Source organism: Mus pahari, chromosome 4 (assembly GCF_900095145.1).
Source record: "Mus pahari chromosome 4, PAHARI_EIJ_v1.1, whole genome shotgun sequence".
Lineage (NCBI taxonomy): Eukaryota > Metazoa > Chordata > Mammalia > Rodentia > Muridae > Mus > Mus pahari.
In genome coordinates, this window is record NC_034593.1 from 47,397,037 (window position 1) to 47,466,830 (window position 69,794).

The 69,794-nt window shown below is 39.7% G+C and overlaps 1 protein-coding gene across 6 annotated transcripts; it reads left to right on the forward strand.

Moving 5' to 3' along the window:
* Positions 1-30,481: 30,481 nt before the first annotated feature.
* Postn (periostin) lies at positions 30,482-60,652 on the forward strand. Of its 6 annotated transcripts, XM_021196892.2 has the most exons (23): positions 30,482-30,645; positions 32,018-32,116; positions 35,497-35,561; positions 37,048-37,205; positions 38,665-38,829; positions 39,730-39,876; positions 40,340-40,481; positions 41,725-41,937; positions 42,383-42,517; positions 43,351-43,499; positions 44,679-44,815; positions 45,678-45,808; positions 46,235-46,365; positions 46,453-46,555; positions 46,698-46,765; positions 47,093-47,138; positions 49,926-50,006; positions 52,947-53,036; positions 54,076-54,165; positions 54,811-54,888; positions 55,274-55,357; positions 58,938-58,979; positions 59,880-60,652. In XM_021196892.2, exons 1-23 carry the CDS (start codon positions 30,518-30,520, stop codon positions 59,915-59,917), a joined length of 2,520 nt encoding a protein of 839 aa, XP_021052551.1. In that variant the 5' UTR covers positions 30,482-30,517; the 3' UTR covers positions 59,918-60,652. The 6 variants fall into 6 exon arrangements, with proteins under 6 accessions (XP_021052551.1, XP_021052553.1, XP_021052552.1 ...); XM_021196894.2 differs by lacking the exon at positions 55,274-55,357; XM_021196893.2 differs by lacking the exon at positions 49,926-50,006.
* The last annotated feature ends 9,142 nt before the right edge of the window (positions 60,653-69,794 follow it).

Below are 69,794 nucleotides of genomic sequence, written 5' to 3' on the forward strand. Positions count from 1 at the left end.
CACTCTAAACTTTGGCAAGTCTTAAATTCTTTTATGCTACTTTAGATTTTATATTGCTTCTCCCCCCCCCCCATCTTCAAACCGCTCCTCCAGTCTTGAGTAAAAACACTAACCCACTGTTATATTTAAATTTTCTTTAAACGTAGTAATTTAATCATTGAAATGGACTAATCTTATTCTCCTTTAGGCACAATTGTTTTAAACATTTTTTTTTTTTTTACAATTATTATTGAAGATTATCTGAGCCTGCCACTGATGGAAGTTTTCCTACTTCCTGGGAATAAGAGGCATTCTGCCCTGAGATGCTATGAGGGTGCCAGTCTACTCTGAGAGATTTAATTTGCTCCCCAAGCCCCCGGGGTAGATGGGAAGCTCTACACAGCTGCAGGTGTGGCCCTCCATGCCTTTAAACCTCAGTCGCTGATATTTACATGGCCTGGCTGAGAATGTCCCACCTACTCCCACCCACAACACAGAGCCAAAGCAAACCCACAGCCTGAAGTTGGCAGCGCCGGCTCACTCACTAGATCAGTGAAGGAAAAACAACGGGAGGCTTTTCTTCTGTTTCTCTCTTTAATTAAACATTTTAAACCTTGAAGTCACTATGCATGCAACAAAAATAAGTCAGAAGTGTTTACGTAGCGTTTACCAATTTCCCCTTGTGGATGTATCTTGTTAATGTAGATCACATGACCCTTCCTTATTTAGTTCCCTCATCTGGATTCTGGCTGGGGTGTAGAGTAGAAGGGTACCCGGTTCTGTACATCAGGTAAAAAATGTATGCGTGTGAATCCAGATCTACGGGCAAGTGGCAGAACATTACTCTCATCAAGATTTCCTTGTTACAGTCACATCGTTTTAAAAAAACCTTTTTAGCCCCCAACCCCTCCCCCACTTAACCACCAACCTGTTCTGTGTTCGCATAACTTAATCATTTTTAAAACAAAATCATTCACAACATTGTGTTAGTGGAGTCTCAATATACAGTCTTTATAGATTAGTGTTTTTTCACTTCAGAAAATTCTCTGAAGAGTCAGTCAAGCCATGGCCTCACCCATCTCGGTCACTGGTCATTTGCTGTGGTCTCACTCCATGGTTTGGGCGTAATATAATTTGTCTCTTTCACTGTAAGATATCCAGAACTTTCTCAGGCTAGGCCAACTGCTAACGGATCCACACTGAGCAGGCCCCTCTGTAAGTGTTTGATTTGTTTTTCTGAGGTAAGCACCAAGGATTCAAATAGCTAGATAGTTATTTGAATACCCACATGTTTTTAATTATGTAGGGGGATGGGTAATGTGTATTCTGGTTTGCTCTACCATTTTACACACAACAAAAGAGTGACTCAGTTTCCCTGCTTTTTGTTCATCTGTTCTTTTAGCCACTATGACAGTTACATGATGACAACTTATTGTTGTGTCTAATTTGTGTGTTGCTGGTAGAAAATGATTTAAACACCAGTTCTGGGTTGCCTCTGACTGACATGCTTCATGAAGAAATGTCTCTCTCTGTGTTTGTGTTATTTTCTTTAGACTTCTCTTGCATTTATTTTATAATGCCAACTTTTGAGAGTTACCATTCATGCTTGCTATGTGTGTGGACTCCAGACATTGTCTAGTTCATAACTTGGCTTTTCACCCTCTCTTACAAAGCAAGAGTATTGAGTTTTATTCAAGTCTAATTTTATTTTGCTCTTGCTTTAAAATATTTATTATTGGATCTGGAGAAGTGACTAAGTTAAGATCATTTGCTACTCTGTCCGAGAACCGGTGTTAAGTTCCCAGCAATCACACCAGGCTGCTCACAACACCTGTGACTCCCGCTCCAGAGACGCTGACTCCCTCCTCTGGCCTCTGACAGCACCTGCACTTGCATGCACACACAAAAAAACAGCTCTTTAAGCAATTTCTTCAATGCAACATTTTCTTTTGTGTGTGCTTGTGTGATATGGGTGTGTGCAGACCACAGTGTGCTCCTGGACATCAAAGGACACTTCCTGGAGTCAGTTCTTTCCTTCCACCTTTGGGTGGCTTCTGGAAGTCAAACTCAGGCCATGGGGCTTGCACAGTGAGCACTTTCACTGGCTGAATTATCTCACTGGTTCCCATGGTGCTTTGTGTGGAAACCCTGAGAACTCTTTGTCTGGGCCTCCAGTTTAAGCATTTCCATTGTGGCTGTTTTTTCCTGTAAGGGTTCACTTTGGAGCTTTATGTTTCATCATAGTCTGTTTCTTTCTTCTTGTGACTGCTTTAAATCGCAGATAAACAGATTAACCAACAAAAACTTGGCTTCAGGAAGAGGACCACAGGCATGAGAGAAATAATAAGAGTACTGGCAAGTAAACATGACAGTAGTGGTGTCAAGTGAGAAGAAACGGGGAATCATTCTTATGAGCTAAAACCAAACCAATTAGCAAGTACAGTCAGATTTTCCTGAAATTATGAAATGAAAAACCTCAAGGGCTTGTCAGAGACCAAATAAAGATGAGAAAAAAAAAAAAAAAAAAAAAAAAACAAACACTACTGTGAGATTGAAAACCAATGGTTAAAACAAATATACACCCCCCAAATGCAACTGTTCTAATTTAAATCTTGCATGTCACCAAAAGGCCTCTGGTCTTAAAGGATTGCTTGCTGACTTGTAGCAACTGGAACCTTCTGGAAGGAAAGGCTAGAGGAGAGTTGGGTAATGGGTGAGGGCTCCTGAAGGAAAGAGTGGGACCCAGGCCTCTGTTGAGGTGAGCAACCTCCTCTGCCCTGTGCCCACTGCAATGCACTCTGCCTATCCAAAGGGTCCTGCATAACAAACCCTACCAACGTGGAATGAAAACAGTTGCAGAAAGTTGTTTTTCTTTAAGCTGGTCTCAGGCATTTTGTTATAGCCCGGGCAAGCTAGCTAAGACAACAACCCTCTTCACAAAATTCAGTTGGCATTTTAGAAGATCCAGAGTTCCTGAAGTACTACAAGGCCCCTGCACTTTTTTAAGCATAAAAAAATTTGGGCTTTGAAGCTGGTGCTTGTGTTTCCTGGAAATAACCAATCATTTGTATAAAAACAACTCTCTTTGGCTTTCAAAGTATACAAATATAACAAAAAATAAGCAGAATAAAAAAAACAATGTAATCTGTTGGTATAAATTTATTCAAACTAGAATAATAAAATTATAATCATAATATACATGGATCATCAGTGCAGAATAAAAATATAAATGCACCATGAAAGTATATAAAGTTCTTGTGTTGGTCTGGTCCATTCCTGAGCTGTCAATGGAGAAGAGAACTGTATCTCACATCTGTAATATATAGTCTAAAATGGGGGCAGTTCATTAAGAGATATTGTCTTACAAAATTTTATCACTGATAGGAATATGGATGAGTTCTCTAAAAATAAACTTGTTAAGTTTTAGAAAGTATGAAGTTGTAAATAAGAAGTACATTTGTAAAAACATTTTTGGTCTTTAGTTTTTCTTTCATTTTGTATCACCCCGTACTTTCTGTGTAGCTATATAACCTTTTCTGCAGGGCACAACATGACCATGTAATCCCTTTGCCATCCTGGAGCAGAGATAACCATGGTCTGTCGTCATGGCAACAAACAAGTAAACCACCAGAGCCATGGCTTAAGCTGTGAGATTGTTAAAACTCCATTGTCAAGCAAAGAAGGGAAGGGCAGAAGGCTCTCACCTGAAATCCCAGGCCTCTTCTCTGCTGCTCACCCTCCCCTGAGCTACACATGTTCTTGTGAGGTGGTAGATAAGAGACGGAAGGTTAGCTGAAGCTGGGACTCCACAGAGCAGCTTTTGTGATATCATTATCCATCCTGGGGGTAGGATTTCCAGTGATACAGCTGCTCTGTGAGTCAGTGGTTCTTGCTCCTGTGAGTCAGCCCAATAAACTCAATGGGTCACCAGTCCACTTGTGTGGAACTGATACTGTCATTTACCCCACTATCTGGGACAAACAGGCATTTTTTTCAAGGTGCCCCAGTGAAAGCTGTGCAACATCTCTTCAATTAGCGCCTGTGAGGTAGACAGGAGAGACAGAAAGTGGAAGAGTTCTTTCGAGAGTGCTCACAAGGTCAATTCCGGAAACACTCACATGTACTGTAGCAGATTATAAATGTACTATTGTTCTTCATACAGCTGAGCCATTAATAGAGTATGAAGGGTGGCTCTGTTTTCCTCATTCCATATCAAGTCATGTAAAACCAAGGTATTTTATTAAAGGAGGGATTGTCTTTTCATTATCTCAATTTTTTATTCACGAACATTGACTGAGTGTGTACTTTATTACGTGTATTTACTTTATGTCTGTGGAGGGAGTCCCTTGGCCCAGGTGTGGAGTCAGTTTTCTCTTTGCACCATAGAAGCATCATGGATGGAACACCAGTGATCTGGCCCGCAGGCAAGTGCCTTAACCACCAAGCCACCTCACCAGCACTATGCATGCATTTTGACAGGCATTGTAATATAAGTTGAGAATGAAATAATAAAATGTCATTTATCTAAGATGAGGTTAATGATCTCTGGAAATGATAATTATAGTTATGCATCATGAGCAAGCTGTCCACGGAGAGACAACTGAGCAACTTGGGCAACTTAGCCTAGGATTAGATAAGAGAAACTGAAGACTTGTGTAGTGAGTCTTAAGATGAGTAACAGTTACTCAGTAGTTGATCTTTATCCCAGATATAAGTTCTGTCATTAAAAACATTTTATGTAGGAGTTTATCATAACAAAACCCACTCAAAAACCAGAAGGAAGGAGACAGAGAAATAGTCACACACTTGTACATAAAGTTAAAAAGAAATTCTTTCAATTCTGAAATTATTTAATGTGAATATATACACAGATGCATAAATATTTAGAATGCTTATAAAGTAGGTTTCCATATGGCTTTTCCAAATACCCTTGAGATTAGTTATCCCTCTGCTATCTTTCTTCTCTCCTGCCCTCCCATCCCACTCTGTTTAAATCTCCATCACCATTTTCCCCCATCTCCCTTCATAGCGCTTTGCACTATCTCCTTCTCCTTAATCTCTTTCACTCGTTCCCACAGCCCCTGTCTAGTTTCCTGACTTTGACAGGTGCTCCATGTTAAATGCACAAATCTAAAGATATATCATCCACATGAGTGAAAATAATGACATTGTTCTTTCTGGTTTTGCACCATGTCACTTGGTATAATATTGCCAGTTCCACCAATTTACCTACAACTTTTATAATTTATTTTTCTTTAGTGCTCAATAAAATTCCATTGTACGTAAGTACCATGTTTTTATTTTCCATCTATTGGTTGATAGATTTTTGGCTATTTCCATATCCTAGCTATTATGATTAGAACAGCAGTGAACACAAATGAGCAAGTGTATCTACAGTAGAATATAGAGTCATTTGGGAATGTATTTACAACTGGTATCATTGGATCATAGTTATCCTATACAGGAGATAATGCTCTGCCCAAAACCAATAAGTTGTCAAATAACAGCCCAGTATCAGATGTAAAACACATTCTATCTTAGTCACTCTTCTATTGCTCGAGGAGACACCATGACCAAGGCAACTCTTAAAAAAAAAAAAACAAACAAACAAACATTTAATTAGCATCTTACAGTTTCAGAGGTTTAGTCTGTTTTCATCCAAGCTGAGAGGATGGTGGTATTGATGGCACTGGAGTAGTAGCTGAAGAAGCAGCTGAGAGCTACATCCTGATCCATAGGTAGAGAGAGACTCTCTCTCTGGCTTGACATTGGCTTTTGAAACTTTAAAGCCCACCTCCAGTTACATACTTCCTCCAACAAGGTCACACCTCTTAATCCTTCTAATCCTTTCAAATAGTGCCACTCACTAGCTACTAATTATTCAAACATTTGAGCCTATGGGGGTCATTCTTATTCAGGCCTTCAAACTTTCCATTAGTATATTGGTCAGGCATTTCCCAGATGCCCCCCAAAGCAATACAGGCTATTGGTATTGCTGTTGGTTGCCCATAAACTTTTTCCTAGCCAACCCAGTGGCTGTCAAATGACAGCTAATTTGCTTTTGACTAACATTTCATTAATAGTCAGTAAAATCTAGCATCTTTTCAGTGACCACTGAATAATTTCCCTATAAAAATTAATTTTCAGATCTTATGTTGAATAACCTTAATCATGGGTTATTTTGTTTTTATTATTGAATTTTAAGTTTTCTATACATCACAGAGCCAAGTCCCTTCTGAGAGATCACTGGCGAATTTTGCAGAACACCTACTGACTTTGGAGTTTCTTGATGGTATTGTTGTCTTAGTCAATGTTTTATTGCTGTAAAAAGACATCATGACCACAGCAACTCATATAAAGATAAACATTTGACTGGGGCTGCCTTACAGTTCAGAATTTTAGTCATTATTGTCATCATAGGAAGCACAGCAACACAGAGACAGACATGATGCTGGAGATGAAGCTGAGCGTTCTACATCTGGATCTGTAGGCAGAAGGAAGAGAGATACTTGCATGGCTTGAGCATTTGAAACTGCAAAGTCCATCCCCAGTGACATACTTCCTCTAACAATGCCATTCCTACTAACAGTGCCACTCCCAAGGAGCCTATAGGGGCTATCATTCAAGCTACCACCCCTGTGAAGCTCAGGAACTTTAAAAAATATTTACTAAGTCCAGTTTTCCCATTTTTATGATGTTGCTCATGTGCTGCAAAAGGTCATTAACCTGAATATTTTTTCCCTCAACTTTTTATGATTTTATAGTGTTTGCTTTTACATTGAGGTCTGTAGCCAGTTAATCCTTCAGTACACTTCATGAGAAGGATAAGGCTTAATCTTTTATGTGTGCTGTCTAGTTGTCTCAGAACTATAACAGACTATTATTTACCTATTGAATGGTTTTGGCATGCTTCCCAAAACTCAGTTGATCCTGCCAAATGGTGTGAAACATCAATCAGGAAGAATAAATTCAAGAAATCTGACCAAATGATTTTAGTTGGAATATATTCATTTAGAAGAATGGGGCTTTGTTTTTAAGTGTGTGTGTGTGTGTGTGTGTGTGTGTGTGTATGTTTGCTTGTGTGTGTGTGCACATATGTGTGTCTGTGTCTGCGTGTGCCTCTGTGTATTTATTCCCAAGTACATACATGTGTAACATGCACATGCAGGTGTCCATGGAGGTCAGAAGACAGCATCAGACCTGAAGAACTGTATTATAAGTGGTTAAAGGTGGATGTTCTCATAGAGGACTGGAGTGTGCTTCCCAGCACCCATGTGATAGCTCACAATCATCTGTAACTAATACTCCAAAGGGGTGAGATGCCCTCTTTTTGGCTCTAGGGGCACTGTGTGCATGTGGTACGCATATATACATGCAGACAAACATACATACGAAACAAAAGTAACCTTTTCTTATAGGTGTACATTAACTTCTGATCTACAAACATGATATTTTTGGTTTATTTAGATCTTTGTAAATTTTACCATTAACATTTTATTGTGTGTAGAATGCCAATTATATTTTAAAAGCCCTCAAAATTCTAAGTTGTATAACAATATACAAAAAAAAAAATCAATTTACCAATGAAATTATTATGTCAGCTAAGATTAGATATCCTACATTGGTCTATTGGTTATTGTGTGCACATGTGGGCACATATGCATCATGTGCACTTGTGGACGTTACAGGACACTTATCAGGAGTCAGTTGTTTCCTTCCACCGTGTAATTCTGGAGAAGTCATCTGGGTTGGCCACAGCACATTTATCTCCTGAGTCATCTATTCATCCTTCTTTGAGATTTCTAATTAGCAGTTTCAAATTAATTTACATATATAGTATTTTATGCATGTTGTCAATCCATAATTGTGATTTTGAATCTGCAGCTGTTAAAATAAGTTGACATTAACAAGAAAAGCCAACACCACCAGCCTTGTACCATCTCTGAACATGAAACTCTCATTATTCCTTCAGAAGAAGGGACTTTCAATTAGTGCTTTTTTATGGCTACTATACAGCCTTTTAATGTCATTACATATTATGTAACCCCCATATGGTACTTCATATGCACCTCAAATTATAGTCTTACTGTTCATTGAGTAGCAAGTGGATTCAAATGCTGATTGCAATTTTCACAGTTTAAATTTTACTCTATTTAGTAATGGGATTTTAACTGATAAGGAAAGTGTGCCTGTGGGTAATTTGTGAATTTACCAGCTTTTCGAATTAAATTACTTCAGCTCATTATATTGGGCAAGAAGAGGATAAATCTTGTCATTCTGGAGGATTAGTGCTCAAATGACTTCTTTAGAAAAAGTTATCATCAGACTAATTGGGCATTTTAGCTGAAAAGTGAAATTAAAAGGGAAAGGTGGGGGTGGAGCCTATGAGAACACGAGGTCCCTGCCATCTGAAGACGAGAAAGCTGCTGTGAATTAGAGGAAATGTTAAAAGGGCAATAGTAATGGGGTAGTACACACCTCTCAGAGGAAGAAGGATTAAGCCCACTGACAGTGTCTCACTAACCTGCTTTTTCTGGGCTATATCCAGAACAACTTAAAGAAAAAACTGTAGCAGGTTGGTCTGGTACTGTTTATATCCAAATGCTGAATTCTGTACCCCAAGATATGGCTGCTCCAAGACAAGGAGATACTCATATACACCAGCTTTTGTGTGTAAACCTTGCCTCTCAAATTATATCTGGTTAAAAAAAATGCCTACAGTCTGGCCTGGGTAGAAGAGAAGGGGCAAAGTGAGAGATTACAGGGTTGGGGGTTCAAACAGGAGGGGGAGGAAGTGAAGGAGGAGGAGGTTGCCATGGGAGAGTGTAGATCTTGAACACGTGGGCACGAGGGCTGGCCTGATGGAGCAGGAGCAGCTGAGGCAGAACAAATGGAAAGTAATTAATATCTCTGGGATGAAGGCAGGTGAGCAAACAAAATAGTTTAATCTGGGTTGATATCTGTCCAGCTTTAGTGCTATATGGCTTATTATAGATCTAAAAGTTTTGTATCTTTTATTTGGGAACTATATAGTCATAGTGGGGTTAAAAACACCCAAAATAATAATTGCTGCAATACAAAACTGTTTTCAGTTGTTATTAGAGACATCGGACCAACCAATTTTGAGTTCCCATGCATTCTGGAGCCTAACTCCACCAGCATCTGTAGCATGCGCCTCAGCAACCACAGACTCAAGTCAGTTAGGTTCAGAAGCTTGGAACTTAGTCTAGATAGTTACTTCCTGTTTCCATGGTGTTGGCCATGCTATGCATCAGAATTCCTGATTTCACATTACTAATTTGAGATTACTAAACTGAGACAAAGTCAGATATAATCATGTTTAATGGATGATAATAACTAAGGATACAGACTTAAATTTATGTCAGAATTTTCTTCTTTAACTATCAGACTTGAAAGTAAAAAAAAAAAACAAAAAACAATTTATAGTTTTATACTGGTACGTTACAGATTCATTTATTACACCACTCTGGGCCAAGTCACTCTGTGCCAGCATGACTAAAAAGGTGGAAAAGTCAATTAGAAACATTTTTTCCAAGTGTGAGGAACCATGTATCATGACACCTTTTTCCCCATTGTTTGAGGATAAAAATGAGAAAGCCCAAAGAAATAAGGATTAAGTGTTAAATTAAGTTCTCTCTCGTACGACGTGAATCAAATAAAAACTGTAATTCACCATAAGAAAACAGAATGAGCCTCAGGCTTAAACTGATATACTGTATTAACCTAGATAGAAAAAAAAAAAAAAAAAAGGTGTCTGTCAGAATGAAGTGACAGCCAGAGAGTCTGAAGAAACGTCAGTGAACAAAGGGAAGAGTTTTAAAGGACTGGTTCTGATGTGACTGTTCTTATTCTTCCTGGAGGGAGAAAAATTTTTATTGGCCGGACTTTTTATTCATTTGCATCTATGGACAGAGCTGACTTACCTGTGTGGACACATGAATGGAGGGAGACTAACTAGATAGGGAGACTAGATGCCTCTATTAAACATCACCTAAATCTAATTACTTCTATTACAGTTTTGCTCATCAAGCACAGGGGTGTATTAGGGATGTTGAATCTGACCGGCGCTTGTGTGGCAGCCATGAACATGGGAAGAGGAAGGAAGCAGATGGATGGATGGTTTAAAGCTTCTAAACTGAGCTAAGAGATCTGTGTAAGGATAGGAATGCAGAGACAATGTTGCATTTCAGATTCTTCATGCAAAAAAAAAAAAAGTCATTGCGTTAAGCCCTATTTATCCAAGCAAGGCCAGACTGAGGATAAGAATGGGAAAAAGCCAAGAATTAAGACTAAGTGGCATGTGAGTTCCCTCTCTTAGTACAGCAAGAATAAAATGAAACTGTAATTCACCTTAGGGCAGCAGAAGGATCCTGCAAGGTCTCACACATCATCAAGTATCTTTACTCTTCAAATACTAGTTGTCACTGCCAAATTACACTTTTAAAAGATAACTTCTTTCTTGATTATGTGTATGAGTGTCGGCCTGGGTGAAATTTATGTGCACCACATGCATGTAGTGCCCCTGGTGGAGCCACAATGTGGGTGCTGGATGCCACATCTGGGTCCCCTGAAAGAGTAGTGAGGCTGTTAATTTCAAAGGCAACTCTCCAGCCCCTACCAAATCTCACACCTGCCTAAACTCAGAAAGAAAAAAAAAATCACAAAATACCATTTACTTGGGCTCAGGCTAGGTCCTGAAATCTACAGAATTAGAACAGTACATATGCGGATGAAACTTACAGATAATGTTAAAGACCAACTCAAGAAGGTAGATGGGAATAGCAAGAAACTTCAAGTATGCCTAGATTTCTACCCTGATTGGATACATGGATGAGTAATAACCTGAGACTGGGGGTGGGATGGAAAAGCTGTATTTCAAAAAGCACAAGGAAAATTGAACATATTTACCAACTACACATCTGATAGAGGCCTAATATCCAAAGTATATAAAGAACTAAAAAAAAAAAAAACCTGAATACCAAGAAGAAGACAAATAACCCAATTTAAAAATCAGTTACAGATCTAAACAGAGAATTCTCAAAAGAGGAAACAAGTGACTGAAAAGCACTTAAATGTTCAACATCCTTGGTCATCAAGGGAATGCAAGTCAAACCTATTTTAAGATTTTATCTTACACCCATCAGAATGGGTAAGAGCAATAAAACAAGTGGTAGTTCATGCTGGCAAGGATGTGCAGTAAGGGGGACATTCATCCATTGCTGGTGAGTGAGTAATCTCATACAGCCACTATGTAAATCAGAGTGGCAGTTACTCGGGAAGATGGGAATCAGTCTTCCTCAAAATCTGACTTTATTATTGTTGGGAGTATACTACAAGATGCTTCATCTACCTTAGAGACATTTGAATCCTGCTCAAATGGCCCTTAATTTTATCTGTTTCTTCCCACATTCCCTCCCTCCTCCTCCTCCTTTTCCCTTCCCCTCTCTACTCAACCCTTCCATTCCAGTTGCCCTCCTATCCATTTATACTTATCTATATTCTATTTTCCTTTCCTAGGGAGATGTACATATCTCCACTTAATCTCCTACTCTCTACCTAACCTCTGTGGTTCTCTGGATTGTAGTATAGTAATTGACTTAACAGTTAATATCCATATATAAACAAATGCATATAGTACTTGTCTTTCTAGGACTGGGTTACCTCACTCAGGATGATTTTTCCTTTTTAATTCCATCCATTTACCTGCAAATATCACAATTTAATTTTTTAAATGGCTGAGTACCATAATTGCTTTATTCACTCATCTGTTGGAGAAAAATCTATGCTGTTTCCAGTTTCTGGTCATTACACACACACACACACACACACACACACACACACACACACACACATACACTAGGTGACTAAAAAAACTAACATTGGGAGTAATTATATAACAAAGATACAAAATAGATTGGCTCTGGTATAGCACAAGATCCTAAGATAATTACGTTCCCCAAACCCATGTGGACCTTTGTGGACACTGAAGCACCTGCATTACTCCCCTCTGACAGAAAGAACCAGGCTCCTCCTTGATTAACCAAGTTTCTGAGAGAATTCTAGCTCAGACAGGCAGGCATGGTACAGATTAATTACAGAGTGTTATTCTAAGTCTGAGACATCCTAGACTGCGGCAGATTAGATATTTTTTTAATTGGAAGTAAAATCTGAAATCAATAGTTCTAGAGAACTATTGCTGAAGACAAGAGAGAATAAAAAAGATTTATTACCAGAAAAATTTACAATTTTGTTAAACAAGGGGATAAAGAAGCTAGGGATACCACATAGCAATAAGCCCCTTGCCTGGCACAGCCAAAGCACTGGGCTCTGACATCATCATGCAATACTTTTAATTAAAAATCAAAAAGCAATAAAAACTGCCACCAGAGCAATACATCCTGTGCAGTGAGAAACTGACCCAGCTGAATTTTTATAGCCGTTTGGATGAGTTTAATTTCATTTCTAGCTCACAATGTTTAGGATGCTTTCCACAGATTACAACTGTCTGAAAGCTTCCCCCAAGAGACTTGTGTCTGTTGCTTTCACTCATGTTTCCGTGCTGTCTCCTCTCCACTGCTGTGGTGTTTCCAGCAACCAGGAGGACTCTTGGGCTTGGGGTAATGTCCGATAAGCCCCAGAGGTACGTTTTCATCCTACCTGTCACAAGCCTCCATTAGAGTTCCTCAAACAAACCAAAACAATAGGATTGGTAGGATGAGTACAGTTCAACCACTTCCAGAGCATGTGCATTTCACTTAGTGCAATCCACGGTCAGTGGATAACGGAATGGAGGGAAGTTTCAGTGTACCCCGTGTCCATTGGCGTGTTTGTGCAATAAGGCATGTTTTAACATATGCATCATACTCCAAAGAAGCATAATAAAGAACAGAATGGAACAGAGGGGTAAGGGAGGAGGAAGGCAGGAAAAAATAAATCAGGAGTTGCTCTGTTTTACGTTTACATTCCACTACCATTAAAATAAAGTTTTAAGGAAGTTTGAATGTGAAGCTATTATCACACAACATACAACTGCAGTTAACTCTTTCCTCTCACATCTGAGAGCCTGACAAAAGTCCACACCATAAATACAAGTTAAAAGGAATGCCCTGCTCCCCTTGTTTCTGGTCTCCACAGAGCACTTCAATGTCGAATCGCCATTAAGTCCTAAAGAAAATCACCCTGCACAACCCAAGAGTGGTCCGCACCATGAAAACAAGCCCAGCTTGACAGTAAATGCAGTTTTCATTAACGATTCATTTGAATCCTTGTATTTTAACTTAATTATAGAGAAATGATTTCAGCAGGCTGAGCCTGCCGAAACTGTTCTCATCCTCCACCCCCTCGTTTCCTGTTATTACCACCAGTAATCACTGCAGACAAGGATAAAGATTTCAATCATTTGATTATTGGGTTAGTGGTGCATGTAATTGAAGCAAATGAAAGGCCAAATGCTACAGCAACCTAAGTTAGTTTCGTGTGCAAAATAACAGAGAGAATGGGAGAGAACAGAGAGGGTTGGTGAGAGAAGGTAAGAGAGAGGAACAAGACACGGGTGTGGGGTGAGATTGCAGCAATGCAGAAAGCCAAGACATACCCTGTTGTCATGAGATCTTACAAAGGTTAGTGGAAGACATTTAATCTGAGAACAAACTTAAATGATAATTTTTTAGAGTATCACATTTTAGAGAATTTCTGTTGTGGGATTTATTTTTTTTTCTATATATTTTCCCCTGTCTGATATAGGCTGATGGTTATGTTCTTGTCATGTCAGTTTTTGAACAGAATTGGCTATTGGCTAATCAGAGCAGGAACAAAAAAAAAAGGACACACAGATTGTTTGACAATTTCCCTTTGTTAATGTCTTCTTTCTACCTTTATGTTTAGGCCACCAGTTCTATGGAGAGATGGCAGCATTTTCCTCTTACCAGAACGCTGTTTGATTTCTTAACTCCAACAGAAATGTAACAGCAGCTTCCACAATTCCAGCAAACACTATGGCCCTGGCTGGGTCTTCCCACCTCTCACTTTCTGTGAAGTGGCGATTGGCATCTGTGTGGAAACGGTCCTAGAGTGACCAGGAGCTTTGAAAAATGTGACATGGCTAACTCTCAAGCCCTTTGCTTATGAGGGAGCGGGTGAGCTGGGAGCTTCAGTCATGAACAGAGAGCCCTGGGGGGGGGGGGGTCTTCACACTGACTTTGACCTTTGGAAGTCTCTCTCTGCAGAGTCTGGCAACAGGTTCCTGCATGTGCATGTCACAGCTGGGAGAAAAGACAACTCGCTTCAAACTGACACCTGCCACATCATCATGAATTCTTCCCAGGTAGTTCTTCCCACTGGAGAAAACTCATCGATGACAATAAACTTAGTTGCTTCTTTGAACATATTCTAGTAGAACTAAGAGCTTTCTCTGATTTCTGTTTATTCCAACCAGGAAATTCCTTAGGGAGCTCATGCTAGTTACAATGATAAAATGGACTGCATTAAAAGTCAATAAATTCTTGAATACCTGAAATATCACATCCTCATGTTTGAATAATAAACTCTGTCGCTTCCTTACCAGACTGCATACTTTCTTTTCTTTATTCTTGCCCTGTCCTGTCCATGTAAGTCCATTGGAACCTCGAGTTTAAATGGGACAATACTCACTTCACAATGAATTGAAAATCTCATAAAGGATGTTGCACATGATTCCCATTCCTTTGCAGGTAAGTAGAGACCTTCCTGGGTCCACAAACTTACTCAAGAATATCATTCAACATTTGTCAGCAATGTCAGTATCAATTATCCCTGCCCTTCTCTACCATGAAGACTTTTGTACGGCAGTATAGCTACTAATATTATGTGTCTCTTATAATGCAAAATATTTCCTGCCCATGCAATTTTTATCAGTTCTTTGAAAATTTTGTACAATGTCTTTTGATCATTTTCATTTTCCCCCAAACCCTCCCATATCCAACCCTCTTCATTCTTCACCCAACTTTGTGTCCTTAAGAAAATAACAATTATAAAGTTTAATTTGTGCTGCCCATATATTCTTAGAGGTGTGGTCTTCCACTGGAGTATGGTTGTCTTAGCAGGGTATAAACTCTTAGAGAAAATTTACTTTCCCTCTCCCAGCAGCTATGGACTTCCAATAGCACTTCAGCCAGGCGTGGAACTTTGTGTTCACCTCCCATCTCTATGCTGGGATTGAGAATGGCCTGAGCATTTGACAGTCCTTCACATGCTGTACCAACTGAATATGTGCAACCCCTCTGCTGTGTGTAGAAGACACGGTTTCCTTGAGTTATCTACCACTCCTGTGCTGTTTCCTTGAGTTGTTGAATCTTACAATCTTTCCAACCCCACTTCCATAATGATCCCCAAGCCTTGAGAGGAGCAGATACAATGAAGAAGTCACATGTAAGGCTGAACATTCAATGTTGCTTACTCTCTTTACCTTGACTGGTTGTGTATGCCATTCAATGACCACTGGAAAATGTTTCTTCAACTAATGAAGGGAATTTATCACCTCTAAAATCTTACCTAGGACTAATACATATTGTACAATGACATTTTAATTGATATAAATCAACACAAAGGCATAATTATAAACATTATTTTCCAAAGCATGAAGTACCAAATAGCTAACCGTTGTTACTTCTGACTTGTACCAATGCAAATGAAGATACGGACTATTTTAAATCTTAGTTATTTGAAAGTTATTATCCCATCTAAATTACCAGCATGCTATAGTTAGACAATTTCAGATTGGAAGGAATCTCAGAATCATCTCTTCCGATGCTTTAAATTCAACTTCGAGTTAGGAAGATAAAGTTACATGTGTAAAGTTATCCATCAAATTAAAAACATAAGGAACACAGGAATAGAAGTTTCTAGATTCCCACATGGCATCACAAGTCTCATCTTTAAGGTTAGTCTTAAGCAACTATCATAACGAATGCTGTATTTCTGAGATTTACTGTTACTATATAACAGGTGGATTTACTTGGGGTTGCTCAGACCCGATGTACTGAGACCTGATCTGTGCTGTACCAAAACTTAGAGACTGGTTAAAGCAAGGCAGGATCAGTACGTGCACCAAGTCAAATTCATGTCCATGCTGCAACAATGGATGCTTCTGTCTCCAATGGCTACCAGGTCTGGGTAATACTAAGCTCCACCAATTACACTTAAAACCTGCCACAGTTCTTTGCCAATTTATCACAACTTGATAGACCTTTAACTAATCCAGACTAGTGTAAACATTCATAAAACCAGTATTATTCTATAATCTACTAGTTGGGACTTATTCTAATCTATCTTGACCAACATTTTAATCACTAAGTCAGAGAAGGAAGGCAATCATATCTGGGATCACTGAATTAGGAGAGTAGACTGCAATTAGTATTCAGAAGGACTTTTTGAAAAGCAAATAATATGTTGACTAGACTTGCCATAGGCTGTCTTTAATGTGTAGGTGTGCATATAGACATAGACATACAGGAAAGACATAGACAATCATACATCTTACCTTAACCCAAGGATTTGGGAATACAGAGGTAGCCCATGACATCTGTGATGGGCAGATTTGAACGCCAATTTGGATCTGAAATCAACTGAGAGATAAGCCTCGTGTACCTGTAAGTGGGTTTTCTTAATCTAGTTATTTAGAGAGAGATGACCTGCCCTCACTGTGGAGTGAATCTTCTAGAGGCAACCAGATCACAGGCTCAATCGAGAGAGCTTCACTGTTGTCCTCATTTCTTTAGTGTCTTCCTCTAACAATGCCCAGTTCATCTAGGCCATTGCCTGCTTTCTGCTGCCACAACCACTTTGTTCTCATTAATTTATGTATGTATTCACCTTACATCCAGATTGTAGACCCCTTAATCCTCTCTTCCCACGCCTACCCCCCAAAACTCCTTTCCCCATTACCCCCCCCTCCTCAGAGAAAGAGGAGTCCTCCATGGATGCCAACCTACCCTGACACATCAAGTCCCAGCAGGTCTAAGTGCATCCTCTCCCACTGAGGCCCAACAAGGCAGTTCAGCTAGGGGAAGGATCCAAAGGGAGGCAACAGAGTCAGAGAAATCTCTCATTCCAATTAATAGTGAGATGAAGATCAAGCTGTACCTTTTCTACAAATGTATAGAAGGCCTATGTCCAGCCCCTGCATGCTCTTTGGTTGGTGGTTCAGGTTCTGTGAGCACCCATGGGTCCAGGTTAGTTGACACTGTGGGTCTTCATGTGGTGTCCTTGACCCCCTCTAGCTCCCCCAATCCTTCCCCCCGACTCTTCCATAAGACTCCCCAAGCTCAACCTAATGTTTAGCTGTGGGTCTCTACGGCTGTTTCTATCAGCTGCTGGATGAAGTATATCAAGAGACAGTTATGCTAGGCTTTTGTCTACAAGCATAGCAGAGTATCCTTAATAGTCTCAGAGGTTGGCTTTCTCCCATGGAATACGTCTCAAGTTGGGACAGTCATTGGTTGGTCATTCCTTCAACCTGCACCCCATCTTTATCCCTGCTCATTTTGCAGGCAGGATAAATTGTGGGTTAAAAGTTTTATGGGTGTGTTGTCTCTTCCCTCCACTGGAAGCCCTTCCTGCCTACATGAGGAGGTCACTTTAGTTACCATATCCACAGCTGTAAAGATTCTCAGCTAGGGTCACTCCCATAAATTTCTGGGAGCCTCCCCCATCCTGGGTGTCCTGCTGGACCCAGAAATTCTTGACTGATATCAGACTGCAGCTTCCTCAGCCTCCCAGTGTGAACTGAAGACCTGTGTCTCTCCAGGAATCCTCCAGGTTCTTCTGCTCAAGTATCCAGGCCTGTGGACTGAGTAGTTACTGGGTTCTCAACTTCTGCACTAAAGTGGCAGTCATAATATCTATCCAGATATTATGCCATAAGCCAATATAAACTCCCCAGTAAGATATATTCATTATAGTTATTCTCTTCTATAAAACACTGAATAGTATGTCTGATAAGAAAGTAGACCCAAAAGAAATCTCTTGCCTCTTATCACTAGCAGAGTCTATGTTCTATGCACATATAATTGACTGATAATCAGCACTTAGAAGTGATGGGTAGAATCTACATATAGCTACTTGGATAATGTTAAGACTGGTATTGAGTGTGTGTGTTTGTGTATGTGAACCAAAATGCTACATGTGTAAACTCATAATGTGCTCACACTGAAGCAAATCATGATGTGTTTTCAACCATGTACATTCCATTTGCAGCTAAAGAAGTTTGCACGCGAAGAAGAGGATAGCTATGTCGGGTGAGTTTTAAAAAATAGAAATTAACAACAGCATAGGATGAGGAAGGAACCTTAACCTTCCCTTTGTTGGCTGTCCTGTGGGCTAAGGAGTGTCATTGCCTCTAATCCACAAGTCCCATGGGGGAAAATATTAAATGGAAGGCAGAACACAGAAACAAAAAAAAAAAAAGGTAGAAAATGAGGAACTGCTTCTGGAGTAGGCTTTCTAGTCTTCAGTAGCCTGAGGAGTATTGTTCTGCCACTGCACAGTAACCAACCCAGTAATTCAGTCAGCAGCAGCCAAAAAAAAAAAGCCATTTTATTTAATTGATGGAAGTATACACATATAGCATGTTTATCACAAATAAAGCAATAACCATCAGATATAAATTTATTTCATATATTTATAGTCTCTGCTTACATGGGAAAAGTAGGATTAAAAAACTCAGCTCCACACAGTTTCATCTGTCACCAACTTATCACTAACACACAAGCCTCAGCACATGACTCCTGTTGCTTCAGTTCTGGACCTGCCAACCAAAATGCTCAGAGGCTCCAAACCAAGCCTGTCCATACCTCCTTTGTGTCCAAAGCCTTTGCTGTGGCTCAGAACTCTAATTCTTCCAATGAAAGGCTAGTCTGCCCTTATCTTGTCACTCTCCTGAGCTATGGTTGAACCTCCCTGGAAACCTCTCTGGCTTTTCAGAGAAGACAACGGGCTACATCCACTCCAGTAGTGACAAGCGCGACAGGCCCCAAAAGCCTGGGTGCTGTCCCGAGGCGAAAGGTTCACGGAAATTTGGTCTCCTGGAATCGTGGCATCCTGTATAACGAATGCTCCAATGTCCTTGCTTTAGTTGGTAAATGGATCTGTGTGCTTTCCCTTAATATTGCTTTATTGTAAGTACTCCTAAGGTTTGACTTTTTGACATATAGCTAAGTTAGATTCTTCACCAGTCCTAGGCAGTCAGTCCTTAAGCTGACCCTGAGCATGGATAGCTCACTGCCCTACACAGGAATTTCCCATTATCTAGGAAGAAGGAAGTCTGATCTAAGGAGGAACCAGAGTAGATACTTAGAGCTATAGATAGCTGAGTTACACCCATGCAATGGCATAGGGGGAAGGTGGACTCTACAATAGACTAGAATAGGAACTATGGCAAGGGCATGAAACCCCTGCCCCTGGCTTCTAAGATTAAGTGGACCTTAGGTGGAGCTGTTTTTGATCCCAGTTGTTAACACTGTATTCTATCCCAGTTGGTTCCTGCCAGTCCTTCCGCGTTTGCATTCCTCTGTTTTGTGTAACTTCCCTATTTTCTTCTGCATAAAATGTCTGGTGCTCGATTTGACAATTACATTCAGATACCACACTCCCTTGTGTCCGTATTTATTTGTCACCCCACTTTCACCTACTCCTTGCCCACCTGTAACCGAACCCAAGTTTTGTGCGTGGATCGGGGACCCAAGTGAGGTCCGTCTGTGATAGCAAGTTGTGCCTATCACCAATGTCTATCCTTCTTGAGGTGTATGTGTGGTTTCATATGTTTTGACATCAAACCAAATATTGACGGGTGGAGTTTATTCAGCCCCCCATCCCCAGATAACCGCAGATGGGAAATAAAACCGACACAGATACTCAGTTGCTCCCTTGGCCACTCTAACAACACTGCAATCCCTAAGAGCCAGAGCATGGAAGGAATGCTAAAAGGTGACATGCGTTGGTTGTTTCAGTCTTTCTGTCTGACATGGTCATTAAATCTGTAATCATTGTGTTTTTAATCTCGGCTTCATTTTGAATTAAATAAAAATAGCACTTGAGCAAAAGAAGGCTTTTCTAAACCACAAGGGATGTATTACTATGGCAACATCATCAACAAAAATAGCAACACTGATTTTGACCCAGGATTTTTCTTGATAAGCCAACATGGCATACAGACAAGACCTGCAAAGAATTTAAGAAAAAAAAAAAAAAAAAAAAAACCTCACTACAATTTAGCACAAATGCATCATGAGGCTGTTCAAAGCTTGACCTGGACAGCCATCAAAAAAAGAAATCAGACTCTACTCTTTGACTCTGTTTTGCCCATTGATAAGGAACCTTTAGGGACACCCTGAAGAGCAGACTGTTGGGTCCTTGCTCTTTTTTAGGTGAGGAGTATATGTCTAAGTCTTGTGGTAGCCAAACCAAACCAGACTATCAAAAATAAATAAATAAATAAATAAATAAATAAATAAATAAAGACGCACAAACAATAAAACATCTCTATCTAATAGCTTATGGAGAAAATACTAGAAAGGAACTTTAAAAGTTGTACAGTTTTGTGTGTGTGTATGTGTGTATGTGTGTGTGTGTGTATGTGTGTGTGTGTGTGTGTGTGTGTGTGTGTGTGTGCCTACAGAGGCTAGAAATGGTATTAGAATCCCGACAGGCAACTGTGAACCACCCAATGTGAGAAGAAAATTCAGATCCTCTGCAAAAACAACCAGGGCTCTTAACCACTGAGCTATCTCTCTAGCCACTAAAACTTTAATTTCCATGTGTTTACAGATAAACTGGGAAAATTACTGCCCAACATCTTAATACATTTTCATAATAGTCATATCGGCAGCAAGGTCTTTTTCTCTTAAATGAGATACACTAAAATAACCTGTCAGTTTTTCAAGCAAAATTATTTATCTCCTCTCTCATTCAGCCTGCCTTCTCTCCTGTACAACCCTGAGTTTTCAGAGTTGCTCTAGAACTGTGCTCTTGGGTAGCTTTAGCAGCACCTCTCTGCTTTTCTTTCCACACAGCTGTTCTATCCCGACAGCTAAATAGCCATCCATCTGCTTCTACCTACCTGCTTCCCAGTGAAAGACAAACTTTTATTCACAGCTCACTCCATCTTTAACAAGAAAGAACTCGAGAAGTTTTAACTATTGTTTTTGGTGTTTCCGAGTGATGGCTGTTTCAGGCCAACCACCGTGCCTGACAAAGCTGGAAAGCAGACATTGTCCAGCTGTCCCTAGACTTTTACCTGTTGGAATTCATGGTTGACAGTTTGAGACTGATGGCTTTCTCTGTCAGATTCAACAACCCACAAGAATTATTCGGAAATTTACTTAAAACTTGTCTCCTACTTTGGAAACAACTCAAAGCATCTTTAAAGAGTTGGAAGGGCAGATATTATTAGCTGATTGTTTAGCTTAAGAAGTCGAGGCAGAGAGTTAAGTTATTGTCCTAATGATCATGCAGCTAATGGCTGGAAATTTTAAGGGTCATCCCAGGTCACTGACGACCAGAATCGAGACGCTTTCAAGTATCTAGGGCTGTCTCTTTCTTGGCCCCAAGCTCTTGGTTTTAACTTGTTTGTTCTAAAGTGTTTAGCCTCTATTAGTATTCAGAAACTTCCTTCAGTCTTAAAGTGATGTTTATGCTTTTTGAGAAAGAAGAGAGAATTGATTTGTGTTTGGGAAAAGATGAGGTGCTGATCCTTTTGTGATAAGATTTACTTAGGATTTACCCTTAGCTGTGCTAGCAGGCTCTGATCTGAACAAAAAAGTTCACCTTGAAATTCTGTGAAACCCTGGATTTAATCTTCACCATGGAAGAAAACAGAAAAAAAGAATCTATCTGAAAAGTTTCAAGTGTTACCCATGATATTCCAGAAAGGTGCACATGTGCTAATCCAGTTCCCCATTACTCTATTAAAAATGTGAGACAAATAACAGTTTTGCTTTGGGCTCAGTGTTTAAGAGACGCCATTCCATAGTGGCGCAAGCTCGACTCTTAAGAATCCTCCAGCAGGTGTGCCCAAGGGCAGTGGTGGGAAATGTGAGCATGCAGACAGCTCATCTGATGGCCAGGAACCAAAGAGAAGAGGAAGAGCCCAAGAGGCCAAATGACATCCCAGAAGACCCACTCTCAAAGGTCCTAGCATCTCTCACTAGTGCTACAATAGCCAGTGGGGGACATTCTATATTGTGTGGAATGTCCACTGCTCTACATGATAGAATTCCAGTTATCAGAAAAGCTGGTAACCAAAGGTTTGTCAGATAATCCTGATAAACAGAGACTGACAGTCCATTTCCACAGGAAAGAGTCAGTCCACATATTCAGAAGGCTCGAATACTGCGGTGTTATGAGTAAGGCAGTAACTTTTCCTGGGTGGTGTGTCAGATGTGCAGAAGGGGCTGTTGTGATAGGCCATCCTGACCAAAAGCAACTTAGAAGAGGGCAGGCTTTCCTTGGCTTACAATCCCAGCTTACAGTGTATCAAGGTCAAGGCAGGACTCCGGACAGATTTTTCACATAAGGACCACAGTCAAAGGCAGAGAGAAACAGATGTACCCAAGCTGCCTCCCTGCAAGGCTGCAGAAACTCAGCTAGTTTTCCTTATTAATCCAGGACTACTTGCTCAGGAATAGTGCCTCCGATGGTGGGTTTGGTACTTCCCCATCAATCAACAAACAAGACCATCTCACACAGAAATACATACAGGCCAGACTGGCCTAGACAATTCTAGCTGATTTTGCTATTCTCCCTGTTGGGAGGAGGAAAGTCTGGTTAGAGATCTTCCTGATAAGGATCCTATTATTGAAGACTGAGCCATCCTAGAAACCCGAAACATAGAATAATCCTAAATCAGAGAGTGTGGGTAAGTTGTCCCCACTCCCGAATGAGGACGTAAAGAAGCCAGTTATGAAGAAGGATCGGAACAGACATGGACATGCTGTGATGTTCAGATGGCAGCACACTTGACTGAGACAATTACCAGCAGATGGTTGATTTCCTTATCTTCTGTGACTCACAGATGGACTTATCACCAAGAAAAACGTGGTGTCTGCTAACCCAAGCCTGAGCTCAGTAGGGCGCCCAACCTCCACCAAGGATCACTGCCATAGGGACCAGGCAGAGTAAGTGACTTCTGCAGCCTTGTCTCCAGAGTGGAGTTTAATGCTCTGTGTGATTTGGAAACACAGAGACTACCCTGCCTCTTCAGACCTTGTCTTTATTTAACTCTGCCTCCTTTCCCCACTCCTCTACCCCTTTTCTTTCATTAACTCAGCATGTGTAATTTTATCCTAGACAGTTTTAACTTCATAGCGTTCTCTGTTTCCCTCACCTAAGGTACCTTGGAGACTCCTTTTGTCTAGAACATGTGCCTTATTATGTTCTACAAAGTTGAGGAACCCAAAGAGGACAGGGGCTTCACAGGAAGACCAACAGAGCCAACCAACCTGGATCCTTGGGGATTCACTAAGCAAAGAGCAATCATGGGCTGGACCAAGAGCTCCTCCCCTCCACACACATATGTAGCAGGAAGCAGGGGCTCTCCCTGAATCTGTTGACTGCCTGTGGATCCCTTCCCCCTAACTGGGCCACCTTGTCTGGCCTCAGTCATAGAGGATGCACTGGAGTGGGGTGATACCCAGCAGGGGCCTCCCTGCTTCTCAGAGGAGAAGGCAAGGGGGAATGGAAGGGAAAGCTGTGTGTGGGGAGGGGGGGACTGGAAGAACGGGGGGACCTGATATTATATCTAAAGTGAATAAATAAATAAATAAATATTTTTTTAAAAAAAGGAAAAAAAATGTTCTACAAAATGGGAAGTCTTGGGAGCTGGAGGAGCCCATTCTAGCCCATAGACCGCAGAGCAGAGTGCAGCCAGCAGAGGGTGCTGGCATGAAAGGAAAGAAAGACTCAGAAAAGATGGTTCTGGTTGACCTTCATGCTTCATTCACTCTTCTATTTCAACAGCAGCTGAAAAGATACAAGCTCCAACATCCCTCTCTACTCTAAAGTTGGTCTCCCAGATGCATAAAAGTGTTGCTACAGAATATTAAGGACAAAAAGGTCAACGATAATAATTTTGTGTGACTTTAGCATCTCACTCTCATCAGTAAGTAAATCACCCCAACAGAAAACAACAGTGAAATTTCAGAGTTAAACTGGATCATAGATGTCCAACGTGTATTCATCAAACACCAAGGAACAGACAGGCTTCTTTGAAACATATGGGACTTCTCTATAATACTTTATGCCATTAATAAGTCTCAAAACAAAACAAAAGAAAACAAAACAAAATCCGTTCAGTTCATCAGATGATAGTGGAATGAATGAAGAAGACAACTGAAGAAAGTTGAGAGGCTGTATAAATCTAAGAATGTTGAACAATATGTCCTTGACTGACCTACGAGTCACTGAAGGAACAAAGGAGGAGAGAAAATGGTTTTAGAGTCAAATGAAAATATAAATGGAACTTCCCCAAACCCTTGGGACCTAGCAAAGGCAGTGTGGAGCTTGCCTAAGCTATACTTGTTGAATGCTTGTTTTTTTAATAAAATCAAAAAGTTGTCAAATGATTTAATTCACATTTCTCTTAAAATTCTTAGGAAGAGTAAACCAACCAACAGGATAAAATTCTAAGGAACAAGACAGAAATGAATGAACCTCAGACTAATAAGGACCACAAGGATAAGTGAAGCAAAGATAAATGTGTGAAAGACAAAGCAGGGTTGGCAAGCCCTTAACCAAACTAACGAGAGAGAGAGAGAGAGAGAGAGAGAGAGAGAGAGAGAGAGAGAGAGAGAGAGAGAGAGAGAGAGAGAGAGAGAGAGAGAGGAGAGAGAGAGAGGAGAGAGAGAGAACAATGGAAACAAAGTCATTAGGATCTGAGACCTCTGACAGATCTATAACAAGGTCTACATTCATCACAGTATTCCTCAATATAATGCTCTATCTTAGATCAATAATCTGTAAGGAAGAAATTGAGGTAGAAAAAGAAGTAAAATTGTCCCTAATGCTAGGTGATATCTTATATTTAAATAACTATAAAGATGTACATAAATGAGTCATGAGACCTGGATATATACACACTGAGGCTTTATTTAAGCATAAAGAAAACCAAAATCACATAATTCATGGAAAAATTAATGTAACTGGAGATTGTGATGTTAAACACAAAAATCAAGATTGAAGAAGCTTAAAAATAACACCTTTCCTCTCACACCTTGGAGCCATGTGTCATGTGTGTGTGTGGGGGGGGGGGGGGCTGGAGGAATACCAGAAGCCACTGTGGATGGAGCAGATGATCATTCTCTTGGCTTTGAAGACAGTCGACTTGATGTGGACAATATCAAGAGTGCCAAAGAGGAAACAGAATGTGAATTGTCTGTTTAATAAAACACTATCCAGGGTCTGGAGAGAAGTTCAGTTGGTAAGTTGTCTTGGAAGTATGAGAACCTGGTGTTGAGCTCCAGTACAAGGTAAATGGCCTGGCATGGTGGTACACATCTATAATCCTAGCACACTGTTCTCATCATCTGCTGGTGTCCAGAATACCTAAGCAATGTGCTCTGGGCTCAGGGAGAAATCACATGCCCCAAACTAAGGTAAGTGAAAGTAGAAATGGTTATATAGAACAAAATAACTGAGAGCCAAAAAGACAAACACGGAATTTCCCTCTCCTGTGTGCATCCTAGCTCTGCTTCTTTGGATCTCTGTGTGTTTAACCGAGATACCCGCAGAAGCCAGGAAACTAGAAAAGGTCCATGGCGGGGGGGAACTAGAGGAAAAGAAGCAAATACTAAAAGGGGGAAGAGATAGGTTCAAATGGATGGGGAATAGAAGGATAGTGTAGAGGAGGGTTTGGAAGGAATAAACAATATAAGGGATGTCTGAAAAAAGCCATGTAGACACCTGCTATTGTATAAGTGTGTGCACATGTATGTATATGTATATGCATATGTATAGTACACCTGTATCTTAGACTGTTGTCTACATATAGTATAGACTATTGTGTACACTTCATAATATTGTACGCACATATATATGCTTATATATACACATACATACATACATACATACATACATACATACACACATACATAGAGTGGGGAGGAGATTTAAAGTGAGGTTACCATACATGGGGCTAATGTTTCTTTCAGAAGCCACAGTTCACCAAACTAAAAGCCCAATGACAAATGTGAGATGCATCTTTTCAAGTTGGTGGTCAGGGGTTCCCCCCCCCCAAACAATACAGGATTTTGGAACCTCATACAGGAACCTCATGTAGGCTGCTGGGGGAGAGAAGTCACCAAAAGGCTTACCTGGGTGTGGACCCTGTAAACTACAGTAATGACTGCTGTCAAGATGTGCCCATAGGAGCAATTGCTGATTGTGCTCCAGTGGATCGATTCACACACGAGCACACTCAGCACTAACTTGGGTCTTAGATAGATGATAGATAGATAGATAGATAGATAGATAGATAGATAGATAGATAGATGAATAAATAGTAGGACATGAAGTTGAGAGTGGGGTGGGGAGTATGGCAAGAGTTAGAGGACAGTACAGTAGGGTATATGATCAAAATGCACTGTTTTTATTTTGTGAAATTCTTAAAGAATAAACTAAGGTGGACAGTGAAGAAAACACACAATGTCAACCTTTGGCTTCCATGTATAGGCACACATGTGTGTATCAGCATGTATGTGTGCACACACATAGTCACACTTTCTTTTCATGTGTCAGCCAGTGTAGAAAACAACAACTCAGAAAGCGAAGCAATCTATTTCCAACCATTTCCCACACCTTTCCTCTTCATCCAGATTTGACAGCACACATTAGTCCCTTCTGCATGAGCCTGGAGAGACTTCTTGGAAGAGATTAAGTCCTACTTGGTTGGCATTCTGAAATTAAGTTGTTTTCTATGAATTTCAATTTATCAGTTTAATCAAAATGTGACAGACATTTCCAGTGATTCTAAGCACATTTGTATACCACACTTTCTCCACTAGATGTCTCCAGAGAAATACAAAGTAGATAGCAACAACACAAAAATACATTCTGTTTTAAATGCACAAATGCATTCAGTTCAGTGAGGGTGACGCTTACATGGCTGACTACTTAACAGGGGAATGATCCATTGCATAAAAGGCTTTCCAAGGCAGAGTCCAAGGAGGGGGAGAAAACACCACCCCACCCTCCATCGCCCCAAAGTCTTCTGCCCTGCTTCCATCACAGTTAACAGCCAAGAGACCATGGTTCCCATTCTGGTGTGCAGTGAACCCCACCTTTCCCTGAGTATTGTTCCGTTGTCTTTCCTATGTCACTACAGACTGTGTTGGGGGGGGGGCCCTGGTGGAGAGCTATGGAAATATCGTACTGAAAAGAAGGCTTCAGAAACCCCACTCCATAAAGGTAGCCTTTACAAGCTATCAATCTGAATATCCAAGCCTATAGCTTGCATTCTTGACCTCTTTAGGCTGGCTGATGATACTCAGTTTTATTTCATGTATACACATCATTTTAAAGATGGAAAATTAGTACACGATTCTTGATTTAAATTCTTTCTACCTAACAATCTTTTTTTTAAAAAGGGGACCTCAGTCGAAGACACTAAAGATCACTGAGTCTTGCCCAGAGTTTCCATTTGCAGGAACAGAGAAGGCTAGTAGTCTCCACAGATCACGTGTGGAGGTTGGGAGAAGCACTTTTCCTAAGAAGGTGCAGGGTTAACTCCAAGGCTTGGCGGCTTTATAAGAGTGACATGTATTCTTTAATTTACATGCAAGCAACATTTGAGCTCATGTGCCATGGCAACCTATGGACCACATGTTAATATAGAAGCATTTTAAAATTAGTGATGCAACCAAGACCAAGGGCATCCTGCTCCTTGTTTCTGTGCACAGGCTTACAGAGTGCAGAGTCCGTGAGGAGTCCCAGGGACTGCTGGAGTTTGAGGTTGGTTTCACGGTGAGTAAGCGTGGCAGGGTAATGACCTCATGGTCTCTGGAGGCCAGATAACAGAGAACTGCCTGTAAATCACCAGCCCGTGGCTAGAGACAAACGGCCCTGTCTCTCAGACACACTATCTCTCTTCAGCTACATAATGAACCATTTCTTTCTCATTAATGACTTAGATCTCTGGGTCAGACTTTGCAGCCCTGGAAAGTTGGACTTCATTTTCATGATTTCCGTCATCTTCCCAACTGGTAGGAAAATGGCAGGGGTCAGTAGTGTCAGGACAGTTTCACAGAGCTGAAGAGAAAGGGCCCTGTGTGGAGAGCGACTTTTGATGAGAGCCCCGGAAGAGAGTGTGCCCTTCCTTGGATTTTTTTTTCCCAGTCTCTTCCACAACTTCGGCTTAGCTTCCCTTCTCAGTTTCAAAATTGCCTTCCTTTTCTCAGCCGTCTCCAAACTGGCTCAGAGCCAGGCTTTAGCTTTGGACTTTCTCCCAACAATTAACATACAGAATCACTCTTCCAACGTGGCCTCGGTTTCTCAAGCACCCTGATTTCTTCATCTTTACCTAAAATCTCTGCTCTTGTTCTTCTCTGGATTTATGGGTGGTCCGTGTGTCTGTGTGTCTGTGTGTCTCCGGCTCTTTTTTTTTTTTTTTGGAAGACCCTCCCTGATGTCATTACTGATCCTAATTGGTAAATATTTTTGAAGGGTTGGCATTTGTTGACTTGATGGGAGTTTGGTAAGTCTCAAACATGATGCTCAGAGTGGAAGGATTTCAGATTTCTATTATTGGAAACTAAAAAAGGGGGTTTCGGGGTACCTTTTTTGTCATATGCTTTGCCTTGTGCCAAATGTGCGCTGCTTCTCAGAATATTGCGGTAACCTCATCAATAAACATTCTAACAGGCAGTTGGTTGATATCAGATAGACCTTATGTGCGCGAGATAGGGCTGCCTTTTCATTAAGCAGTTACTGACAGCCCACCATTTGTACAATCTAAGAGTAGCCAAAGCTATTTATAAAGCAAACAAGAAAAAAAAGACAGTTAAAGTTAGAATAGTTTCATTTAGATAAATACAAATAAGAGATTAGAGTTTCTATCACACAAGTATCCTGGAGGGAACATCGTTTACTTTCTATGATAGCTTCTCTCCCAGTTCTCCAGAGAGAGTTTTATGCACTTTCAATCCTTTAATACCAAAATTTCAGAAGCGACAGGGGCCTCTGACTCATCTTCAAACTGTGTTGTTTGGCTGTGTACTTAATAAATTAGCTGTTAGTTGCAGGATTATTTTAACACTGAAAGGAAATTCACATGGGAAGCTTACACATCTCTCCAGATAAGGAGTTCTCTCTGGACTAATGTGGCCTCCCTTCAACTTTTCCAACTGTAAAACATAAAGAATCCAGCCACAGTGTCTTTGCCTTGTCAGTGGGAAAACAATACTGATACCCATAAATGGGTGGGGGGATTTCGCAACACAGCACAGAAAACACCCCCCTCTCTAGAGATGCTTTAAAATGTGTGAATTCACAGAGACTGATGGCCCTGTCCATTCCCTGCCTACTGAAGCTTCTGATCTTCGAAGCTTCTTCATCGAAAGGATTCTCTGAATATCTGATATGCCATGTGTGAAGACCTAGAAAAAAAAAAAAAGTGTCTTCCCTCAGCTGAGAATGCTGACGTTCAACACCAAGAGAGTACAGTTGTTCTTATAAAAATCAGAAGGATGCTCTTGGCAGTAGCCCTTCTTCTTAATATGCATTTAATTGCCACATTATTTCTGGATTAGTAATACTTGTTTCCAGGGCTTATCGGAGTATGCAGGATGTGTGTAATGGAAAGCATTAAAAGTAAAATTGTGTGTGTGTGAGTGTGAGTGTGTGTGTGTGTGTGTGTGTGTGTGTGTGTGTGTGAAAGTTAGAAAAATTCTCCCAAAGTAGATCTTTGTTACTTAACCCTCTATACTCATTACGAGTTGAAAAGACGTGGCCCAAGTTTCATATGACTTCAAGGGGCATGTGCCTCTTCCACATAAGCTGTGGAAATCACACTTTATAGGCATTGTACATCTATCTACCCAGGATTTGGGATAAAGGGAGAAATCCCCCTTGTGATTTCTCTTCCGGTGAAAAATAACCTCCGTGTTCTGCTGTGAAGTGATTTAAGTGCGAAAGTGCGATAAGATCAAACCAGGGAAGTAACTGAGCTCAGAGACACAGAGCATGGCAGAGACAGATGGCAGAGAGGCCCCTAAACTCAGAATCAGCTGTTTTCCCAGTGTAAACCTATAGAAGCGGAAAAATGGGCTCACCATGATTGAAAACAAATAGGAGACAGAGTTCAGATTGCTCAGAACCCGGGAGATTTCCAGGGACAGCCTAGGGCTGCTGGTGTTTCTGCAAGGCCTTTGCAAGCTTCAGGTTGGCCCGGCGCCCCCTCCCACAGCCCTGCTCCCTCCCACAGCCCAGAGCTATATAAACTCAGCTCTCCAGAGCACAGGCCAGATCTCTTCCTGGACGGAGCTCAGGGCTGAAGATGGTTCCTCTCCTGCCCTTATCCACTCTGCTGCTGCTGCTGTTCCTGCGTGATATTAACCCTGCAAACGCCAACAGTTACTATGACAAGGTCCTGGCTCACAGTCGCATCAGGGGGCGGGATCAGGGGTAAGTCCCTGGCTTGTTTTATCTTTTTGTCCCACTTTGCTTGTTCTAGAAATATACATGGGTTCCTTGTAAATGCACCCCAGGGTAGCTGTTGTTGCTTTCCTTATTGCAAGGTAATAGTTAAAGAAACAGTAAGGAGTCTTCTGTAAATATACTTATATAGATGTAGATAGATATACAGTTACTATGACATAAACTCATAAGAAGTGCTATCAACATAGCATATTATTAATTGAGATGGATTATTAATTTTTATGTAATTAACAAAATACAGTTGGGTAATCCTTAGTAATTCAGTTTACTTGGCTTTTTATTTCTTTCCATTACTGCAGAATATGGTTTTCAAAATCATAGTGTCTGCTCTGTGATGGTATCATGTCAAAGGTTTTGGATGTCTCTCAAGATATCTGTGCAAATTTCCTTTGTTTTGTATGTGAAGTTTTAACTTTGGACTGACTATCTGCTTGTCTGAATTCCTTGGAGTATTTTTTTTCATCTTCTAGGATAGATGTAGGATTTAAAAAAGTGATTAGAAACATCTTAGTAACTCGAGCAAACATCTGCTCGTTTTCCATGAGACTCTTGGCATTCCTCCCTAAGCCTTAGGGGGATTTTCATTCTCTGAGTTCTCAGAGCAGTCTGCTTAGCAGCTGAGTAGAATTTCCATACCTTTAAGAGAAAGGAAGCTTAAAATTGCAAAAGAGAAGGATACTCTTACTTGTTCTCTTTAAAGAAACAAATTTCCTTTGTGTAAAGGCATTGTTCAAAAGTTACTTTTAACACCAAGGGAATCTTTTAAGGACCCAGGGAATCACACAGCAGAGTGTGAAGTAAGACCTGTGTCCTTTGCCACAAGTCTCCCGCTGTTCAGAAAAACCCTGAAGCTGCCCATCTTCCAAATGAATAAATGCTTAGTTTTAAAACAATGGGTTTTTTTTTTCACTATTCACAGTAGTTTGTACATAAATCTAAACTCTGTTAAGTCTAATTCTGTTTAAATATCTCTGTCAGGTTAACCTTTTGAAATACAGCATTAGTCTCAAGTATACAGTGGTCTTCCCTGCCTTCCCCTTCCTCCCCCCTTTTCTTTTCCCTCCTCCTCACCCCTCCCCTCCCGACACCCTCTCCTCCCTCCCATACCCCCTCCCTTTTTCCTCTTCTCCCTCCTCTTCCTATCTCTCTTAGACTTCAGCTTTTGCCAGCAGCTCAATAGAACCGGGGCAGGATTTAGCTTTGTACAAAGTTAAGATTCCCATCTTGGAATGTCAGGACTTCGCCCAACCATTTCTTTCAGTCACCTGACCTGTAATTGGGAAGAGACAGGTGCCAAAGCCATTAACTCTTTTTTTTTTTCCTCCCCCTCTATCTCCAGCCCAAACGTCTGTGCCCTCCAGCAAATTCTGGGCACCAAAAAGAAATACTTCAGCTCCTGTAAGAACTGGTATCAAGGTGCTATCTGCGGGAAGAAAACGTGAGTCCCACCCTTTTCTTTACTGACAGTTTGAAGAGCCTACAGGATGGTACTTGCCTCTTCTTGGGCACACGCCCCAGTTGAAGACACTGTCCAAACTCACGTGTTTTTAAAGCGGGGCCCAGGCACAGGCAGAGAAGCTCCCTCTGAACGCACTGTTATAAGAGTAGATTTCTCTCTAAGTCCACACTCTGGAGAGGCCAAAGCGGGCCCTGTGACAGTGTGGTATGTCCTGAATCCGTGTGAAAAAAATGTGGTCTCTACTTATTGTACACTCTTTGTTGTTTTGTCCTCTTCTGTCTTAAGAGAACCTATTACACTCTGTGACTCTGTGTTTCATTTGCTCATCTCATATCTACTCACTCTCTCTCTCTCTCTCTCTCTCTCTCTCTCTCTCTCTCTCTCTCTCTCAAAGAATCAAGGAGAACAAGTTGATCCGAAATGTCAAACTGTAAAAGCCCAAATAGTTGTTTCTCCAGTCATTTAGACATCATGATAAAGATTCCACTTCACCCCTGAGTTTTCACTGAAGCACAAAGTTAGAAAGAAGTTGCACTTTCCACAGGCTGCCTGATCCCCCAGGGAACCATTACAGTGACAGTGAAGCCCATCACTTGGTCGAATATCCCTGTAGCTAAAAGGATGATTCTTCCATGGCTCTGCTGTGTATTTCACTGATCACCTTAAAGATGGAAAACATCAGTGACTATGTAGTGGACATGTTTGTTGATTTATTTCACTATAGCTATTGGTAAGAAAAATAAGAACACTAGGTCTATAAAAGTTAATCACTTGTCTAGTTGATCATTTTACAAAGAGGGAGCTGTCTAAAAGGTAGGGTAGCTCATGGGAATAATGGAAGGGCCCCTCACTGCCATCAACCTGAACTGTATCCTCTATGAGGTACACTTGAGGACTGAAGGATCTGAATATCTACTTAAGATACCATGGTGAACTTCAGGCACCCTCTAAAGAGGCTGAAGCAAGAAGACTGCCCCAGCCGGGCATGGTGATGCATGCCTTTAATCCCAGCACTCTTTAATCCCAGGCAGAGGCAGGCGGATTTCTGAGTTCGAGGTCAGCCTGGTCTACAAAGTGAGTTCCAGGACAGTCAGGGCTACACAGAGAAACCCTGTCTCAAAAAACAAAAAACAAAAAAGAAGAAGAAGAAGACTGCCCCAACCAACCTCTACAACCTCTAGGATACCTTGAGTTCCAAAGTGAGAAACCCTTAAATAAAATAAATAGGTAGATAGATAGATAGATAGATAGATAGATAGATAGATAGATAGATAGATAGACAGACAGACAGACAGCTAATTTCTATCCTCGTACTATTGTGACAAACACTCAGTACAGAACTATTTATCCTTGAGCAGTCAGTGATCTTCCTGTGTTGAGTGTTTAAGGAAAGTATTTTCATGTTCTTTCTGGAAGTTAAGGTCATATTAAGAGATGCCAAAGTTGTCACACAACCAAAGTCGAGTCTCTTGTTTTCCATTAACGAAAAGTTGTGCTTGTAGCCAGACATTTTGCCAAAACTGTAACAATGTCCCCTTAGCAAACTTTCCTCCAGTAGCTTCCATTTCAAAATCGCATTTACATCTCTTCATTGAGACAAATACAGATGCTAATCTCAACTAAGCAAAGAAACCAATGGAATGGACAGGGAGGAAGCCTGGCTTGCCCTCCACTCCCTTCTGCCCAAGTTCTTGCCAGCATCTTCTGTGTCATGCAGTTGTTCAAGTTGTCTTCTGGTTAAACAGCAACATTGGGAATTTACTAGAAAGAAACAGGCCAGGTCTCCAGAAGTCATTAGCATCCCCAGGCTTAGGTTTAGGTACTGCTTATGATAATGTAGAATCCCTTCCATAAAGCGTTCCACAGGCTCCCTGCTGGGGCAAGTCACATGTTCAGTTGGCTTTCTGTGACATTTTTGTTACCACTCAGATAGTGAGAACAAATTCCCCATCCTCCAAGCAGCTCAGAGCAATTATTGTGCCTTTTTCTTGCTTCGTTTGACTTCCTGACCATATAGGAAAATGGATTTGTGTGTAGCATACGTGCTTTCTGGGAACAAAATCTAAACGTTTTTTGTTGCTGTTGTTGTATTTGAAACATTCCCTCAGATAAACACATTGTCCATTTATCAGCTGAGATTCCAGGCCACTGTTCTACAAGCTCACACCTTCTCTGGCATGACTTTTCTGCTTCAGAGCTGATTGTCAGATTGTATTAATGTTTGGTGTAGATGTTTGTCTCATAAAGAGAGTGTCCTGTTTTCATCCCATTGATCTTCAGGTCTCTTGCTATATGCATATTTCATGTTTATTGTTTACTATGTGCTTAAGTCAAATTCACAAGAACATTCAATTAATTTCTACATAGAGGTATAATTGTCACAAGGGGGCAAATGAAGATTTGCATTGGAGTCACATGTAGTTCCCTTGTTTCAGGTTCAGACAATTCTTGAAATTAAAAAAAAAAAAAAACCTAGAACAAAATAGCAAAGTTTAAATTTGTAAAGGACAGTTAAATTAATAACAATAATTGATAAATTAATAAATAAATACTCATAATTTTAAAAAAGTAACTGTGTGCCTTAGTTATAAATGTAGCTTACTTGGTTGACTGCTTTCCCCAAATGCATAGAGCCCTGGGCTTGATCCCCAGCACCACATAAAATCACTATGATGGCTTTCAGCACAAAGAATCCGAAGTTCAGGGTCATCCTCAAGTTCACAGGGAGCTCAAGGCCAGTCTGGTCTCATGAGACACTGTCTCATGGGAGGAAAAATGAAATAAGAAGAGGGTAAAAATTAATAAACTGATCAAAGGATACCATGCGAATGTATGTAAACACTAGAGAAATCTAAATCCATACTAACAATTTTACATATGATAGGATTTCATACATTAAAGTGGGTTAGTGTATTTCTAGTTTCAAGGTATCATACACTAATGAGCATTTCGCTGGTATTTAAAGCTAACACAGTTATCCTAAAGACAATCTTTCAGTATTTATGACTGTTTGTATTTTGATATTATCACTGCTCTTCCCATATTATACTGTTAGAAGACTGAATTCTGCTATATCAAGAACGTTGTTTAAGGACATCTGTCTAGTGTACAGAGAAAATGCACAATAAACTCCATCCTTCAGTACTGAGATCCAGGACTTTCCCCCCACTGCCTCAAGAATGCAGAGAAAAATAAAACTTGCATAACTATCTGGTATCTGAAGGACAGAAACAAAAGCTGGCTTCTACAATCTTAGCACATTGTAGGAATAATTAATATTCTGCTCATCTTATGTGAAATTACATCGTTTGCAGTTCTCTCTTTTAATATTGAAATTTCCTCCCCCCCCCCCCATTCAGCACTGTCCTATATGAATGCTGCCCTGGCTATATGAGAATGGAAGGGATGAAAGGCTGTCCTGCAGGTAAAATCTACATTTCTGGATTATATATGGAAAATTTTCCTCTGTGAGGAACCAGTTCAGCACACCAACAGTGTGCAAGTGCATGAATGTGCAGGTGTGTGCAAGTACATGAGTGTACAGGTGTGTGCATGCATAGGTTTGGAACAATCATAAACCTAAGAAAATTCTTCATGCTTTTGTGCTAATCACATGCTTACCATAATGGTGAAATATTAGACTGCTCTTCTCACACACAGGAATGATACTAGATATTAACATGGAGTCTAATTGGAACTAACTCAGATCCTCTTCTTTGAGCTCGTTTAGAAGCAGGACATCTACTTATGAAGGCAACATCTCTAGTTCACCAGCTCTGAGTGTGTAATGGCCTTTGCTTTGGAATGTGATTGCCCATAATAGTGCCAATAAAAGAAGTTGCTTTTTCTTTTCCCTCTGGATACACAATGCCATTGTCACCCTTCCCCAGGTTCCTGCTCCTCAACAGAAAGATCTCCTCTTGGACACAGGTCCTCCAGGCCTCGAATTGCACATAAACTCTAAAGCACTTACTGTCATGAACATCAACCCATAGACAGTGCCTGGCATAGTACCATGTTCGGAATGAGGGGCTAAGCTGGTGTCAGCAATGCACACAGACCTGAGCAGCTGAGAGACTATCGAGTGCCTCACTTGGTTAATGCTGTTGGTGATGACGTCATGTTACACCACAGGCTTTCTCTCACGGAAACTGCTGGGCTCAGATTGCTCTAGGATGTGTTTTGTTCAATGTAGGCATGGACATGCCCTGAAATCTTATTAAATTTAACCTTATTGGTGTTATTTTGCTTTATGATTTAATTTAATAATTGTCTCGGGGAATTCACTGAAGTAGTCATTTACTTTATGGCTAGTTCCAAATGACACTAATTTTAAAATCAACAGCATCAGAAGGGCATCCTGCAGAGTGCTAGATCTATCTTTTCAGGTTGATTCCAGGACAACTTTCTAAAAGTAGTAGATGTGTTTTCCTTAAATCAAAACGGAGAGAGCCATGTCCATCTATTGCTTTAGGGACCAAGAACCATAACAATTATAGGTATAAACATAACCTGCTACTCAGAGACTTGATCCAGCATTGCCGCACACACGTTATCCTTGCCAGTCTTGATGAAGGCAAGAAACACCTTGTCTTTGGGTAAAATAATCAGTTATATTCTCTAAAAATTCTGACTGAACTATTAGTGAGGTGGCAGGCTTTACTAAATGTTACCTCAGTTTGATATTTTAAAACTCACTTCCTTAATGCCGAGAATATAAAAAATACTAGTGTGAGTGGTATTTTATTATATAATGCTCAAAATGCAAATTTTGTGTAAAGTGGATGATTCCTGGGATCTTATTGCTTAAATTGGGCAGTTTAATATACTGGGGAATAGGTAAAGGGTGATTGTGAGAGAATATTCTGGAAATCAAGTTCTAAGCATGTGTTCACTTCTGACTCTTTCAGTGATGCCTATTGACCATGTTTATGGCACGCTGGGCATTGTGGGAGCCACCACCACTCAGCACTACTCCGACGTCTCGAAGCTGAGAGAAGAGATTGAAGGAAAGGGATCATACACATACTTCGCACCGAGTAACGAGGCTTGGGAGAACCTGGATTCTGTAATTCAGCCTTTTTCACTCTCTGAGACACTTACTGCGTGACACTGCCACTTTCATGTTAATTGATCAACTTATGAATAATCCAAGAACATTTAATGTTTCTCTTTGTATACTTGGAAATATTTTTAAAAGAGTCATTGGGACAGTGGCATATGTTCACCCTGTTATAGTGAAATTCCCCGGGAAACAATCTCTTTAATGGGAAGATGAATGAGCTGAAAGAATACTTAGTAGTAGTAGAAGTAGTTAGTAGTAGTAAAGAATTTTATTCCTCTTCTCTTATCTTCTTTGTTGTAAGAAAATACATGCCATTTCAGATAGCATATCTATTAGAAAGGTAAGTTAAAATGCCTAGCTATATTTCAAAATCTATTAGGAGCTATATTACAATAGTTATATTTTGTTATAGTTTTTAAACAGCATAGCTACAGTTGCATTAAATGAGAAGCTATAATAGATAGTTTATACTTATTTATACATACATGATGCATGCCACATAGATTGCTGTTCCAAGATTGTCAGAATAGTACATGACTATCTATGTATATTTAAACCAAGTGTTATAAACAATATTTGATTTTATGAACAGACTACTTCATGACAGACTAACCTATGAAGGAGTCCTTTATTTCCAGCTTTACATAGCTAGTAGAGAAATGTGTTTCTACAGTATGCTCATGTGGCGATGAACCCACAATGTCAAGGGTGGCGCAGCGCAGCCTCTCAGGCACAGTGTCCTGTAGCTTTGCTGTGTTAATGCTGAGTCATGGACCCGTGTCTGTCCTGCACCTCAGCCCCTCCAGGTTCCTTCCGACCATGCCTGGGCATCCTTACCTTAGTGGTACAAGTTGGATATTTCCTCCCAGAACTGCAGCCTGCCCTTTGCCTGAGCCTTGAAAACTTTGCCTCTTGCCTCAGTGTGTGCAGCTATGAAATCTGTGGGATTGGTAATGATTTCCCTAGGAAGCCCAGTGATTCTAATCTGCACATTAATACTACTTCTTCAACCTACAGCTACACAGATGAAGATTTTCTCTTCATAAATACATTTAAAAAGGGTTTTGTGGCCCTAAAATTATCCAAGCATCCTACCAGATTTGGAACCCTTCACTGACACCTTGGAATTCCAAAATTCCTCAATCAATTGTAATAATATAATTCTCTTATTTTTGTCAGTTTTCTATGAACAAGTGATAATGTAACAGGAAGTTCATGGAAGAGTAGAAACGGGGGTTTGGAGAGCTGACCCAGCAGTTAGGAATGCTTGCAAAGGAGCCAAGTTTGGTTCCCAGCACCCAGGACAGCAGCTCACAACCTCCTGGAACAAGTACTAGACACTCCAGGCACTCTCACACACATGATGTACACATTCATGTGCACGCACACAAGTGAAAATAGGTTATATGGAAGACTTCAATAGCAAACCACAGCAAATTAACTTGTACTTAATTCTTCCTAGGACATTCGCAGGGGACTGGAGAACAATGTCAATGTTGAGTTACTGAATGCTTTACACAGTCACATGGTTAATAAGAGGATGTTAACCAAGGACCTGAAACACGGCATGGTTATTCCTTCAATGTACAACAATCTGGGGCTTTTTATTAACCATTATCCCAATGGGGTAAGGACTTATTTATTTATGCATTTATTTATTTATTCATTCATTCATTTATAAAATTTCTATTTCTCAGTCATTTTTAAGAATTTTATCTGCTTCCTTGAGCAGAAATTGTTCACAGGAAGGATAAAATGTTGGCCAGTGTGAGGTCAATGCTAGTATTATGATTAAGAAGAAAAAAAATCCCTGGCCATGTAAAATTTCAATCCAACTGATTCCTCTTAAAGACTGATTGGCAGGTAGGGCAATGTGTGTTGAGCAGTTTCTTACGGACAGTGAAATGCACCATCAGTAGGGTGATGACTGCCCTCTAGTCGCTCTCTGGATAGTGTGCTCTTTGAGCTTCTTGATTCTTTGTATCAGTAAGACTATGGCAAGTTGCCAGTAAGGCCTCAGGGGTTTTTTGTTCGACATTAAAATTTCTAGAGATGAAAATAAAGTTCCAGAGAGGAGGCAGTACTATTTATTGTTCAGTAGACCTCATGACAGTTTTGCAATGGTGATTTTTATTCCTCTCTCAGAATTCATTTCAGAGCTAATTTGAATTCTTTGCACAATACCCTGATCTACATCAGAGATAGTCTGTAACTGCTTATATTAAAGAATAAAAGTAAAAATAATTAACTCAAATGAAGGAAATTATTTGCCTTGGATCTCCAGAAATTCTTTTGATTGACTGGGGTTCTAAACAGTTCCGCTTTCTCTTAGACGATATTTAAGCCTTAATCGAGAGCATCAGTACTCAGCATGCAGGCTTCTTACATTATACCTACTAGATCCCCAGCATAGGCACTCGTCACGTAATGCCTTACACCATACCTACTAGTACAAATGGGAAGGTGGAAATCGCCTTACTGTCTTAGCAGTCTATGACTAGTTGTGACTTCTTTCAAATGGTTGCAGGTTGTCACTGTGAACTGTGCTCGAGTCATCCACGGGAACCAGATTGCCACAAATGGTGTTGTCCACGTCATTGACCGTGTCCTGACACAAATTGGTACCTCCATCCAAGACTTCCTTGAAGCAGAAGATGAGCTTTCATCATTCAGAGTAAGAACTGGGGCAGAATCCTCTGAGTCACTGAAACGCTTCCTTTCCCCTGACAAGATCTGTAGACTGCCAAAAAAAAAAAAAAAAAAAAAAAATGCTATTCAACAGGTCAATGAGATAACCATTTCTATTTCACGAACGAGAGACCATCCCATATATAGTAATAATACATGATTGATAAAGAAAGGCTCTTTGTGTGACTATACTATGATTGGAATTGTTGGTTCAGTGACTATGAGTATTGTTGGATTTTGCTACAGGCAGATAAACACTGGCAGACTTTCCATTCTAGCCAATGGTTTGAGGAGAATTAGTTAGGCCCAAAAAGTATTATTTTAACCATCTAACAAGAGCAGATGTCTCTGGTGAAGCTGTGAACTCCTTCCTGACACACTAGGCCAAGTGTGTGACAAGTTTCCGTAGGATTTGCCATGCCATCCTCTGAATGTCCTTTGTGTTTCAGGCGGCTGCCATCACCTCTGACCTCTTGGAGTCCCTTGGAAGAGACGGTCACTTCACACTCTTTGCACCCACCAATGAGGCTTTCGAGAAACTGCCACGAGGTGTCCTAGAAAGGATCATGGGAGACAAAGTCGCTTCTGAAGGTAAGAAAATGTCTTCCTCTCCCAGAATTCTCCCAGAGACCTAGGATGGAGGTAATGGAAAAAGACCAGTCCTTGCCAATGACGAGAGCTGTGATAGGAAAGGCCAAAAACATTAATGTGAGGTGCTCTAGAAAATATCACACAAAGGATTGGAAGAATAGGCGAGTATCGCTGTTAATAAAAACAGCTGTGAGGCTGCAGTCATTTGTGTTGTTTCCAAGCGAATCAGTTACAGATGTGATGAAAGGTTGTAAGGAGCCAAAGGGATGGCTCAGCAGTTAAGACTGCTGGCTGTTTCTACAGAGGACCTGCAATCAATTCCCAGCACACCGCAGGATTCCAGGGAATAGTAGAATCTCTTCTAGCTTCTGTAGGCACCGGGCATGCATGTGGTATGTGAACATGCATTTGGGCAAACACTCACACTTATAAAACAAAATAAATAAATCTTTTTAAAAATCAAAAAGAAAAATTAATCAAGTGTGGGAGAGTAATTTTGGGAATGATTTTAATATGGAATGCATATTATACAATACTTTTTCAGCTCTAGTTTTATGTTGAACTAAGAAAGTTATATGGTTCTTTTAGCCACTACATATCAATTCTCAAATGTACTGGGATCTTTTCCAACCTCCCTTTCAACAGCCAAATAATCTTTTCCTTGTGCAAACTAATTTTATACACTCAATCTCCAAATTAAGCCAACAAGCGTTGAAGATGTAAGCCTCGCTATATTACCAAGAGTCAGATAGATCCCCCAGGTGCTTTCCATGAAACTGCATTTTCTAAGGTTGTCTGGGGGAAATGGCCTACCTTGCCCTCAGGTTCTAGAACTATATTTCCAATCATGAACAGTCTTTTGGAAGTAGTTAATGCAACATTCAACACTCTATTTGAGTGTTTTATAAAAGTCATGACTAACGGGTAATTTCATAAACTGCTTAAAGGCTTTTCCCTTTTCTCTTTTCATTCTCTTTTTTTCCTCCTGATGTTGCAAAGAATAATATGGAGAGTTAATATTCTCTTTCCTTTCTTTCTTCCAAGCTAAACTGTTTCTGTTGAAGCATTGATTTAAAACACCCACTTTCCTAGAACATGCAAAGTTAAGATTTTAATATACTTACATCTGTGTCTTATTTCCTTGGTGAACTTAGTTCCACAATGAAATGCATAATTTCAGGATGAAATGTGATTTCCCTTGACCTGAAGTTTGATTTTTTTTTCCACGCCTTTCTCTCCCCAGCTCTCCTGAAGTACCACATCCTAAATACCCTCCAGTGCTCCGAGGCCATCACTGGAGGAGCTGTGTTTGAGACCATGGAAGGAAACACTATTGAGATAGGGTGTGAAGGGGACAGTATCTCCATTAACGGAATCAAGATGGTGAACAAGAAAGACATTGTGACTAAGAATGGTGTCATCCACCTGATTGATGAAGTCCTCATTCCTGATTCTGGTGAGCAGAGCCCAGCCACCATACCCCTTACCAGTTAAGGTACCTGGAGAGCAAGTCCAGGAAGACCTCATGCATAGCCCAAAGAACAAACAGTGAACTGTCTGCTAGTGTATTACTTGGCAACAGAAAGATGACATACAGACAGTAAACGTTCAGTAAAAGAAAGGGTTTGCCACTCACAATGTAGAACAGGCTGAAAGTTGAGTAATGTTCAAGAGAACTACACTAGGACAACAGAGAGAAAAACTGCTTCTAAAGTGATTTGTACTGATCAGACCCCTCACGTGGAAACTAGAACCTTTATATTAAGGAAGGGTGGGAGATGTTTTACTAGATTGACACTCAAGTAAGTAGCTTACAAAAGTAGAAAAGAGCCAGGCACTGATTTATGAACCCTGGGATAGGGATCGTAACAACGAGGACATGGGAACTGTTTATTTTACAGCCAAACAAGTTATTGAGCTGGCTGGAAAACAGCAAACCACTTTCACCGACCTGGTAGCCCAATTAGGCTTGGCATCTTCTCTGAAGCCAGATGGAGAGTACACCTTATTAGCACCTGTGAACAACGCGTTCTCTGGTACGTGCTGGGTTCTCTTCCTACCCCCTTCTTCCTTCCTTCCCCCTTGATTATTCTCAACAACAAATAAGAGATATTTTAGAAAAATGTTGATTAGGTTTGGCAATCTAGATGATATCGGTGTCAAGTGAGAAGTGTAGAAAGTCAAGAGATGGTTCCTTTGGATTATGTGTCATCTAGTTATTGGTACTCACTGACAATATTTAGGGTTTATGCGGAGATCTGGTTCTAAAACCTTATTTCACAGGGAGATGAGGAGGAAATGTTTAGTGAACAAAAGTCAAATTTTTAATGTTTTCAAATACTAAGTTGTAATATATAAAATGATTAATTAGAGAAATGAGAACTTCTAGAAATACAGTATTCCCCTTAAAATGATAATGAGCATGTGTACTGGCACTACGATACAATTGGAGTCTGTGTGCTTTGATCCCGTCACCAGTAGTAAGCATGAACTTACAAATGACTCATCAACAGTCACCCTAGTCATGACTAAGGGACATCTAGCTGTCAGGAAAATATTGGTCCACTATAAAGGTTTAGATTTTGCCAATGACCATCATGAAAGTAAATAGTCCCTATGTAGATGAAACTATTGTTTGCCAATAAGAACTTCATGGACATAGCAGTAAGAACTTCATGAACATAGAGCTTGGGGTGATAGGTCAGTGTGTACTGGCAGATGGCCATGTTGGCCTTGGGCATCTAACTGACTCTTTTATGATGTGAGCAACAAGTAAACTTGCTTGAACAGCATTAGAGACATCCAAGTTTCTTCTCCTGCCATGCTCTCTGTAGGTGATAATGTTCCTCCCTAATGAATTTATTCACAGATGACACTCTGAGCATGGACCAACGCCTTCTTAAGCTAATTCTGCAGAATCACATATTGAAAGTAAAAGTTGGCCTTAGCGACCTCTACAATGGACAGATACTGGAAACCATTGGAGGCAAACAACTCCGTGTCTTTGTGTATCGGACGGTAGGTGAATCAGACCTGAATATAACATCCATCAACAGTGACCTGAATTTCACATGTCATATGCCGGTCAAAGAATTGTCGCTGAGAATGTTCCTCACACACATGCAAATGCAATTGTAAAATTAATTGTCCATATGATCAGAGATAAAGACATCTTGGCAGAAGGAACTTAGAAGAGAGTACCAATGTGCTGTGAGTGGTGGATAACTAGCATTTGTTCCAGTTAACAAGTAACTATGTTTTGAAATACTCATTTAAATCCTAGAAGATTCCCCATAGTGTAAGTGTTTGCCTTGTCGATTACTTTGTAGTTTATAGGGTGGATTTTTTAAATTAATTTTATTTGTAATTCAATTTTTTACACTCCATATTCCATTCCCTGCCCCTCCCCATCCACCCTCTGACTGCTCCACATACCACATCTCCTCCCCACCCCACCCTGTCTCTGCATGGATGCAGCTAAAAGGCTTCATGGGAGGGAAGCATTGCCTAGAAATGAAGTGGCAGGTGGGAGCTAGCTCTCTACTAAGGCTTCAGGATGGCAAGGCACAATTTTCAAATAACTCAGAAAGTGAGCTTCACTGCCAATTATATGTGTACATATATTAAATTATACATGTATATATTAAATGACACATACATACATACACATTGAATTATACATATGAATACAGTGATATATACATGTACTTTATTATACTTTATATTGGACATCTGAAATCATTAAATTATACATGTGCACATATTAAATAAAACATAGGCATACATCAAGTTTTTAAAAATGGAATTAAATTAAGGATTAGACATAATTGATTGGTCTTACAGTCAAGAAAATTTAATCAATGTTAATATTACATGACTCACTGAATTCTGGAATATTTATAGCTAATATTAGCATAAAGAGTAACTAAACATGGAACAGGATGATGGGGGAACACAGAATTAAAATTCTATGCGAAGTCTGCAGTCTGCTAACAGAATGCAGAAGCCTGATTCATGACGTGGCTGAGCTGGAGGCAGGACCGGATGAGAAACGCACAGTCAAAAATGTTCAAGGCCTTACAAACAAGAGAGAAGAAGCTGCCTTCCCTAGCCTAGTCTCTCTAGTGACCTCCTGGGAGGGGCTACCTCCCATCAAACACACAAAAGGGCATCATGGGTCTTCCCCCCCTCTGCTAGGCTATCTGCATAGAAAACTCATGCATGGTGAGAGGAAGCAAGCAGGGAAGGAACGGCGCCATTCACATATTCCGAGAAATCATCCAACCAGCAGAGAAATCCCTGCACGACAAGCTGCGGCAAGACAAGCGCTTTAGGTAAGTCTACCACCTGTGCCTCTGTTGCTCACTCCAATGACACACCCGCAACACGACACCCAAGACGAAACGTTCACAAGACAGCATCCCTAGATTGGGAATTACAGGCAATTAATGGCTGGTGAGAGAAGAAGAATCAGCTTCCTCCAGTGAAGAGCCCCCTAACGGGACATCTAACCCCATGCCAGCCCTAAACACGCGCATATCAGCAACAGTAAATGGACTCATTAGGGTGTGTGTGTGTGTGTGTGTGTGTGTGTGTGTGTGTGTCAGTAATTAAAGAACAGGAAGTCATGAATTTTAAGCGTGGGGACAGCCACACACGAAGAAATAGAGGGGAGATGGGGGATTGAAGTGATATGAATACAGTGCTCATGAATGTAATTCTAAATAAAAATTAAATTGAAAATAAAATTAAATTGAAAAATCATGTAAATATTTTTAAATTAACACGTTTTCAGTGATATTTGGTTTCTTCCTGGGGTATCATAGTATGATTTGGTGGGTAGAAAAAAAAAATCTAATAGTCTGATTTACTCCTTGAGATTTTTCTTATTCTTGTGTACATGGTAATATAAAAAAGATTTTTCAATAAAATATGAAATGAAACAAGGACTTTGTGTCACAGAAAATGTGACTTTGATGCTTTTATAAGAAAAGCGAAGGTGGAGAAATGTATAAATTATATATTCCAGTCCTTTGCCCATTATAAATCTTTCTTAACAGGGAAATTGCACTTACATAAAAATGTGTCAGTGATTTCTCACCGTCTCAATAGTACATGGGTTCCACCCTGAGCTCTACATGGTTAAGTGAATCTAAATCTCTTATGTCAAACTAAACGCTCATTCTCTGTGCTTAGCATCTTCCTCAGCCTCCTTGAAGCTGCAGACTTGAAAGATCTCCTGACACAGCCCGGAGATTGGACCTTGTTTGCACCAACCAATGATGCCTTCAAGGGAATGACTAGCGAAGAAAGGGAGCTTCTGATTGGTGAGTGACCGTGACTGGCAGGTTCTGATTGGTGAGGGGCAGTGAATGGCAGATTCTGATTGGTGAGGGGCAGTGAATGCCAAAGTGGTTTCCTTAACTGACTTAGGTTTCCTTTATCCTACCTGGGATGTGAAGAGAGCCATTCATTAATATTTATTCACAAACTGCTTACTGTCATACTAATTTATTGAAAGCATACAATTGTATGGTATAAAGGGGAACTGTTTTATTTTCAAGATTAATGGGCATAGTTTGAATTGATTGAAATGACTGTTTTGATAAAGCATTGACATCGGTGAGAAAATGTTGACCTTGTGAAAAAAACAGAAGAGGAGAAAGAGATGGTGTAATATTTTATTCCTTAGATCTTGTATCAAAATGTCAGAGAAGCAACGTATTATTAAGCCAATATCTGTCTTTTTTCAGGGGATAAAAATGCTCTCCAAAACATCATTCTTTATCACCTGACCCCAGGGGTTTATATTGGAAAGGGATTCGAACCCGGAGTCACTAATATCCTGAAGACCACACAGGGAAGCAAAATCTATCTGAAAGGGGTAAGTTGCTAGGAGTTTATAAAGTTCTTATGATCCTTAAATGGTCTACACACGGTTTCTCCTTACCATCACCCCTTATTTTGAAAGGTAAACGAGACGCTTCTAGTGAATGAGTTGAAGTCCAAAGAATCTGACATCATGACGACAAATGGTGTCATCCACGTCGTGGACAAACTCCTCTATCCAGCAGGTCTGTAAAGATTAAGCACACCGATGGACAAAGTGTGCTCAAAATGAGCTTGGGTTGTTGTTTGTTTTTTCGGTTTTTGTTTTTGTTTTTGTTTTTAGTCATCTGTTTTCTTACCATACTCACTGAGTATTTATCTCCACAGACATTCCAGTTGGAAATGATCAGCTCTTGGAATTACTGAACAAACTGATAAAATACATCCAAATCAAGGTACAGAGCACTATCAGACTTTATTTCTAATATCTCAAGAGGGTATTGTGCGGTTAATGTAAAAGACTAGAAATGAGTGTAGTAGATTACTAGTACACCATTGGTATAATGTAGAAAATAGGAAAAATATAGGATACTATATATACTTAACATTGGTTAATTACTTTATAATCTTAACTCTTAGTAATAGACCTAATTGTTTTGATGGCACCTGATCTGACTGCATTTCTATTGAGTCATCTTAACTATTTTTATTTTAGTTAGAATTACAGTGTTCTTGGTGTGCAATACACTTTCTGTTACTAAACGTAAACATTTATTTTTCAGTTTGTTCGTGGCAGCACCTTCAAAGAAATCCCCATGACTGTCTACAGTAAGTATATGAATAGCTTGGGCTACAAATAGAGATGATATGCAAATAACTTCTCTTTGCATATATGAAGGCTGCTGATAATCTGGTATTTAGGATTCCAAATTCCCTGAAACTCATTATCCGTCAAACAGGCACTGAGATCTGGAAAAAGCCTTAAAGGCTTAGCCACACCCTCTGAGTCCACTGAACCGAGGGAAGTCATTTGAAAGGGCATAAAAAGGACAGGATACTAGAGGACACCCCAGAGCTTTCTGGAAATGTTAATGAGTGTGCACAAACATAGCAGCACAGCAGAGAACTGTGACTTATCCTGCCCTGGGCCTGAGCTGTGCATAGGAAGATGTGCAGAGGGTGCTAATCTTTTTTCCCATTAATTAATAAACTTTACATCCCCATTGCAGCCCACCACCTCCCAGTTCCCACCTCACATGGCCCCTCCCCTCCCCCTTCCCCTCTGAGGACCTGGGAGGTCCCTCCTGGGGAACCAGCTCTCTCTGGCACCTCAAGTCACTGCAGGGCTAAGTACATTCTCTCCTAATTCTTATGAGATGCTGGTTCAAAAATTACCACATCCAAAACTGGGCAAAGGAACCTCAAATCTGCTAAGTGATTGTTTTTAAGACCCTACAGTACCAGATTATCAAGATCAAAGTTCAACTACTTAACCATGGCAAAGGACATTGCACTCTAATCATAAATGCTGCTGTCAATCATCAAATAGCTTTCTCATTATGGTTTCTCATTCCTACCTCCCACCCTACCCCGCTTCTTTTACTGTAGCTTTTAAAGCTGAAGTTCTTTTCATTTTGTTTTGGCTCTATTCCAAGACAGTCAAATATGGTAAAATGTTATGTTGCTCCCCTTTACTCTAAATAGAAAATTATTCAACTCAGTATCATGAACGTCCACTTATCTATTATGAGCATTTTTCTTCAAATTAATGCTGGACATGAAAAGGAAAAAAGCCAATGTATGGAGCAAAACAAAATGTCTGCTTCTCTACTTGATATAAATAACCTCTGCAATGGTGGTGGCAGACCCCCAGAGCTATCTTAGGGATTCCACTGGAATCATGATGATTTAGCATTTTCTAAATTCCAGCCATGAAAAAGTATATCTTATAATAAATAAAAGGGTCACCATGGCCTCCATCCATCAGATACATATGACACCATCCTTCTCCCCTGTGCCATAAATCTTTAGGAAAATATTATTTATCCTTTTCAGTTTATCTACATCAGTTCTACTATTGGCTGCACATGGCAACATTGCTTATAATGAACCAAAATACTATTATAGTATTTCATAAATTATGTCTACAAAATTATGTAAATCTAGTAACTAGCCAGCCCATTCAAAGGCCTTAATGAGCTCTGGGATTTATATCCTTATGCTGGCTGTTTCAAAAAGAGGTACAGGCAGAATAAAACAAAGATTCCATTTTCAGAATCATTTGTTAATTTGTCTCTATTATTTCTTCTGTTTTGTTGGTGCTTAATTTTCTTGTCCCCCACCCACCCACAAAAATACCATACATTTTAAATTTTTATTGGGAGCACACTTTATTATAAGTTGTCAAATGCAAAATGATATTACATAGAAGACAAAGATCAGGAAATCTTCAGAGCTGTTCAAATGACTTAAGCCTTCACAAAAGCAAAACTGCGAATCAAGACCAAATTCAAGTTCAAATTCCTTTTAGCACCTAAAACCTTAAAAGTGATTAATGTTTCCACTTGAACAACAGCAACAGGTCTCTGTGTTGCTCTAGGGGCAGAGTCCTCTGTGGCAGTACCACTTATGAGATCAAGAACCGAAAATGCAGATTTGATACATTTTAGAACTTTATGGTTTGAGTTTTTCAAGAGATGATCTATGGTTGAAAGGTAGTCCCCATAAATGAGGAGCCCACACCCATTCAAAAGGTTGACATAGCTTAGCATATAAGAGCAGGGGTAGAGACTGGTTGAAATCCCAGTGTGCTACTGACTCTTTGTCACACATGTGACTGAAGTTGGCAACTCTTCTACTGGAATCGCCTTTTAAGGCTTTTACTTAGGAGTGAGGAAGCCTAAGTAAAACTGGTGACCTGGCTCTTACAATAAAACAAACAAACAAACAAACACCATCTACCCAACCTAAACCCATGGTAGCCTCACTTGGGAGGTGATATACATTCACCATAAAACCTTTACATGGAAAACTACCTTAAAATTATCATAACAAGGCTGAAAATTAAATGTTGACCACATCACATCTGTTGCAAAAAGCTCATGACTTCCTGGCTGAAATTTATCCTCATCTCAAATTGTGAATTCATTTCCCTATTTTCTTTTCTGTGCCAAATGCATGGGAGTATTCCACGGGTCCTTTCCTTCCCATATCCTCCTTTTAATTGAGAAAGAAGCTGACAAAGCAATTTAAGATATTATGAACTGCATGAGATTAATCATGTTTATTTGTCTTCTGTTGCTGCGCAGCCAGTGTTCTCAAGAAGCACAAAGGGAAGTCAGAGCCTTAGTGATGCAGTTGAGAGTGGTAGATTTCTAGATGGGATGCTGCATTTAGTTAGCATGTCTTCCCCTCGGGAGCGTAGCCAAGCCACTGACCTGCAGGATTCAGCATCTGGATACGAGAAGACATTAATGTGCTGTGACTATTTCCTGTGACTGCCTGACCCTAGCGCCACAGCTGATAAATTAACGCCCTATAGAGACCAAAAAGGACAACTTTATCCGAGTTGTTTCTAGTTAAACTTTGTTCATGCTCCACTTTCTATGTTTTCAGCAACTAAAATTATAACCAAACTCGTGGAACCAAAAATTAAAGTCATTCAAGGCAGTCTTCAGCCTATTATCAAAACGGAAGGTAAAGCCAACTCTCCATGGTTCCTTACATTCTGGAAAAACCATGTCATGTAATCAACTCATCTCTCTGAATATACCTACATTCTTTTGAAACTAACATGCTAAACGTTTCTTTACAAACGGCATGCTTGTGTAATTGCAGATTGTGGAGTGCAATACTTTTTATTTTTTTTTAAGAAAAGTAGATGGTGCATCCCTAATATTTTTCAGTACATTTGCTTGTATTTATTTTGATCTAATATGAGGTTGTGTCAACACTGGTACCCAGATAATCACTTAAAAATTAATCATTAATACTTTTGCTGTAGATTCCTTCAGAAAATATACTTTCTGTAGCTTTCTTTCCACCCTTTCAGCACCATCACACATTCTCTTTATACCACTGAAAGAACATTGTGTAAAACTACACAGGCATCCTTTTCAGTGAGAATTCTAAAAGAGCATAGAAAGTGTACACTAATGGAAGCTTTAAAAGTTACAATTAGTGAATCCTTTAAAACGTTAGATTACAAAACCAGAAAATAGTGTTGTTTAGTAGGTCAAACGCTGGATCCTACGTTTCATCTTTGAACATACTTTATATACCTCTCATGTTTCAAAAGTCAATTTCTTTCTATACTTACTATCTTAACTGATGTCAACCTCTTGGATATTACCTTGAATTCGTGAATTTTTATTATCTCTAAGTTCAGCCTTGAGCAACAGTGTCCATGGTCATGCTTGTGGCAATAATAACTTATCACAGAGAACACATCTGTTGTCATCTTTCATCCATCAGAATGATGCAAACAGTCTTTTTTTTTTTTCTGTCTGTATTTTTTTTTTTTAATTCACATTATGTCCCAAATGCAGCTCAGTCTTTCAAAAGAGGAAGAGATTATGCCTTATTGAATCTTAGGAACACTGTTGTTCTAGTTATCCTTGTATGTGGGTTTCTTTGTGTTTGTTTTTCATTCTGTGGCATGAGATGCCAACTCAAAATACATGTGTCTCCTCCCTTAGGCAACCCTGACTTAAACTCATTGAAAACAGAAGGTTGATTTTTCTGCCTGGCTAGCTATGGATGTCATTCATTCTTGAGTCTACAGTTGAGTCATCCTTTAGAATCTGTGCTGAGCTTAAAAAAAATAATAATTTCAATTATTTCATTGCTTTTTATTTATGGATGAATAAAAATTTGGGTTTTAAGTAGAAATTATATTTAAAGTGTTTTTGCTGGCTATATATTTGATTATTAGTGAAAAATGATCAACCAATTTTAGGCAAAAAATATTGGATGGTTTTTAAATCATACTCAATAGAATTGCTCTAACTGATACACAGCTTCCAAAACTAAAGTCATCCACAGGTGCCATGGTCTCATTTCCAAAGACTTTTCTCCTTCCATTCAACTTCTTCACTCAACTCTTGTGCCCTCCCAGTCTCTGTCAACAGGGGTCTGTGTGTCCCTCTTCAGTTGGGAGCATGCTTGAGCATCAGTCTACCTGGGGTTCTTCCTCATAATTATCTGAAAGGTGATAGGGCATCTCATCTGTAAATATTCTTCAATGTAGGGCCATAAAGCAACACTTCTATGTCGCAACATATCAAAGCAGAAATATCCATCCACGCGTTCCACTCACGACTCTCATTCCCCCTTTAGCATTTGAACTCGGTGAATTCACTGATGCTTTTGGGGTTCTTACTAAATGTGGCAGAGACCAAGACATAGTTCTACATTTTTTTTTTGTCAAAAAGACACTAAATCAAAATTCAGAATTAAGAACAAGTCCGCTACAACTTAACAAATGAAATATATATCTCATCTATATGTATGTGAAATATCTAGTAAAATTTCTGCTTTTGTAATATTTGATAATAAGTGTTTCTAGAATTTCAACTTGGCTTTTATAAAGAAAAAACACCTTAGTCACCGTGCTAACTCATTTCTTTGTCTTGAGCCATTGGGCATACTTTATTTTGAGGCTTATCACATGTTAAAACCTATTCATACCTTTATGTTAACCATTCCTATTGGGCTCACATAGAAAACACTATGGCCTGAAATACTTATGTGTTGAAAGAACAGTTCTCTGTCTTACATTACTTATCATTTATTACCTAGTTCTGGGTAATGGTGTACTTTGATGATTTCTCAATAAACAAATCAATCCTTTCAAGATGATCAATTATAACTCCATTCAGTATTGAGAAGTACAAGTTAAATGTACTGAACTGAATAATTCTCACTTCTCCATAAAAATATTCCTGATCAACTAATGTGGCAGTAAGCTTTCTAACATTCAAACTGATTTTTCTCTGGGAACAAAATCACTTTGCAAGTCAAAATCAACCCACTGTGCATTTGAAGGGTTGTGTAACTGTTAGTGATGCTGGTCCTTACATCCTTCTCCTAGTCCAGGTAAGTACACAAGTCAGTTTTCCTCTAAGGTCTAAAACATAGCGACTTCAAGGTAAGTAGTGTAGATTTCTTTATGTTCAGTGCTATGCTCACTGAAAATGTAAGATCAGGAATGATAAAAAGCATTAAATAAAATATGTTAGCAAAGATTGCCAGGTGATGTCCTCTGGCAAAGTGTGATTGGAATGAGTTGCCACTTGACCGTCTTCAATCTGTAAATGTTGATTCCCAGAGAAAGCCACATAACACATTCTCTGTAATCATACCTTATAGTCACTAACGGGGGATGACAGTGCGCACGGCTTCCTCGTGCATCACTGTAAATGTTAAGCGGGGGTGGGGAAGCTGCAGCATAACTGAATCTTTTGTTTCCCCAAATATTGTCTAGCCTAAAAATAACAGGAAATGCTTAAAACCGGTTTCATAAAACCTCAAATGCTGAAGTCTGAATAACAAGAAATGTGGAAATAAATTTCTTGCTTGGGAAAATTTAAGGGATTGCTTCAATGCACTAATCTGTCTCCTAAAATAATGTCTCAGGACCTGCAATGACGAAGATCCAAATTGAAGGTGATCCTGACTTCAGACTGATTAAAGAAGGCGAAACGGTGACAGAAGTGATTCACGGAGGTACTTTATGCCTTGTGCTTTTTCTTATGCCAGGGTAGCTTCCCTGGAACATTTTAAAGTAGTTTTGATTTAGAATTTTTCAACAGCAAATTTTATCTCGATTTTAACTTTACACAAGTTGAGAGATTTGTTTTACTAGGTGTGAGTTCTTGCTAGATAATCAAGAATATAGTGTAGGTTGTTTTTAAGTGTGTTCAGTAATAAAGGATTAAGCTCCTGGATCACTTCTTATGAATATGCAAAAACAGCAGTCATGAAGTATAATGATCACAATAATGTCAACACACAAAGATGTATTGTTCTCAGAAGAGGAGTTGATGGTCTTTTGTTTGTAAGACTACGGTAACAAGGGCTGGTGAGATGGGTCAGTAGGGAAAGACATCTTCTTCCAAGCCTTTGTTAGATCCCCTGGTCCAAATGGTGAAAAGAATAAGTGGTCTTTTGACCTCCACTGGTACACCATAGCTTTCACACACACACTCACACACACACACACACACACACACACACATTCACATAATACATACACATACTCACGTAGTATACACACATACATACACGTGCACATACATTCACATAAGTATACACACACATATATATACATATATATGTATATATATATACATATATATATACACATACAGAAATATGAGTACACATACACACACAAACATGCATATACTCACACATGCACACACAGACACACACACACACACACACACACACACACACACACCTAAGTAAAATGAAATTGTAATAAACCTTTTAGAGACTGTCCTAACAAACCAGCTCTGGGTTTTCTAAGAAGGTTTCCTTCCCAATGACAGCTCAGCTTGCCAGTTAACCCTTCTGTTCACCTGAGACACAAGACTTACTCAGACTGACCAGGATTTGTTCATAGTTTGTTCCAACAATGGCTAGGACTGTCTCTTAAACAAACCTATTATGAGAAACACATCATTGATTTAAGTTCCCAGCTCTGGAGGTATAGACACTATGGGAGGGTAAGACCCATGTGGTATTCTTTCTCTTCTTTCAGAGCCAGTCATTAAAAAGTACACCAAAATCATAGATGGGGTTCCTGTTGAAATAACTGAAAAACAGACCCGGGAAGAACGAATCATTACAGGTAATTTTTAATTCCGTATATGAGCTGTACTCAGATTATAAACACAAGTTATATTAGCCCTAGGATGTGTGCATTACACAAATCTAGTCTTTGTCATGGTGACAACTGAAGCTTCTCCATTTCCCATTTTGTTTTTGCAAACAAAAAAATAAATAAAAAGAAAAAAAGAAAATATACAAAATATGTTACCCCTGTCTTACTCTACGACTTTTGGTAGATATGTCTGTAAACATGTATTTTTACTCTGTGTATACATACATACTTTATGATATTCTGCCTTTCTTTTACAGCTTCCCGAGTTACTGACTACTAAGAGAAACTTCCTTTAGGGTTCTATTCATGTTAAAATCTGTATATCTACATAGCAACATGAATATGAGTCTGCCCAAAACAGCTGACAAATTTAGTAAACTTTGTATGAGACTTAAATCTATGAATTAACCTAAAATTCTAAATTCAATATTCTATATATTTTCTTTAAAGAAGCCCACAAATACAGCCTGTGCCTCATATTTTTCAATAAGCTTTTCTGGAGCACATCCGTGGCCATCGTTGGTATAGTGCCTACAGCTACACTTACTCGGAGGAGCTGAATGGTCACAGCACAGACGTGTGCCCACACAGTCTAAACCCTCTTTCCTTTAGGTCCTGAGATAAAATATACCAGGATCTCCACAGGAGGTGGAGAAACGGGAGAGACCTTGCAGAAATTCTTGCAAGAAGGTCAGTATGTCTGGAGAAGCAAGAGTGTGGCATTGAGCCACCTGTCCCATATCTCACATCAGCTTGAAGACTGAGAACATGTCTTATGCCACCTTGCTCCAGTATTCATATTCCACACCAGCATAAGGGGTCGTCCAAAAATAGCGACAAGGCCAGATATGGTACCCACACAGATTGTTTGCTGGTATAGCAGTGGCAGCCGCCTTATATTGCCTGTATACGGATTAACAGCTGATGAAAGCAGTGTACCAGACACCAACACTAAAAACTTAGGAGGAGTTAAGAAGTGTCTGGAGTTCCTTACTGAGCAGGTGGCAGCATGCATTGTGTCAAATTCCTTTTTATTGTGTGACCCAATTTCTGCTGTGAACGTGTGTCCTCTCAGAGGTCTCCAAGGTCACAAAGTTCATTGAAGGTGGCGATGGTCACTTATTTGAAGATGAGGAGATTAAAAGACTGCTTCAGGGAGGTTAGTAAACATCGAAAACTAACCCCCTTAACAGGCGTCAGAAGAAAGCTTCAGCTTTTTAAAGACTGGACGTGTAGGCTGTTCCCTTAATTAGATTAAAAAGACAGCACCGTATGCTGTCTTCGGCAAATTGACTCGGGTGCAGAAGTGGTCAGTCCAGAAAGTCATTACTGCTTAAACAGTCTTTAAAAAGTTTTATGGTCTAAAACCAGGAAGCAGTGAATACTTTTTTGCCTTGACTCAGAAAATGGAACAGATAATTTGACTATATGAAAAAGTAATGATTTTGCTACCTGGCAGACAAATTTAAATTTGAAAACACTTTTCATGTTTCTAAAAAAAAAAAAAAAATTGTATTCACTGTCCCCATAACAAAGACAGGCATGTTTGGGAGTTTGTAGGTGCGTAGTTAAGCATTAAAAAGTGCTTTTAGCAACTTGCATTTCCAAAACTACATTCTTACAAGTGAGTATGTGATCCTTCTTACAGTTTGAGTGACAATCTATACTCAGGATTACAAAATCTTTAGCATATAAAATTAATCTTTGAAGTATGGAATGTTCTCTGTCTGTGGCATTAAGTTGACTTACTTTCAAAAGGAAAAAAAGGATTCAAAATATACAAACTCTCAGTGATAATTATTCAAAAATAGGAAATGTTTTAAAAATCATTGGCTAAATAAATGCATTTTTAGTCCAATTTACTAACAATAAAACATCAGACTAAAAATTATTCAGAGTACAAGCAAATAGATATCTTGAACAAATATGTTCTTTGCAGTATATTATGGATCAAGGATGACAGTTGAAATCTGGTGCTTATCTAAAACCCAGTTCAGATGGCTTTTGGTTTATAATTTAAAAAGTTATATAACTATGTCTAAGAAAATATAATTTCTCTTCCGTCTTAAAGCTTGTATATTTCTGGAAGTATGCTTCTGGATTGGTGAAATAATTCTTCATTCAACCAACAATGTATTTTTAAGTATATATTCACACATATCTGGAAAGTATTAGACTTCCTTTCGGACCGCAGGGAGTCTGTGGCACATTCTCAGCCATAATGAAACCAATGGCTTCTTGATGATGCAGCAAAGGACCCACTAAGTGCCTCCCTGCTATAAAACCATAGCAGACCTTAGAGGAAGAGTGAACACATTGAGGAATTTAATTTGAATCCTTTGCTTTTCTTTTTAACCCTTGCCATAGTCAGCAGCTTTGTGGAGTGGCTGTGCTTTTTAGAGAATTCATTAGAGCTTGTCCCTATTGATATTGTTTCTCCTATAGGCTTAAATGATGGATAAGTATGTTTTTCCCCTTTAATTAATAAGACTCTGAAAGTCTTCTTTGAAACTGAACTTAAATATTAAAGAATTGATTCCCCTTCCCAGGATATATGTACATTTAAAAAGTGCTCTTTTCTCTTTAATTAATGAATGGGGTTATTTTAATTTCTGTTGTTCTCAGTTTCTTTACTTCTCTGGATGTGACCTGTCCATAGGTCTATGAGGAATGGCTTCCAAGAGTGCCAATTTAGAAGGTTTAGCAAACTATATCTAAGGATTTTTCTTTTCTTAAAAAGGAGGATGTGGGCCTGGAGAGATGGCTCTGAGGTTAAGAACACTCAGTGCTCTCTCAGAGTAACAGGTTTTGTTTCTTAGCTCCCACAAAGCAGCCTTGACTGACTGTAACTCCAGTTCCAGGGGCTCTGACATCCTTTTCTGATCTCCACAGGTACCACACCCACATGATGCATATAAACTTACACACATGCACACACATACATACACATAATAAATAAAGGAGGCTTTTAAAAGGTGTACTATAGTTACTAGTGTGTGCAGTACAGTTTCTAGCACTGGGGCCCGAGCTAGGCAAGTTAGCTTTCTCTTTCTAGCTCTCTAAATGTTTCCTCTCCCACATCCACCAGAGTCACTTCCTAACACTTTCATTATGAGATATCTGAGAGCCGGGAAAGTAAACTCGGAGCTTTACTTGAATTTCATTCTGAGATGTTTCTTGACTTCATTGAACATTTCTCATTTGGATTCTGCCATAGCAGAATAATAATAATTGGTAAAACAAACAAACAAACAGACAAACAAACACCTCATTGTCAGACTCTACCAAATTCATGTAAGGATATCTAAACGCAGTTGTCCATTTGAAAAGAGAATCTAGAAGATTCTTTTTGAACCTGATATCAACTCTTCAATCAAATGGAATTTAATAAACTCACTATAAACCATACCCTTATTCAATATTTAAGGTTACATCATCTATCTCATTGTGATGATACTGTATAAGCCATTATTTTATTATCAAATAAACTTGTAGTTAAAGAAAATGTTTATTTGATATGTTTTCACTTAGATTGTCTAATTCAAGGACATTTTCCTCTTATTAGCCAACCTCAAAGGGGTTTCTATGGTTTCGTGTCTAACTATAGTGCTAACATAATATGGCAAATAGTTACACGCCTTATGGAGAACTGACCTGTTGGAAATGGGTAAAGACTGAAACAAAGAGCATAAATTCTTTAAAATGTAGTGGTTTTTTTTTCTATTGGCTTTCTTTTGTACATATTGCCCTAAGCTTAGTGCAAGCATTTTTCAAATGTACAAAATTGAAAAAAAAATCAATAAATAAAAATGATTTTATTGTTGAATATTGATGATACGCAAAAACCAAGTAAAGTTTTAAAGGAAAGTAAAACAGAGGCAATCTGAAAAATGAAGCCACCACAGGAACCAAACTGTCTGTCATCCCAATTACCCTCAAAATGAAGACAAAGTATGATTTTAGGCTTACTTGGTGGTCACGTCAGGAGTTAGATTAAAAGAACTAGAGAATTGTTTTCTAACTATAAATACACAAATCATATGAACACTTTGGAATATGGAGAACATTGGGGCTGGAGAGATGGCTCAATGGTTAAGAGCACTGACTGCTCTTTCAAAGGATCTAGGTTTGAGACCAAGCCCCCAGATGACAGCTCACATCTATCTGTAACTCGAGATCAATGGGCTCTACACTGCTGTGCTCTGCAGACATTGGGCATACATATGGTGCACAGACATATGTGCATCTAAAACATTCCTAAACATAAAAAAAATAAAGAAAAGTGAAAGGTTTTAATATTTTTATACCTAGTTAATTTGTCAATGGTTTATTTGATGGATCATGGAATCAGGGGGAATGGATGGAGGCACACTTCTAAATTGCTCTTGGTCTATAATGAGAATTTGACAGAGGCACATATATGCATATAATAACTGAAATATTGGTAGCTCTCTTGGAAGGTAGTGTCACATTTTACCAAAATGTCAGCGATAGGAAAACCAATTAAGGGATTCTAAGAGACAAAATAAAACACGGTATGTTGGTGAACATTCACTATGATTCATGAGAAGCAGATGGCTTGTCAGTAAGTGAAATTCTAAGGATCAGTAAGTTTACTACTCAAACAACTACACATTGAAGCAATGCCTACATATACTTTACACTTTTCTGCTTGGCAAGGGCCTCCGGATTTTACCAGGAATCCCAAAGCATTTCTAACTATGTGTCTTTAATTTTAGACACACCTGCAAAGAAGATAACAGCCAACAAAAGGGTTCAAGGTAGGTGAATCAACTACATTGATGCATGTTTGAGTTATGTTCAATGAGGTAAGAGACTGAGAGGGGTGTTTAGTGCAGTTTGTTGAGTTTTGGGTTTGGACAGACAGAAAATTTAGTGAGACCTGATGTAAAGTTTGCTGAAAAAAGTGTCAAGAAGTAAACTGTATATGTTCTCCTTTATTTTTGACTTAAGTTGAAAAAAATCTTAAAAGGCTGGCAGATAGACTTGTATAAATGGTTAAAAGTATCGAGCCACTGAGTTAAGTCAGAAAGAACTGCTGGAGCTACAGTTGAGACAGAAGTCAATTAATATTTAAATAAGCACTTATCTAATGTAATTCTATATTGCATATATGATGTTTACAATATAATTTCCTCCATTTATGTCAATTTTCTAAAATCTTCTCTTAAGTAAACATATCAATGTACTGAAAGAGCAAATATTTTCTTTGTAGTGCTTACAGACTTTGGATTGAAAGTTTCTAATTCTTGAGATAATTGCTCACTAATAATAAAAAGAACTCACAAGATTCATAAATACAGTACATGGAGAACTGACCTTAAGCCAACCCAGCATATAAAATGTTGACATTAAGAAGCCAGTTGCATATGTTTTTAATTAAAAGATTTATTAAGAATTTATATAGGCACACAAAAATACTTCAAGTTTCTAGAAACTCAAAATCATAAAAATTTATATTTTAATACACCTTTATTTAAGGCATTCAGTCTTTCTCACCCTAAAGTGAAGATAGTACTCAGACAACATGATCTAAATAAATCTTATTACAAGGAACAAAGATCACTTTTGACAGATATGTTTGTGCACAGGCTGCCTTGTTCTTACCCATGAGATTTTTTCCTATTCACTTCTAACTGCTCTCATTTCCTTCTCCTCAGGGTCTAGAAGACGATCAAGAGAAGGCCGTTCTCAATGAAAACCCGAAGCCCAGACCACAGAATTTATATAATCCTAAATCAATGATCTGATTTTAAGGGAAATTGTAAGAGCCACATTGACTTCAGAATCTGAAATGACAACCAACAGAAGCCAATCTTCAAGCTAGTCCAAACACAGAGTTCATGTCTTTGTTTCTGCATGAGAAACATAAGAAAACAATAGTTAGTCTCCTGTGGGGTGGGAACTGAGGAAATATAGGACCATGCAGAGATTTTATCTCAATGAGAAAACTTCTGATTAAATTAGGAATCCACCAAAGAACATCATTGTGACTGGATCCATACAGCTAAGTCTTTGCACAGTGAACACATTTCTCCTCAAGAAGAGGCTGGAAAAACCCAAACCACACAATTACCTTTCCATGGGAAGTTAAGCTATCAAAGGGGGTGTTCGGTTATACAACAAGCAAACCAAACCACCAAATTACAAACAGTGGTGTTACATATTTCTCAAGCAATGTGGGTTTCCTGCTAAATTTTGTTATTTTTACACTTGATTTATATCCTCGAGATGATTGTCATACGCTTCTTGCAATACCAATGTTTTCTCTCAAACATTTCAATAAAACCATTCTTCAGGTATAAAGAGAATTACTTCAAACTTGGTAATTCAGAAAACTCAAGGTTTAAGTTAAAAGTGAGTTTAGACTTTGGAATAGGACTTCATACCTTTTTTATTGTTAACAAGTACTCAATAAAGGAAACTGAATAAAGTAAGTGTTGCTCAAATTTTTCAAACTATTATGTGATATAAAAGATCATTACATAATGGGATAATAAGAATTATCAATAATGTTTCTAGTATAACAGTGGAACTGTGTTAAGGTGTTCATATTTAGAAAGTTACTCTCCTCAAAAGGCAAAAGACCAGCCAGTTATTCATAATGTCCCCTAGACATTCATGAAATAAACAGGACATAATACACAAGACATCAATTAATTATTTTGGGGCTCAGGGTAATATGAGTCACAGATGCCCTTCAATAAGATTTAAGTAGCCAGAATGCTTACTGTGGGCCAAAGAAAAGAAATCAACAGGTTTATCCAGAACATTAGATTGGCCTTTACCCTTAGACACTAATGTGTATCATCTGCAGATTGGCCTTTACCCTTAGACACTAATGTGTATCATCTGCAGATTGGACTGACTGATAAAACAAGTCCAATCACAATGCAGTGGGAACAAAGTGGGCAACAGTGTGTTGGAATCAAACACTGTGCTATACACAAGTCACTGGAGACACCAAAACTGAAAGAATATAGAGTGAAGACCCCACACTTCATCCTAAATGGTTCACATGGCTCAGGAAACTGAGCTTAACCCTAAGGTACCACAGTGGGAGCTAGGAAGTATCTCCTGCAGTGGTTCTCCAAGTGAGAAATGATAGGGGTGAGGAAGCCTGGCTAGAGAAAAGAAGGGTTCTGTTTACTGAAGAAGTACTCAGTAGGTTTCGGTTTCTAGGACCCCCGCGGAGCATAGGAGAGTGCCGCTCCATTACCTCTACCACTCATTTAGACTCCCCAGCAGGAGTGGAAATGCCCAGTAGCCCAGAATCCACAGAGAGAGGTGTAGCAGGAAGGGAGGCTCTGCACAGTGTCAGAGTCTAACCCTTTCCGGTGGCAAATCTTGGTGGTCTTTGTGAGTACCCTCCCCTCTGTAGTGCTCTGATCTATGAACGTGAGCCTTCTTAGTCACCTTTGACACTTAGCTCCAACTCATCTCTGCTAGATCTCACCTAGATTCTTCTAGCATTCTGATCTGAGAAGCACACAAGACAGAACATGCAGTCTCACTTTCATGTCACCTTTTTGTCCCCAGATTTCGGGCACCATTACCATCCATTACCTGTTACCAGTATCAAAAAAATATATTTTTTTTTAATTTTCAACCGTGTGTGTGTGTGTGTGTGTGTGTGTGTGTGTACATGTGTGTGTGTGGTATACACTTGCACACACACTATCTGGCACCTGTCCTACAGTCAGTGCTGCACAGTGTGCAACCCAGAACCCCTCCCCCATGTGAGAAAGCAGTGAAGAAGAAAGAAGTACTTATGCCCATCCTTTAGCCACTCGAGACCCTTGTATGACCATTGGAAGAGTTACCACGCCTCCTTCATAAATACCGGAAAATAGTTCCTGAAATCTTAACCAGTTATTCTTTTTCTTAGAAATAGAACCATTGCTGTAGGCATCTGTAAAGTCTGAGTCAATGCACAATGCACAATGATCTTCATTGATGGGGGTGGCCTCCAAATGGTAAGAAAAGCCTGATGATTTTTTTTTCCCAACCTAGATTCCAAAAACAACACTTGGAAAACTAGGCTTTATATGAGGCAGGCTGCAAGGTGGCTTTTACATCTAACAATGAAGCAATTAACTACCTCATAGCCTACGTTTTTATGAAGTTTCACAAAGAATTATGAAAACAGAAATTTCTGAAAGTGCCAAGAAACTTCATGAAATGGGGACAATTCCACATCATAGCCTTCAGGTGTTGTGAGGCTGGACCTGGGCAACAACAGAAGACTTGAGAGTAGAAAAATAGCCCATAAGGAAAAACCAAAACAAACCAGTACTGGAGAGGATGAAGAATCTATCATCAGTGTATGATGATCAGCTCACAGGAAAGTACCTTCTGATTTAATTATTCCTGAAAATAGTGTCAGTTTATATTGTTTAAACTTATAAAACTGTATGTTAGGTTTTTTGGTGTTTGGTTTTACTTCAAAACAAAACAAAACAAAACAAAACAAAACTGGAGAGACAGTCCAGTGGTTAAGAGCCCTTGAAGAGGGCCTGAGTTCAGTTCCTAACACCCACATGGTGGCCCACAACCAGCAATTCTAGTTCAAGATTCAACACCCTCTTCTGGCCTCCATTGTTAGGTCATGCACATTACACATATACATACATGCAGGCAAACATTCACAGACTAAAATATAAATCTTTTAAAACTTAAAATTAAAAATTAATTCAGCATTTTTCTTAATGTGTCAGAACAATACATCAAAATCATCAAAATGTTTCTCTTTATTTTTGATAAATTATAGTACAATAAAACCAGAATTAAAAAAAAAACACGGAATTCTACAGAAACTACTCTGATGTGTAGAGAATAAATGTTGCAGGATATGGGTCACTGTGGAAACTAGAGAGGGAATTAAATCAAATTTTTAAATAAAAATGAGTAAAAGCACACCTCCCTAGAACTTCCGGGATATTGCCAATGTGGTTCTGAGAGGAAAGTTCAAAAGCTATGAGTGTTTATAATAATCAGAGATTCCCCAAGAGAAAAATAATGCACCTCAAAGTCATAGGTAAAGGAAACAAGTCAAGACCCAGCACAGTCGGCAGTAAGAATCATCAAAGAGCAGCGAGAGATTTAGGGGAATGGAGGGCTAACTGGACAATGCACAGGGCTGAGCAAACAGGGTTTGTTCTTCATCTTCTTTCTTTAAAGAACAAGACTGACACATCTCTAGTCAAGTTATCTGAGCAAAAGGAAAACATCCATATTAATAAAATTAGAAATAAAATAGGTACTTAAAACAAATTCCAATAAAATACAGAGAATCATTAGGTAGCACTTTGGAAATATATACTCTAAAGCAGTGGTTCTCAATCTTCCTAATGTTGAGACCCTTTAATACAGTTACCCATGTCGTAGTGACCCCCTCAACCATAAAATTATTTTTGTTGTTACTTCATAACTGTAATTTTGCTACTGTCGTGAATTAATTATTATAGTCAATTATTATCAATTCTTTAGTCAATATCTGTGTTTTCCCATGGTCTTGGAAACCCCTGTGAAACGGTTCTGTAAGGGGTTAAGAACTGCTGCTCTACCTGCTGACAGGAGCCTGATACAGCTGTCCCCTGAGGGCCTTTGCCAGTGCCTGGCAAATACAGAAGTGGACTCCAACAATCATCCATTGGACGGGGCACAAGGCCCCAATGAAAAAGCTAGAGAAAATACCCAAGGAGCTGAAGGGGTCTGAAGCCCCATAAGAACATCAATATAAACTAACCAGTACCCCCAGAACTCCTTGGAACTAAACCACCAATCAAAGAAAACACATGGTGGGACATATGGCTCTAGTTGTATATGTAGCTGAGGATGGCCTAGTCGGTCATCAATGGGAGGGTCATCAATGGCCCTATGTCCTGTGAAGGTTTATTGCCCCAATGTAAGGGAATGCCAGGACTGGGAATGGGAGTGGGTGCGTTGGGGAGCAGGGGAAAGCAGAGGGAATAGGGGATTTTTGGAGGGGAAACTAGGAAAGGGGATAACATTTGAAATGTAAATAAAGAAAATATCTAATTAGAAAAAAACTGCTGCTCTAAAAAAAAATGAAAATCACAAATGAGATTGATAAATTCCTAGACATATGTGACTTATCAAAATTAAATTAAGAATGTAAAAGCAATTTACAAATAGGCATAATAATGAATAAAATTGATACCACTTTAAAAGTTTCCCAATAAAGAAAGCCCAGGACTGAAATCTATTCTTCGCCCAGACCCTGTCACTGCCTGGAGCAAGCAAACAACACTGCCATTGAACAGGGTACATATCAGGGCAAACTCTCAAGGTAAAACCAGATGCTGTGCCATCCTCCTTAGAAAGCAAATGTGTGGAGCAGGGAGAGGGGTCAGCAGGGAAAACTTCATTCATGTCTCCAACTCTGAGGACCTGGATATACACTCCAGGGCCCACATGCTGGAAGCAGAGAGCCAATTCTCACAAGTTGTCCTGATTTTCACATACACTATTGTGTGCTTGTGTGGGCGTGCATACACATGTAACACACACACACAGACAGACAGACAGACAGACAGACAGACAGAGGATTAGTAAATAAGCAAATGAAATACAGATAACTAAAGGAGATCAAGGGTGTATAGCTTGAAAAGGAAGAACTCAGAGTATCATTATTTTTCTGATTATTGTGATACTATACACAAATGACCCTAAAAATTCTCCTAGAGAACTCCTACAGCTGATAAACACTTTCAGCCAAGTGGCTGGATACAAGATTAACAGAAATAAAAACCAAAAACCACAGTAGCCCTCCTATATACAATTGACAAACAGACTGAGAAACAAATAAGAAAAACAACACCTTTCACAGTAACCTAAAATAATATAAAATTTCTTGGGCTAACTCTAACCAGTCACATGAAAGACTGGTATAATAAAAGCTTCAAGTCCTTGAAGAAATCAGAAGATAGAAAGATCTCCTGTACAATAATATGAGCTAACCAGTACCCCCTGAGCTTGTGTCTCTAGCTGCATATGTAGCAGAAGATGGCCTAATTGGCCATCACTGGGAATAGAGGCCCCTTGGTCTTGCAAACTTTATATGACCCAGCACAGGGGAAGACCATGGCCAAGTAGTGGGAGTGGGTGGGTAGGGGAGCAGGGACGGGGGGGGGGGTAATAGGGAACTTCCGGGATAGCATTTGAAATGTAAATAAGGAAAACAATAAAAAAAAAATCTCCTGTGTTCATGGATCAGTAGGATTAACAGTAAACATGGCCATTCTACCAGACATACTCTACAGATTCAATGATATCCCCATCAAAATTGCAACACAATTCTTTACAGACCTTGAAATGACAGTTTTCAGCTTCTCATGGAAAAACAAAACAAAGCAAAACAAAACAAAACAAAACAAAACCCAGGACAGCTAAAACAATCCTGAACAATAAATGAACTGCTGAAGGTGTTACCATCCCTGATTTCAAATTATACTGCAAAGCCTACAGAATATGAAAAGGTTTTTACTAGCTCTACATCTAATGAATGTCTAATATCCAAAATGTATAAAGAATTCAAGAAACTGGATATCACAAAACCAAATAATCTGATTAAAAATGGGTTACAGATAGTAACAGAGAATTCTCAATAAAGGAATCTCAAATGCCTGAGAAACACTTAAAGAAATATTCAACATCCTTAGCCATCAGGGAAATGCAAATCAAAACTACTTTGAGAATCCATCTTACAGCTGTCAGAATGGCTAAGATCAATACCACAGCTGAGAGCTCATGCTGGTGAGGATGTAGAGCAAGGGAAACACTCCTCCGTTGCTTGGAGGAGTGCAAAATTGTACAGCCACTATGAAAATCAATATGGCAGAACCTCAGAAAGTTGGAAATCAATCTGCCTTAAGACCCAGCTATACCAGTTTGGGGCAAGGATGGTCCATCCCATCACAAGAACACTTGCTCAACTATGTTTACTGCAGCTGTATTCATAATAGCCAGAAACTGGAAACAACCTAAATGTCTGTCAGCTGAAGAATACATAAAGAAATGTGGTACATCTACACAATGGAATATTGCCCAACTATTGAAAAAGAAAGGCATCATGAAAACTGCAGCCAAATGAATGTAACTAGAAAAAAAAAATCAACCTAGAAAAAAAAATCAGCGTAAAACCAGAAAGACTTACATAGTATGTATTTACTTTTAAGTGGATGTTAACTATTATGTAAATAATAATCAAGCTATAACCCACAGACCTAGAGAGGTTAGGTAAAGAGGACAGCTGGGGATGTGGGTCAGCAGAACATGGATCTCCCTGATAAAGGGAACTAGATGAGATTCTACAAGTCAACTGGGGTTGGGTAAGGATGGGAGCAGGAGGAAGCAGGTGGGAGGGATGGAGGGAAAGATTTCAATCAGAGATAGGTAGAATTGGGGAGGAAAGGGTTTATTCTGCTTACATTTCCACATTGCTGTTCATCACTGAATGCGGGCTGGGGATGGGAGCAGGAGGAAGCAGGTGGGAGGGATGGAGGGAAAGATTTCAATCAGAGATAGGTAGAATTGGGGAGGAAAGGGTTTATTCTGCTTACATTTCCACATTGCTGTTCATCACTGAATGCGGGCTGGGGATGGGAGCAGGAGGAAGCAGGTGGGAGGGATGGAGGGAAAGATTTCAATCAGAGATAGGTAGAATTGGGGGGGGGCGGTGCTCTGAGGGGCAGAGTGCAAATCTTGTACAGCAGAAACTTCATGGAATTTATGAGGGTGTCCTAAGGAAGGACTCCTAGTAATAGAGGATGCAGAGTCTGAACTGGCCATCTTTTGTAACCATGCAAGGCTTCTAATATTAGGATTGGGCTAATTTCCATTAAGTTTTTAGCTAAGGAAGTCCCATGGAGATTCCCTAAACAACCCAGACTAATGCTAACACAAAAGGTTGCTCTCTGAAAACTGACCTTGGGGCCCCATTGCCAAGGAAAACATCAGCACACCTCAGTGAGTGTAGAGAAATTGAATTGCTGTGAGTACAGAGCCTTCACCCCTCGGTTCTAGTCTCTTCCATGTGAGAAGGAACTCTTCAGGCTATGGAAAGAGAAGCCTGGACACTGACTCAGCCCACAAAACCCTCTACCTACAATCTTTCCCTTCTGCACGATGTTCTGCAATGGTGGTCCAGAGCTTGTGGGCATGGCCAAAAAATGTTTGGTTTAACTTAAGGCTCAGGCTGTGAGGGAGCTCGTGCCCTGCATTGCCTGGATGGCCAGAGACCAGAGATTGGATAACCCATGGAACTAGGGTAGAACCGATCACAACTGGAGATAAATAAATAAAATAATTCCTAGTCATATTCTGCTATACTCATAGATCGGTCATAGATCGGCCTTGTTCAGTCATCATCAGAGAAGTTTCCTCCAGCAGCAGACAGCAACTGGTGCAGAGACAGAGTTGAAATTGGATATCTCTACTGGGTCACTCCCCTCAGAGATCAGGGAACCCCAGTGAAGAGGGGGTAGGCAAGACTGCAGGAGTCAGAGGAAATGGGAGACATCAAGAGAGCCCACTGACTCAACTAAGCAGAGCTCACCTGGGCTCACAGAGAATGAAGTGACAAGCATGGCCTTGCATGGGTCTGTGTATGCGCTATGGCTGTCAGCTTGGTGTTTTTGTGAGACTCCTAACAGTGGCAGCAGGTGTATCTCTGACGTTTTTGTTGGCTTGTGAGACTCCTGTCCTCCTATTGGATGGCCTTGTCCAGCCTTGAGATTATATTATTGTGTCTTGTGTTGTCTTGTTTGGCTGCCGTTTCTTGGAGGCCTGCTCTTTTCCAAGAGGAAAGGTAGGGAGCGTGTTGCTGAGGGAGAGGGGAGGTGGGGTTGGAGCTGGGAGGAATGGAGGGAGGAGAAACTGGTAAGGATGTATTGTTTGAGAGGAGAATCTATTTTCAATAAAAATAAAAAAAGAAGGCTGCTGTGCCTTTGCTCACTGGGAGCTCAGAAAGAGTTCAACTCTGCCTGTAATTCTTGGGTTTCTCGTCCCAAAGACCTGACACACTATTTGCCGTAGGAAAAAAAAAAAAAGTCAGTTTCATTTTTTTCTGATTTCTCTGGCTATTCACACACTGTGGTCTTCCTATTTTGTCACCCAGGATTTGCAGTCTCCTGGCACATCGCTTGCAGGCTTTGCTGTTGCTTGAGTGAAGTTAGAGTTTGTGTGACTCCCTGTCCCACACCATCATCCTTACTAGGGACATCTCACATCTGCAGTGCAACCCAGACAGACATCCCAGCACTGAAGAGACGGCAACTATTGGACAGATATGACACTGTTTGGCTTGGTTTGGTATGGTTTTTTGAGACAGGGTCTATCTGTGCAGTACTGACTGTCTCTGTAGACCAGGCTGGCCTCCCCGGGGCTGAGTTTAAAGGCATGTGCACAATTTCAATCTGCCTTTGTGAGAAGTGGAAATTGTCAGAGATACTTTTCCAGATTTGAAAAGGAAAGAATCAGAATTTGAATGCCCATGGGATGGCTTTGGAGTTTGAGCTCTTTATTGACATGCTAGCACCGAAAAGTGATACTTGGAGCAACTGGAACCAGATCATGACAACCGAAGTTATCCAGTGGGTTGTGGCGAAAGGGAAGACTCTAAATAGGAAAGACACTCTACTGGATTATATATTTCCTTGTGTGCTAATTTGAAAATGAAAGCACACTGCAAAGATTTCCATATCCATGTGACTTGGTCTCAGAAGCACAGGCGACTTTGCTCCAGCAATGATGTGCCCTATGGAGCATCACGGACGTATATCAAAGGCAAATGTCATGTGTGCCAGTGCAGACTGGCTAATGAGAAGCAGTCTTGGGGTATCTGGAAGCAGGATGCAGCTCTGTAAAATCCAAACTCATCTCTGTTTTGTGCAAATAAGATCAACTGCTGAAGATGTGAAAATTAATCAACTCCTGTGGATAAGAAAAGCAAAAGAGCTTCCCTCCATTATACCCTTCAAGAATTTCATCAGGCCGAGCACAGCTGTTTACACAAATAACATTTTAAAGTGCATGTCTTGATTGGTGATTTTTTTTTGACACCCTCTGCATCTATTTTCATGCGTCTTTACGGTCCACATGACACATGTAGACATACAATGAAATAATCAACAATATGAAAGAAAGAAAAATATTTTTAATTTGTCTGATTCGGGTAGATGAACGCTGGTTTACCTGCATATTCACTATTAATGTGTTTTATCTAATGTTGCCTCCTTCTAGGAGAAACATGTCCGACAAGTCTGGCATGGAGATGGACCATTACCATCAAAGGTTTTATACACTCCATGACTTGGACAAGCAGGCCTTTTTTGCAGGACATGTCTTGGAGAGAGAAAACCAGGTCAGAAGGTAAGGAAGTAGAAAAGTTTGAGATCAGGAGGTCCTGCAAAAGCTGACTGATGCCCAGCAAGCTTCTTTTTTTTTTTTTTTTAAGATTTATTTATTTATTATATATATGTAAGTACACTGTAGCTGTCTGTCTTCAGACACTCCAGAAGAGGGAGTCAGATCTTGTTACGGATGGTTATGAG

Bases quoted from the DNA above. Each gene is read 5' to 3' on its own strand.
- Postn (XM_021196892.2), top strand. From the start codon at position 30,518: ATGGTTCCTCTCCTGCCCTTATCCACTCTGCTGCTGCTGCTGTTCCTG. The intron at 32,117-35,496 runs GTGAGTCCCACC...CCCCCCATTCAG, and splicing joins GCTATCTGCGGGAAGAAAAC to CACTGTCCTATATGAATGCT. The intron at 35,562-37,047 runs GTAAAATCTACA...TGACTCTTTCAG, and splicing joins GATGAAAGGCTGTCCTGCAG to TGATGCCTATTGACCATGTT.